General features: G+C 46.8%; 1 pseudogene; it reads right to left on the minus strand.

The window, feature by feature from the left end:
- Window positions 1-19610: 19610 nt before the first annotated feature.
- LOC147726840 (ATP-dependent RNA helicase SUPV3L1, mitochondrial-like) lies at window positions 19611-29503 on the minus strand (annotated as a pseudogene).
- Between the last annotated feature and the right edge of the window lie 42586 nt (window positions 29504-72089).

The following is a 72089-nucleotide window of genomic DNA, read 5'->3' on the forward strand; positions in this document are numbered from 1 at the left end:
ACATAGGCAACAGGTATTTAAGCAGCGCACAGAAAAACAGGCAACAAATACAGGCAACAGTCACTAAAGCAGTGCACAGTGAAAACAGGCAACAAATACAATACAAATACGGGGAACAGGCAGCAGATCAGACCGAATACTTACCGCACACCACTGGACCACCAGGGATGAGGCGCAGGCGGGAGCCTGTGGGTGGAGGAGGGCCTCGAACTTCCAGCAGCAGCGAGGGGCAGCAGACAGAGGACACAGCGCCAGCAGTGTGTTCGCTGAAGTCCCATGCAGAAAAATAATTGCATACCAACATCGAAACTGCCGTGGCTCAGACAAGTCAATATCTGACCATGATATTTGCAGTTTGCACACATACTGCCCCCATGTTGCACCTGCCATTCCACTTATCATTTTGAAAACGGATTGGATATTTACTCTTGAGGTATGCTGTATTGCGATTCCTGATGTCCTCCTGTGTTCCTGTCCATGCCACTCTGCCTCATGACCTTTTCACACAGTAGATTGGCGGGCCCATAAGCAAAAGAGATTCGACCACAGGCTTCCTTTGGTCCAATGGTGATCCACATATATGGACTCAGCAGGGGTGTAGCTTAGTCAGTGAAAGTTGGTGGGAGTGAACTTCAAATTTTCGAACTAAAAAATCAGTGGTCATAAGGGTGTAGGGGTGCTATGACCAAGGTTGGAATGGACTGTTCCAGTAAGAAGCAGGATCAGTACTGATTTACATTATGTGGCCTCTGTCTAGTGTGGCAGAGGGCATGGAGCAGTATTTAGCTCAGGTCTGCCATCAATGAGATAGGTTCCTCCTGGCCAGGTTCAACTCACACCATCATCTTTTGGCATCCCCATGTGGGTGGACCTTGTCTGATGGTAGGTTGCCCTGCGGCTACAACAATAATTCTCTTAAGGACACACTGCATTTTGTAATTTTTTTCTCCGATTTTAGCTGGCACAGGAAGATGTTCTTAGTTCCTCTGCTGGCTCCTCTGCTCTAGTCCCAGAACTTTTCCCAAGTAAGACTGGTCCTACTGTCTCCCAAATGAATGTGCTATGTCTACTGTTTTCTCATTTTTGCAAGCTGTCTTGGTGTCTAGGAGATCAAGACCCGATTAATTGAGATACTATCCAGGCTGTATAGGATATATTAGTTTTATTGACTGTTATTTTATATGATACATTTTAGCACTGATTCTTAATGATATATTTTTTGCTCTTTTATGGCTGTTTTTATCAACCGAATAAAGATTGTGTGATGATGATGTGGCCTCCGTCTAGAGTGGCACAGTGGGTGAAAAGCAATGGGTTGGAATGCTTCCTGAGTGATTGCCACTGGTTAGACTCTTTGCAAGCATTCATCTCATCCCCTTGTGGGTGTTTGATAGCCAGTAGTATGTTGTCTGGATATATGAGATTGGCCCAAGTCTTTCCAAGCCTAGTACTGCCAATGTTTGTGAATTCCAAAAAGTCGTAAATTTGCACCCATTAAAAGAACAATTGTATCGGTACAGATTTACTACATTTTGGTAAACAGGTCACTATATATATTTAACATCCTGATCCAAAAAAATGAACAATTTAAATAATTTTACTGAAAAGAGAATAATGATAAAAACCAACCCAGACATAGGAGACCCAATTGGGTGTCCTCCAGACCCGACTCCAAACCAAGAATGTATTTGAAGGCTGTCTCACACCAAACGCCCCTTGTAAAGCTATGCCCCTTCTCATCCCAACTGGGCCTGGTAGTTCTCCCTGGGAGCTCATGGCTACGGTCACATAGCACACAACAGTCTGGAGTCCATGCCCTGGGACCATTTATTTTAAATGTTTTTTCACTCCACGCACTATTCTTTTTCTCTGCTACAGGAAGCCTCAATGGTAGAGTTATCGAATAGGTACATGTGGACAGGCGTCCATGTTTCTAGCCTTCACCTTTTGTAAATCTTTATATCAAGTGACTGATTGCCCCACATAGTAAGCCCGATCTCAAAAAGAGGGGGGGGGGGGCAAACAGGCAAATTAACAGGGTGTGCTAAGCCGGAGCAGAGCCATGAGACTGGATTGGCTCTTCGAGTCAGTGCACGAGCTGAGCTATGAAAATGCCATGGAATATGATTGGCTCTACGAGTCAGTGCACAAGCTGAGCCATGAAAATGTTTGGCATGTATATCGTGCAACAAACAAAATGAAACAACATCATAACATTTCTTCAAGATTCAAAAAAGTGTACTTCCATAACATATTGATGCTTCTCACCATAGTACATCAGATTATATCACTGCATAGACAGATATTGCCTTTAGTGAACTAAAAGGCAAGTCATTAGACATGTAAACACCAAAGGTGGCCTAGATTCTTACTTTAAATGGAGCAACATTATAGTCTATTAAATCAAACATAAGAGGTGCTTGTACAGTGCACATCTTGAACTCAAGTATTTGAAAGTGCACTCATATATGATAATAAAAAATAGAAGGCTTTGTGTAATAAAAGAATGCATAGGAACACATAATTTGGACAATCAGGGAAGCAGGTATTGATTTCATGTCATCTGGTTTCACATTGTAAGTCATCAGATGGTTATATATCTCCTTTACATCAAAGGTCACTATTTTATTTTTCATTCTTGACTCAGGAAGAGAAAAAATAACACAGAGACAGAAGAACTTACTTAAGCCCCCCAGACCCAACTACGGGGCTTCAAATGCATTCATATGGGGAGTGTCACACCCCAAACACCTCCCTGAAACTACGCTCCTGGGCCCAGGATGACAGGCAGGCACATATCACACCACTGGTCTCTGATTCCTTTTTAACAACAGTCCCTTAGCAGACAAGGTTACTACACATGACATCATGCCTGACAAGCAGTCAATGGATGCGTGGCTGACCCCACCCTTAATCATGAATAGGTCTTTGGCAGAAAAGTAGCTAAATGAGAAATTAAAAAAGAGGAGCCAGAGCGTGGGCTTTTTTGCGATATTGCAGTACATGAAACCAATATTGTTTGGTTGCCATAAAAAATACTGGGGTCGCAGGCAACATGCTAGAAAGCAAAGGTTGGAGCTGTGACCTCTTACTACCCCTAAATGCAGTCCTGTGAACTTCTCACCTGAAAGAAAAACAAGCATTTGCAATGCAATAGGTCTCGCATTAGGAAAGTTTGAGCTATTGGTATTGTAAATTACAAATTTTTTATTTATGTGTTAGTTTTGAAAATAGCAAAATTAATAGCTTTGTCATTTACAATACCAATAGTTCTAACTTTTGCAAATGTGACACCTGTAGCATTTGTAATGCAATATGTGTTGTATTTACATGACTTAGACGTATTGATATTACAAATAACAATGGCTTTTAATTTTTTTAAATAATTAATACTTAAAAGTTATTGTAATTTATAATGGCAATAGCTTAAACTTTTGTAAATAACTTTTGTAAAGATTATGTTCAGTGTATTTTATTGTGACGAAAATCCAAGAACAGAAGTGAAATATTAACATCTTTTTGTGGCATTTGTAATAAAGCTTGAAACATTGAGAGGACATATTTGAACCAGTTGTTGTTGAATGGTTGCACAGATTGATGCTGTGATGGCGCTGAGTGATGTTGTGGTGGCGACGAGGGATGCTGTGCCGTTCAGTTATGCTGTGGTAGCGGATAGGGATGTTGTAGTGCCCCTGAGTGGTGATGCTGTGGTGGGGCTGAGTGATGCTGTGGTGATGCGATAGATTGACAGAGTGAGTGCGATAGATAGATAGAGGACGGGCGATAGATAGATAGAGGACGGGCGATAGATAGATAGAATGAGTGCGATAGATAGATAGAGTGAGGGCGATAGAAAGATAGATTGAGGGCGATAGATAGATAGATAGACAGATAGACATAGTGAGGGCGATCGATAGATAGATAGCTAGAGTGAGTGCGATAGACAGGTAGAGTGAGGGCGATAGACAGATAGATAGAGTTAGGGCGATAGATAGATAGAGTGAGGGCGATAGATAGATAGAGGGCGATAGATAGAGTATGGGCGATATATAGATAGAAAGAGAGAGTAAGGGCGATAGATAGAGAGAGTGAGGGCGATGGAGAGAGTGAGGGAGATAGATAGAGAGAGTGAGGGCGATAGATAGAGAGAGTGAGGGCGATAGATAGAGTGAGGGTGATAGGTAGAGTGAGGGCGATAGATAGATAGATAGATAGATAGATAGATAGATAGATAGATAGATAGATAGATAGATAGATAGATAGAGTGAGGGTGATAGATAGGTAGCTAGATAGATAGATAGATAGATAGATAGATAGTGCGGTTCTGTAATTCTCGAGTCTGACTCCATTTTGTTCTGTGCCACCATTTTGTGTTGCCCTCACGTAGGCCTGTGAAGGTAGCCTGGCGAATAAAGTGGCCTGGCCTTCTTAGTTCATGTATACATTAACTAAGGTTTCTTTTTGACTCTGAAATGAACTGTAAGAAACTGACCTCTTCACCTGAAACAGACCTCGCAAAGCCAATTTCCCTGATCGATCTTTGTCTGAGATTGCCAATCAATGTTCAGGAAATCGTTAACTTTTAGTTTCCTTGCACATGCCTTATCTTGTTCATCATCTGTTACTGTTTCTTTTTATGTTTCTTCATTACATGGGTTATGCTTTCAATAATAGGTTTGTCCGGATTTTGGAGGTTGAATTTGGGACATTCTTAATGATTAACTTTTGGGTTGGGATACTGTACATGTAATCATGCCATGCCCAGCAGTGCCATCTAAATCAGATTAACCTTTGTGAACTATGTAATTATAATGTTTTGCCGATATCCTGCTAAAACCCCAAAGGCTACTCACCTGCTGACCCTCCAGATTTTTCACTTGTTTAGGAATGTAATTGGTACAACTCCCTTACATGCCTGGGGCAGGATAAAGAATATATAACACGTGAAGTAAGACCATTCTAACAGACTGCCTCATTCAGTTGCTAAGGCTTCTGTGTGACGTAGTCTCACTCATTTGAGGTTAATAAAAATGTACTTTTATATTCCAGCTTCTGTGTCAAGTTCTTTGTGAGTTTAAAATGACTAAGTATCAAAGGAACCCCTGAGAAATGGATTTTTGATTTCTACAATAGATAGATAGATAGATAGATAGCTAGATAGATAGATAGATAGATAGATAGATAGATAGATAGATAGATAGATAGATAGATAGATAGATAGATGTATAGATAGAGGGCAAAAGTAATCATCCCGTATTGGAGGAATTTACTGTGTGCAATTTTAATTTTGATTCAACGTTTCAATGCGTCCCCTCGAGCACCTGTGTGGCTTGTGGATGTCTATTGCTTGTTGATGCCTGATGCTTGTGGATGTCTGACGCTTGTGGATGTCTGACGCTTGTGGATATCTGATGTTTGTGAATGCTTGAAGCTTGTGCATGCCTGATGCATGTGCATATCTTACGCTTGTGCATACCTGATGCTTGTGGATGCCTGACGCTTGTGGATGCCTGACGCTTGTGGTTGCCTGACGCTTGTGGATGTCTGATGCTTGTGGATGTCTGATGCTTGTGGATGCCTCACGCTTGTGGATGTGGATGTCTGATGCTTGTGGATGCCTGATGCTTGTGGATGCCTGACGCTTGTGGATGCCTGACATTTGTGGTTGTCTGATGCTTGTGGATGTCTGATGCTTGTGGATGTCTGATGCTTGTGGATGTCTGATGCTTGTGGATGTCTGATGCTTGTGGATGTCTGATGCTTGTGGATGTCTGATGCTTGTGGGTGTCTGATGCTTGTGGGTGTCTGATGCTTGTGGATGCCTCACGCTTGTGGATGCCTCACGCTTGTGGATGCCTGACGCTTGTGGATGCCTGACGCTTGTGGATGCCTCACGCTTGTGGATGGCTGACGCTTGTGGATGACTGACACTTGTGAATGCCTGATGCTTGTGCATGCCAGATCCTTTTTGGATGCCTGACGCTTGTGGATGTCTGATGGGTGATGCTTGTGGATGCCTAGTCCTTGGACACTACCATGCTGTGTTCCAGTAGCCCATGTTTAGTGAACTCTGTCATTATGCCACCTTTTACACTTCCTTTAGCTGAAAATAATGCAAAATCTTTGAAAGCTCGAAATTCATTAAGTTGTAAAGGTTTCCTGCAAACAAATTAAATTGCAAAAGCTAAGAAGTGAGCCATCTACCACCTTTGCCTCTGCTTCCCAGCAATGTTCCACAAGAGCAATTTCTACCACAGTAGTTTTAGGTCTGTAAACCGCAGTACAAGTACAAGTGCTGATCCTGGAACCTTACTCTTAAAGTAGTCTTTTCACTGTTCAGTTTGTCAATAAAATACAGTGCAGATAATGTTTCTGCCAAATATGGCGCAATTGATTTTACGGTCATCTTAGGCTACTGCTGAGCACAGGCTAGGGGTACAGGAGAGTTAAATGAATTGCCCAAACATGGGACGTCAGTTAATTTAATGATCCAGAAAAATACAATGAACTTGTTAAAGCTGCAGAATATCTTAAGTGTTCAGCAAAAAATGCCTCATCCCAGGCCCAATCAGAAAGTCAGACACTGCTAACAAGGACTGGCAAATACAATAGGTCTGTCTGTTTTAATTTACGCATATGTTTTAGTTATGTGATACGTCTAGATACAACAGACAGCTCAAAGGAGCATTCAAATACAGCGCAAGTGGCACGCTTGATGCACAAGATTTTAGTATGCCCCATATTACATAGCAGCAGCCTGTGGTGTGAGAGACAAATGTTGGGGTGAGGAGGAGGGAGGGGGGAGAGAGTGCACTGCAAGTCAAGTCAAGTCAAATAATTTATATAGCGCACTACGTAGGTGGGAGGGCGGGTGAGATAGCGAAAGGGTGAGAGAAGAGGCATTGCACAGAGGGGGGCGGGGGAGAGCATTCCTTTGAAGTGTGAAGCTCTCGGCGTTGCTGTGGCAGCAAACAGCAAGCGCGTGCATGGGTACATGCACTCGGCGTAATCCGCCTGGTTCAGCTTTCCTGTTTCACCTCTACATGTCTCGATATCTGCAATGCCAGAGGCATTGGCAGAGGTCGAGACCTAAAAAAGGGGGGGAGCATTGCAATGATATAGTATGATAAAATAGAATGTTTGTGTTGGAAAGTTGAAGGGAAATAGAATGTACACAGTTCAGTTGGTGAGAGCGCTGAAGGGAAGAGCACCAGTATACTGTGTCCTGAATAAACATATACAGAGGCTGTGCCGACTACGAGTTGCTCATTGTGACTATTACAGGGGGGATATTTCTGCAGGAAGGGCCGGTGGCATGGTCACAGCAGTGTGGACTGCAGCTGAATGGCGGAACAGGGGGAACACAGATTCCTTCATCCATTATTACAACTGAGGGGCGTGGGATGTGGATTAAGGGTTAGAGCAGCCAACCTTGAAGCTGTGGAACCAGGTTCAAGCCTGGTGGGAAGCTCACATATCCTGTGATCCTGGGCAAATTATTTAATCTCCCCATGCCTCAAAAATGAATCTGTCACTCCATAATGCAACTGGTGCTCATGTGCTCTGATACCTTCAGGTCGAGTTGGCGCTACATAAAACTGCTGTGAAGCTGAATTGGTGCTGTCCAGGTGGAGAGGGTGGTCGGTAAACAATTGATCTGGGTCTGGTTTTGAGTCCTAGTCCTTTTGTGTCTTTACTGTCTAGATTGCTGCACTCGCACTGTGTTTCACTGGTACCCCCGCCTTCATCTCGCGCGCAGCTCAAGCACAACTTTAGGAAATGCCAGTGGTTGCTGATGGTGTGACAAGGGCTGGCCTCGGGGAGTCGCTGCAGCTTCCCCCACAGCTTTGCGTGCTTCTATTTACAGCGCCTACACGCGAACGCTTCGTCCAGTGCTCACGTTTAGCACTGAGCGCCTTTGCTAGAATGTGTCCTTCCTGCTAACCCTCTCTCAGACCCTCCCCGCCACTCCCCCCTTGAGCAGCACCCTCCTTTCTTTCTTGACAAATGTTACGGCACAATCGGACATTTCCTTCTTTCCTTCCTGCAGGTTTCATTGCGTCAGAAGCCGACCAAGAAATCCAGAGGTAAAAGGCATTTTTAACTATTGTTTCTCGTGCCTGCGGGTTGGCGGGGGAGGGGAGGGGCACAGCCTGCTTGCGGCAGTTTAGTTCTGTGTGCTGGGCACAGAGTGGCATCGGCTTGGCAGCTGTTCTAACGAGGCAGAATCCTTGTGGGTATGTTGGGGGAAAAGGCAGCTGGGTTGAGAAAGGGGGGAGAGGACTGCGAGTGAGAAGAAGGAGAGAGATAAAGAGGGAGAATGAAAGAGTGAGAGGATGAGAGGGAACGTGCGAGGGTGCAGGAGGACAGTACGAATGACAACCTAGAGAGAGAGCGAGCGAGAATGAGTGAGAGAGAATGATACGAGACAGAGACTGTTAGAGAAAAGTGCGTAAGAAATAGAGAAGAAGGGAAGAGATTGACAGAAAGAGTGTGAAAGAGACCGGATTCATAGAGAAATTGTGATAAAGGGAGCGCAAGAGGCCAGATTGGAAGAGACAGAGTGCGTGTGGCACAAATTGAAACAAAGCGAGACACAGAGAGAGAGCGACTGATAGATAAAGAGTGCGAAAGAAAGAAAGAGATTGAGAAAGAAAGCGTGCAAGGCAAGAGCTGAGGTAGAGTCAGAGAGAGAGAGTAACAAGCAGGTTGAAAGCGGCGTGGAGCAGTAGCGGGGCGGGGGGGAGACAGGTGGCAGAGGGGAAGGGCGGCACGGAGCTTTAAAAACAGAATAATAATGACGACGAGTGGGAAAAAAGCCAAGAAATAAGTGAGAAGTTGTGTTAAACTGAGAGTCCGACAAATATGGGACGTGGAGGTAGACGAAAAGACGAGACGTCTGGAATATGCACATCAGGGAACAGAAAGCGTTTTTTCACTTTTAGGCACGCATTCGCCTGTGACGGACACAGTGCATTCTCGCTGAAACAATTCAGGTGAGACGCTGCGTGTCCGGGTAGAAATCAGGGTAGTAAAACGGCCTCACGCGTTGTCCACTGGGGGTATTACGTGTTCTGTGATGAGACCTGGGAGGGCTGGGGCTGCCCGCGCATGCGCGGCATTTCTAAGTTTCATTCTGAGAGCCCCGGCCCCGGTTAGAAATGCCACGCATGCGTGGGCAGCCCCCGCTCTACCAGGTCCGGCAGCTCCCGTCGTGAAGAACATCGGCGGCCAGCCCCCGCTCTACCAGGTCCGGCAGCTCCCGTCGTGAAGAACATCGGAAAGGGGCGAACATGCCTAAGGGGAGAGGAGCCCGGTGAGTGGGGGTGAGGGTGGGGGTGTACGCGCGTGTGTCTGCGTGTGTCTGTTCGAGTGTGTCTGTGCGCGCGTGCGTCTGTCTGTGTGCGTGTGTGTCTGTTTAAGGGGGGGTGCGTGTGTGTATGCAGTGTGTGTGTGCCTGTGTATGGCTGTGTATGTGCGGATGCGTGAGTGTGTTTGCGCATGGGAATATGAGGCACGAGAGGGGCACGGCGCTGTGCGTGCCCACGAGGTGAAATCTGCGCTCTGCGCTCGTGCCCCTCTCGTGTCCACATTCCCAAATACCGGCAGCAATAGGTCTTTCGCTGACGCAAGACCTAAAAACTGGCTTGCTAACTGGGCACATGAAGAACTTTATGAGAAATTTATTGAATGGCCTACAGTAGTGCCTGAGCCCTGGTAGACTGCACACTGCAAAGGATAACATTACCTTGTCCATCTTCCTTGTCCTTAGGAAATGAGCACTGCCTCAACCTTATCACTAAATTCACCTACACTTAATACAATTGATATAGATTAATATCACCAATATGGCTACACTCACCCTTTCTAAATGATAAAGGTAGGATTACCCCATGCCATGATTTTTTTCTCAATAGTTTTTTGATTTAGGAGTACAGCTCCACCAAAACTGATAAGTAGAATCTTTTTTTATTATCTTAATATTACATTAAATTATTTAACATTGTGTTTAATGCAGATATGCCTGATGTTAGAACTGAGTTCTCTAGCTGACAGTGGTTTGCACCCTGTCCAAGTAGGGACCCTCACTTTAGTCAGGGTAGTAAGTTACACCCTGAGAATAATCCGTGCTCATCCCCTTGGTAGCTTGGCAACAGCAGTCAGGCTTGTCCCCAGAGGAAATGTGTAGAGTATTTGTACACACACAGTAACACTGTGAAAACACCACAAAAGTACTCCAAACCAGTTTAGAGAAAGAGTCAATATTTATCTTATTAAAACAAGATCCAAACAACAAACATCCAAAAAACACAAGTCAAGATGTGAATTCTCAAGTTTAAATAAAGTTATAGCTCTTAGAAATCAATGGTTGCAATTGCCCGTGACAAAGTACCATAGATGCGTCAAAAATCAAGGATGATGCATGGTGCTGGGGTGGTGAGGCGTCGTTAAAGCAGGTGATGTGTCAATTCCTTCACTGCTATGCACGTTGTCGGCGCTCGGTGTTGGAGCATTGCACAACGGGGTGATGTGTCACTTTTAGTAAGTGATGCGCCTGTTCCTGGAGGCGGTGCAGGGTAGTTGAGTCGCTAACAGCTGGTAACAATGCAAGGTGCAGGGGAGGTGATGCGTTGCTTGCGATTGTGATACCTCAGTGTCCATAATACGTCACTGGGCGATGCGGCGATTCAACGGCGTTGATGTCGAACCGTAGTGCAGCATCAGAGCAGTGGGTCACAGACGTCAGTGATGTGGTGCTCCAGACCCACGCAGCGTCGATCCCTCAGGACCCTGGGGTAAAGGTTGCATTTTAAACAGTGGTCGGTGAGTCACACCCTCAGCGAGCGAGGACCACAGCGATTCAACTGCGTTGATGTCGAACCGCTGGTGCAGCGTCGGAGCAGTATGTCACTGACGTCAGTGATGTGGTGCTCGAGATTCACACAGCGTCGATCCCTCGGACCTTGGGGCAAAGCTTGCATTTTAAACAGTGGTCGGTGAGTCGCACCCTGAACGAGCGAGGAGATTCAGTGTAGGCAGTGGCACTGCAGCGATTCTTGCAGGATACGCCGATTCAGAATTGATGCTTGGAGTTCATGTGTGGGTTTCTTCTCTTAAAACCAGAACTCACTTCCAAGGGCCCCGAACTGGAATTGGCACTAGGTAGCAGAGCAGGACTCTCAGCAGAGGAGCCCAGGTGCTGGCAGATGAAGACTTTGATGGTTCTTAGAATTCCAATAGGAAGCAAGCTCAACTCAAGCCCTTGGAGAAACATGGAAAGCAGGATGTAGAAAGCAAAGTCCAGTCGTTTCACTCCCAGTACAGAAGCAGCAAACAGCAGGCCAACACAGTAAAGCAAACAGCAAAGTGGCAGTCCCTCCTGACAGCAACACATTCCTTCCTCCTTGCAGGATGTCCTCCGTCCAGAAGTGTTCTGAGTGTATGGTGCCTGAGGTCCAGTATTTATACCCATTTCAGCATTGTAAGTAGGCAAACTTAAAAGAATGGTCTTGTAGTGGTCAAGAACCTGCCCTTCCTTGCACTGCCCCTAGATGCAGTACAGGGGGTGGAGACATCTTTGTGTGGGGACAGGCACAGCCCTATTCAGGTGTCAGTGTGAACTCCTCCCACTACTCTAGCCAAGGAAGGACTATCAGTTTGGTCATGGGCCTTCGGGATATGCAGGGCACACCCCAGTTACCTTTGTGTGATTGTCTAGAGTGAATGCACAAGCGCCTAATTGTCACCCTGATGCAGACATGTAGTGAGAGATAAGTGAATGATTAAAGTAAGAAAATTCTCAGTTTCTAAAAGTGGTATTTTCAGACCTGTGATTTAAAAACCACCTTTCCCAAGATGTATTTTTTAAATTGTGAGTCCAGAGACACCAAACTCCAATATTCTATCTGCACCCAATGGAAAATTACACTTAAAAGATGTTTCAAGCCAATCTGCATGTTTACCTATGGGAGAGATAAGCCGTGCTGTGGTGAAAAGTAAATTTAGCGTTTTTTTCACTACCAGGAAATGTAAAACTCAACTGTACATGTCCGTACTTTTACATACACTGCACCCTGCCCATTAGATGCCTTGAGCCTACCTTAGGGGTGACTTATATGCAATAAAAGCGAAGGTTTGGACATGGCAAGTGGGAACACATGCCAGGTCAACATGACAGTTTAAAACTGCCCCCATGGGCTCTGCAGTGGCAGGCATGAGACAAGTTGGCAGGACTACTCACGTGGGTGGCTCAAATAGTGCCGCAGGCCCACTAGTAGCATTTGACTTACAGGCTCTTTGCACATCTAATGCACTGTACTGGGGCCTTATTAGTAAATCAAATAGGTCAATCATGTGGAAACCAAATACCATTACATTTTAGACATAGAGCCCTTGCACGTTAGCACTTGTCAGCAATGGTAAAGTGCACAGAGTCCTAAACCCAGCAAAAACAAAATTCAGCACAGGATTAAAAACAGGAGGTCAGAAGCAAAAGACTGGGGAAATCACATCAAAAGATGCCAGGTCTAACACCTGGCATAAAGGCCTACGTTCACATTCAAAACATGCCTTTCTCTGCCACTCCACTAAGCAATTAGCAGTCCCGATGTCCCATGGTGAGTTATTAGACCCAAGCCTTTGATATTACTTGGAGATGATCTCTCATAGCTGATTAAGTAAACAGTGCGTATTATTCGCTCCTCGATTGTGCCTCACTGTCTTTTCTTACTAAAGGAGTATGGATCTGTTGCTGTTGTTGGCCAAATGCCAACCCCTAGGATGGCAGTGTTTTTAATTTGATGGTTTTGTATGGCACGAAAAAGACCCTTGCGGGTATCAGAACGCTTTACAGGGCAAATATAGGTGATCAACATATACATATAAATACAATGAATTATATGAATACAGTAGTGGTAACTATTACAAACTAGCACATATCTACAATAGTTTACAAAAAAAAAGTTCAGGTGAGTTTGGACAAGAGAATCGATCTCACTTCTTTTTTGAAAAAAGCAGCATCGGATTAAGTCTCGTTTCTGGGGACAAGGTGTTCCAAATCCTGCGAGCCATTCCTGAGAAGTTACTGTTGTACGTTTTCTTCTTGGAGAAACGTTGTGGTTTAAGTAGAAGAATATCAGAACTCCTAGTAGATTTGTTACCACCTGATAATACTAGTTTCTCCTCTAGGTATCTCGGGGTTTTGTGATGCAATGCCTTGTGTGTCATACAGGCTATTTTCAAATGGATTGTGGCCTCAAAAGGTAGCCAGTTGAGGGCACAAAGGTCAGGGGAGATGTGGTAGTTTCTTTTGGAACCTGTGATGAGTCTAGCGGCTGTATTGATTGAGGCTCTTAGAGGAACGGTCGTTGATCTGGGAAGGCCGCACAGAGGTACACTCCCATAGTCCACTCTGGGAATTACTAGAGCTTGAATTGTCTGTTTAAAGTCATTTGAGGGTATGAAGGCTTTCAGTTTCTCAGGGTGTTCATCTGAAAATGTGCTCCTTTAGTTGCAGCGCTAATGTGCTTCTGCATATTTAGCTTATTGTCCAGGGTTATTCCTATCAATTTAGCATAATCAATGATGAGAGGTTGACCGTTGAGTGCTGTTAGGTGCTTCATCCACTCGCGGATGATGGTTGTTTGGTTGGGGGGAGCGATTAGGAGGAATTCTGTTTTTAGGGTGTTAAGTTTTAAATGGTTCTTTGCCAGCCAGGTCTGTGTTTTTTTGGAGCGTTGAATTAAGGGACTTGATGTTTTCAAGTGATTGGACCTTAATGTAGAGTTGTGTGACGTCGACGTACATGTGATATTTGAGGAGTTGAGAAGCTCAGTTAGTGGATCCATAAACAGATTGAAGAGTGTCCGGAGAGGGAAGATCCCTGGGGTACTCCTAAAGTGACTGGGTGGGGTTAGATATAGATTGGTTGATCTTGAATCTTTGTGTGCTGTTCTGCAGGAAGGAAGTAAACCAGTTTAACACCGTTCCATATAGTCCCCATTCTATGTTTCAAGAGGTCTAGTAAATTGTCGTGTTTGACTGTATCAAAGGTTGAGAATAAGTCAAGCAGGATTAGTAAACAGGCTTTGTTGTGATCCAGTATTTGTAATGCGTCATCTATTATGTGGGTCATGGCAAATTCTGTACTGAGCCCTGATGGAAAGCCTGATTGGAATTGATCGAGCAGGTTGAAGTGTTCTATGTGGTTACTAAGCTGCGTGTGGACACACTTTTCTAGTAGTTTGGCCAGGGTCGAGATGTTGGATATTGGGCGATAGTTATTCAGGTATGACGGGTCCGCCAATGTTTTCTTTAAGATGGGGGATACCAGACCAGCTTTGGGGATGTCTGGGATGGTTCCTTGCAGAAGAGAGGTATTTATAATCCTAGTCCATTGGGGTACTAATAATGGAAAGAAGGTTTTTCAGTGGGTTGCTGAGAGAAGGCCTGTGAAGTGAAGTGAGCATATTTAAGATAGTTTATTCGCTGTATAATTGAAGGTGGTCCATATGGCATTGTTCTTGAGGTCAAGCTTTGCAGAGCGTTTAAGCGGTAGTCCCTGGTGTGGTGAGTGAGGAGCTCATGTGTGGGTCAGTATGAGATAATAGATCGTTAAGTAGGTCTGTTTTCAGTCTTTGTTGTGAAAAAGGAGGCAAGTTCCTCGCAATTGGGGAGTGTTTCAGAATTAGCTTGGTGGGAGTGGGAGACACCATTAGATTGAGTTTTGATTACTTCGAATAATCTTGTGAGACGATTCTTGGCTTGGTCTAATTGTTTACATACAAAGTCAGCTTTTGATCATCTAATCTTTCTGTAATAAGAATTTCTCGTGCTTCTTAGTAATTTGAGGTTGGCAGAGGATGGTGCTCCATCGACTTTTAATTGCTCTTAGTGATCTTCTATCTTCATTTAGCCTACCATCATGCCAGGGGTTTGAGTCTTTTGTGGCGACGCTTTTCAATTGTAAGGGAGCTAAGTTGTCTAGTACCATGTTCATAGAGTGGAAGTAGTGATTGGTCAGATCATGTACATCCTTTAGTCCATCGGTGGGGGCGTGAGGATATGACTAGCAGTTGCGAGTGAGGCAGGATTGACGTTTTTTAGGTTCCTCTTCCAGATGTTCATTCTCGTAGGTTGGGCAGAGAGTAGTTTAACTGCTACCTTGATATGGAAAGTGATAATGTGATAGTCGGACTAGTGGCAAGGGAGGATCAATTCCAGCTGGGTAGTCTGCTTTGGAAATTACTAGATTGAGGGTTGAGCCTTTTTCGCGGGTGGGGCCTTCACACATCTAGGACAAGTTAAGGTCGGACAGGAAAGCTTTGAGGCTATTGACCTTTGGGTCGTTCCAGTGGAGGTTGAAGTCCCCAATTTGAGTATTCTGTTGTCCGACATTTTTTACTAGAATTTCCATTACATGTTCAATGACGGTAATGTTGTTACCAGGAGGATGGTAGAATGAATGTAATGAGCATATTGGCTTGTTATTGTTCGTGATGTCTAGGCATAGGCATTCACAGGAAGAGAGAACCGGGGAGTTGGAGCGGTGTACAGAGAGGTTTATTTATTTATTTTATTTTAAAGGTTCTATATAGCGCTGGCTAGACCCGGAGGTATAAGAGCGCTTTACATGAGTACCAGACCATAATTGCAGGTTACATTGTTACAAAGGTTACACAGTTATTAGAGCCTGGCAACATAGTGACAAGTAAGGTTGAGACAAAAAAAAAGGACATATATGTAAGGGTAAAAGCAGGCAAGGGGAGAGATTCAGGGGAGGAGGGGGTAAGAACAGGGGAGGTAGACAGAGAATGGAAGAGGGAAGAGGAGGGGAGGGTGAGAGACCCAGCATGGAAAGAGGAAGGAGGGGTGATGTGGACACAAAGCGGTAGACGAGTCAGAGCTGCGTCCAAAGTGCAGTAAGCCTTGATCCCAGGGGAAGTGGTAACATTTCCCCATCTCTGTTGCGAAGGCTCCCTATACGCAGTGGACTCTCTCAGAGGGGTCTCTGAGACTCCAAGGCCTACATACTGGATCCTTCCCCAAAAAGGGGAGAGGGAGTGCTTTGGCAAGGGATGCCATAGCATACCTCAACTGTGAGTGGCTCCCTAGACGCTGTGAACTCTCTCAGCCGGCTCGCTGAGACTCCAGAGTATAAATATTGGATCTTTCCCCCAAAAGGGGAGAAAGAGTACTTAGTCAAAGGGCACAAAAGGACAGGGGGCTAGGCGGTGTAGCGGGCAAGGGGAAACATTCAGGTGAGAGGGGATAGGAGTAAAGGAAGTAGGACAAAGAAAGAGTGCTAAGTGGGAACAGATAGATAGATGGGAGACAAGCAAAAAAGCAGAGTTACATATACCAGGCACAAGCAATCAAGTTGCAGACCTGCTCAGCAACACGTCCATGAATAGGAACTTCACCCCAAAGTTCTTCTACCATACTTTAAAAAAATGGGGATTTCCACAAATAAATTTATTTGCAAACCCCAGAGAACGCAAAATGACTAAACTTCACATTCAGGTTCCCACACCCCTTATCCAAAGTGTAAGGATTAATTAGTCAGGGATATTTGTCTACGCTTTTTCACCTCTCCCACTACACCCATTAGTGGTCAGAAAGCTCTGGCAGACCTCCCTCAACATAATTCTCAGACCTCCAACATGGGCTTGTCAACCATGCTTTACCACATTCCTGGAACTCTCCCTAATTCCACACGAGAACCTTCCCCTTAACCCAGACCATCTTATACAGAACCATGGCAAATAAGACATCCCAAGCCCAGGGAGATTAACCTTGCAAAAAGGCTCTGAAAGTCATAGAATTTGGGTACTTAAATGTATGGATATTTTTAAACAAGCTTGTAGACCTACAATCACTCAATACTATGCTGCTAAATCTAAACGATTTGTTCTCTGCTGTCAGCATCAAAATATTAACTCTTTACCTAAACAAATACAAACAATTATTTCGTAATTGTTCCATCTTCAAACTTCAGGTCTAGCCTATACTTCAATACGCTTGCTGCCATTGCAGCCTACTTACAAAATAGTCAACATTTATCTCTGTTTAGAATACCTGTTGTTAATGCATTTATGGAAGGACTTATAAGAGTCATTCCACTTGCACCAGTAGGGAATCTTCATATTGTACTAACAAGGCTTATGGGGCCTCAATCTGAGCCACTACATTTATGCCAAATCCATGATTTGGCATGAATGTAGTGGCTCAAATGAATGTGCCATGATTTGTCACTTTACCTCACTTAGACGTGTTAGTGAGCTCCAGGCATTAACCTTAGAAGAACCATTTTTCGAGCTACATAGGGACAAAATAGTTCCTAGAACAAAGCTTCTACCTAAAGTAATTTCACCTTTTCACATTCATCAATCAATAGTTACCTGTATTCTTCCCACAACCTGACTGTTGCAGAAAGAGATTTACATATATTGGATGTGAAACAAGCTTTGATGTCCTACACTGACAGAACAAAAACTTTTAGAAAGACTAAGCAATTATTTATTGCTTTTTCATCTCCCCACACTGGAAATGCTTTTTCAAAAAGTGGAATTCCAAGATGGATAGTAAAATGTATCCAAACTTGCTGTGCTAAAGCTAAAAGACTTGTACCTGTTACCCCTAAAGCTCACTCAACTCATAAAATAGGGGCTTCTATGGCATTTTTAGGCAATATTCCCCTTGCTGACATTTGAAAAACGGCACCATTATCCACACCACACACCTTCCCAAAACATTATTGTGTGGATGTACTAGCACGTCAACATACCAATATTGGTAACTTTGGACGTAACAAGAAGTACAGGGCTGCCAATAGATTCCTAGACCTGGGGCTCATACCAGCCAAACGCTTGATTACCAAGCATTGGAAATCCCCTCTATCATCTCATACACTAACTTGCCGTCGTTCCCTGCTAACCTGGGCTAGGGCAGAAGGAATGGCACTGAATAGGGAAGACCTGCTTGGCATTCGTATATTCCCACTAGCGCCGCAATGGGACACAAAGGTTTCAACACTCCAGGAAATGGTTACTAACTCAGGGGACCCAAGCATGACCTCTGGGGCAGCTATCTGCAGCCCATCTCCCACTGGAGGGGATGCTGGGTAACACTGACTTCCTGATCGCAATGATCCTACTGTATTAAGACTCCTTCTTTATCTGATCCCGCTGGCTCTGGACTCCCGACCTGCACTAGACATGGCAGCAGGTCTCAAGCGACTTCCACAACCCTTCCTTGCTTTGTGTTGTCCTCCTTTTGTTGTGCCCTATGTCCCCAGTTTGGTTCAATTGGAACTATATCTATGCTGTCTGCATGCAAGCCTTCCGGCGCTGAAACACTTCGACATTGATAGGTCTTGTCCATGGACACGGCATGGCAGCCCATCGCGGCCACTATAATATATTCATCTGTCCCCTTTTGCATCATTAGGTACTGGGCACCTTACAGTTGGCAACCACCGTTCTCTTTTGGCTGTATAAACAATGTTCTGTCTATATGCTTAAAATGTGCAAAATGTTAATTAAAAAAAAAAACATTAAAAAAAAATATACCAATGTTGGCAAAGCTGTACTACGGAATCTTTCAAACAACTGCAAGTCCAACAGCCTAGCCATCACTTTAGCAGAGGGACTGCTTTACAGTTGAGGCATAGCGTGTGTATCTACAGCACACATGTCTTGAACGGATGTTACTTACCCTGCAAGCATCTGTTCTTGGCATGTAGTGCTGTGGACTCACATGCATCCTCTCTCCTGCTCGGAAGCCAGTGCAGGTCATAGTTAATTTACATTCTTTCACATTACTTGCATGGACATCACATTACTAATACTTACTACAACTCAATTCTCACCCACCTACGGCAAACTAGTTGAACTATGGAGTCAAAGCCCATGCACAGTATCACCAACAAGAGGAGTCACACAACCTTGTGACTTCAACAACTTCTCGAAGAAAAACAACTTGTAATCATCCGAGCCCGACACTATATGGTGGATTTATGCAGAGCATGTGAATCTACAGCACGATATGCCAAGAACAGATGCTTACAGGGTAAGTAACATAATCTATTCCCCATGTAATTCATGGTGAGATCTCAAGCAATTCTGTTACGGGATTATGTTAGCACTTTACACAGGACACTTTACTTTAAGATATCTGTGTTTATATATGCATAGGGCACTTTATGGTATTAATGAGAGATATGGGCTCCTAGGCTGACCCCACAATATCCCGTTTTATATTTTTAACTGGGGGCTGGTCTGTTTGCGCTTGTGACATTTGTTTTTAGTATTACCCTTACTCGGTTTTGTTTATATCTGTACCTTGTACTTTTGGTTAACAACTAAGCCCGGTTCGGATGGGCAGTGGGAACCGTTGAATCTTTGTTATAAAAATGTGTGTATGGATTTTAAGATAAAGTTATAAGGATTAATTACTGCAAAAAGTCATTTAAATGACATCTCAAAACTCATTTTATATGCATATATCTTTTATATTTTTAGTCTGTGAACCGAATAAAGATTTATCTGATGATGATGCATCTCTTACTTACAGAGGCTATCAACTAGGTCTTTGTCATTAAAAAGTAGATGATCATTTTGTCCATAAAAATAGAAATGTTTTCAATGACAAGTATTCCTACTTCTTCAGTTTGCCTTTTGAACCACTACATTCATTGTCTCTTTGCTTAGGTAACGATCCACTTTTTTCTGTTGAATTAGTCATTCTTTTTCAAGCTGTTCTAAGAGTTCCGGTGTCAATAGACCTTCTTTTACTAATTTGGCAGAAAGAGGACCACTCCTATGGCCATGCTTATCTGACTTCAACTCAGCAGTTCCAGAACCCAGTGTTTTGGATCCTCTCATTCTTCTCTGACCAGGACTTCGCAGGACATTAGCCGGCATACTGTTATGAGCACTCATTTCTTAGAGATTCTGAATTCCGTCATTCACATTCGTTGTGGCTAGTAGAGCTGCATGCACCATAGGCATGGTAGTATTTGTTTCCGAAACTCGAATTAGTTTTGTAATGTTGCACACCCCAATTTGTATAATACTGTCAGTTCTTTCTGTATTACTCTTATAAGGTTAGCATCAGGGAGCATATCCATAAACCGGTAACTTAACCACAGATAGAGATCAAGGACATTGTGAAGAGCCTCTAGATGCATAAGTTCCTTGATGTTCTTCGGTGGGATAAGTGGCCTATTAACATGTCTGCACATCCAATCAAATGTCAGTGGCTCATTTCTGCTGAACTGCCTGGCAAACTTCAACAATGAGGTGCAGACAAAAGGCTGTTTTCTATTGATGGATGCTGTGCAGAACACATACCTAGCTCTCAGGTTTAAAGGCATGTGTTGAATCATATCTGCAACAAATTTAAAATCATCAATATTACAGGCAAAGTAATGTCCAATCTACTGTTGAAAGGCTCACAAAAATATTAATTAAATTTGACAGAGTAGCATCAGGAAGCTGATAAGCAAACACTTCTATCTGTTCTGCTGTGGGGTGCAGACCTGCTGTCTCAATTTGATGAACAGGTTAATTCAATTCAATTCAATTCAAAGAATCTTTATTTCGGCATTAATGCCATAAAAGAAGCAATTCATATACATACAATAAAAGCATATTAAAACTGTACAGCATGGAACATAAAACCATTGGTTAAGAACAAATCATTTATATTAGAGACAATTGTGGACGACAACATTAGAGTTCTGCAATGGACCCCCCATTAATTACTTAAAGAGAATTTTAACAATTCTGTCTCTGGAATTAAACCCATTTACAATTGATATCCCAGTTTTTTTCTTTGGAAAAAGATACAATGCAAAAATCTACTAACACTAAATATTATAGGTTGAGTTGTGTTAGTAGAAAGAATTCTCAGAGCCTGAGAACATGATCTCACGCCTAACGCTAGGCATATTGGTTTAATCCATCTTTTCCTGGCCTGTGCATTTAATGGGTAGAAAAAGAGGATATGTTGCTCATTTTCTTTTTGGTGACTTCCACACATGGGGCAAAGTTCATCTGCCACTAGATTTGAAATATTTGGACCATTGGTCCAGCGAGCCAATGTGGAGCTTATTTGAAGGTTGCCATATCTAAATTTTAAAAATAGAGTCTTTGCAAGTGGCGGTTCTATTTCATCCAAAAAGGTCTCAAAGATTGGTTCGTCTTTAAGGGTGAGGAACTTTGTTACTAGTGTCCCACTAGATGAAGCACTTTTGATCATGTCTGTGGTGTAAGTCCAGAAGGCCCTTTTTACTATTTGTTTCGAGTTAGGTGGTAATAGGTCCGGGTTTTCCCAAAAATGTTTCAGACCTAAATTATTGAGCCAAGTTTTGACATGTTTGAACCACGATATTACTTTGAGGTTGTCAAGCTCCATGATTTCTTTAAGCCCATCCCTGTAATCTTGTAGTTCTGGTACCCGCCATAACCTAACCCATAACAGCAGAGGGCGTATAATAATGTGGTGGTCCGTTCTTCGAAAATTTAGGTCCAGTTGGAGGGGCACCAGGGGAGTACTTCTAGGGACCCTAACCAGACTTCTCATAAAGTTATTGTCCAGGACACTAAAAGTGCCCTTGGACCCAGGGCCCCAAATTTCTGAGCCATAAAGCACTGCTGGCTGTATTTTAAATTTAAAAAGTTCAACCGCAGGAGACACGGCTTTGCTAGTGCTCAGACTTTGTTCCCTGAGAATAGGTTTTGCATTCTGGGAAAATGTCATCTTACTTTTTTCCAATTGGGCTTTCCAGGAACATTTGGAATCCAATGTCACCCCTAGGTATGCAAAGTAAGGGACCGATTCTAATTTTAATCCATTTAGGGTTAAGCAGCCTTTATCTGTTTTGCTAGGATTTAGGGCCATACATTCAGTCTTTTTCCCATTTATCTCCAATCCCTTCTTGCTACAATACTCACTGAAAGAATTTAGTTGAGCTTGGAGACCTTTTATTGTCTGGGAAATCAGAATAGTGTTGTCAGCAAATAATAGGGAAGTTACCTTTTCTCCGTTTAGTTTAGGGGAGTCATTTTTACATCCCTCAAGATGTGAGGGAATGTCATTCACGAAAAGGGAAAAGAGTGTAGGGGCCACAACGCACCCCTGGCGGACACCACGCCAATAGGAATTTTTGGGGTTAGTTCTCCGTTTGGGCCCCAACGGATTCTCGCGAAGTTATCTCTATGGAGCTCTTTGATCTGGACTATTAAGGTAATTTGCATCCCTGCTGCACTCAATGCTTCCCATAGTAATTTGCGAGGCACTAATGCTGCCCTTAGATCGACAAATGCAACATATAATTGGCCCTTTTTGATCTTTACGTATTTCCAGTAAAGGCAACAGAATCGGAAGATTTGGTCTATTGTGCTTACTTTGGGTCTGAATCCAGCTTGATATCTAGTTAAAATTGCATTTTCATCCAGCCAGTCATTAACACGAAATAAGATATGTTGTGCATAGATTTTCTGGAGTATATCCATTAAACTTATTGGCCGGTAATTTGAGGGGTCCATCCTGTCTCCTTTTTTAAAAATTAAAACAATTTCGGCACCCTTCCAACTCTCTGGGAAGTCTAGATTGTGGGATAACTTATTGCACAGGTAATTAATGTAAGGTACCCATACTTTTAGATCGTGTTTATACAAGTCTCCCGGAATCTTGTCTAACCCAGGGGCTTTACCAGATTTTATTTGGCTTATTGCCAGCTCTGTTTCTCCTAGCGTAAAATCCAGATAATCTGTTGGAAGAGCGTTGCTTAAGACAAACATGTCAGTGGGGAAATCTTCATATTTTTTGTAAAGGCTAGTGAAGTGGTTAACCCAGGTCTGTTCGTCCAAATAGACGTCCTTGGCCACTCTCCCTTTATGATTACCATTCGCTACTAGCCTCCAAAAAGCTGCATTATCATGTGATTTTGCTGCAAGCAGCAAATCAGCCCATTTTTCATCTTCCCAAGCTAGTTTGGATGCCTTTTGTACCAATTTATAATTGTTCCTAGCTGATTTAATGTCTAAAAATGCCTTGGATTTAATCGCAGTTAAAAGTGCCCTTTTGGACTCCCTACAAGCTTTGTTGTACCAGGGTTTGCTATGAGACAAATTGTGTGTCTTTTGCTGACTTTTCTTGGACATTTTGGTAACTAGCGGCTTAAGAGCATCAAAGAATTTTTGATGTAACATCTTGAAATGACTATTATTTTCCTCATCTGGTGTATGATTTAAATATGATCCAAAGGTACATGCGAAAAGTGTATATATTTCTGTAACAATTTCGCCGTTGTCCAGTATAAGTGGCCATTTTAGAGACCGTCTGTTGTTGCTAATGTGGGTCTCATTGTTGTCACCATTAATTCCTTCTTGGGACATGGAGGAAGCTGTAACTTCTAACAGTGAAACCTCCATTTTAAGATCTAGAGGGAAGTGATCGCTTTCTAATCTTTTTATTACCTCCATGTCAAGGAGGTATGCCCAAGTTGGTATGGAGGCAATGACAAAATCTATGTTACTTTTGTAATTCCTCCTAAAAAAGGTAGGCTTCTTCAAACTATCCGACGGTAAACGTCCATTGCAGGCCCTAATGCAATGTTCTGCACATATTTTGGTCATTTGGAGGGCCATAGTTGAACATTTAACTGGTTTAACATTGTCTAAGGCAGGGATTTTATTAGCCTCGTCTTCTTCTGCAAAAATATCACTGAGTCCTATGACTGGCTCATAGTTGCAATTTAAATCGCCAGCCACAATAATAAAGTCCTCCCAGGTATCCAGATTACTCAAAAAGAGATCTAGATGGGATAGTGTTGGGGATTCTCTTGTTATGGGTGATGGCCTATTGTAAATATTTACTAGAAAAAGTTTTTTTCCTTCTCGTGCAGTAATTTTTAAAACCAGTATATCTGGGGAATTTGCATCCACCACCTCAATGTTCACCCTTAAATTAACTTTCACCCAGGTTATTAAACCACCCGAAGGTCTTCCACTCCTAGATGGAATAGCACTAGTTCCATACGTTTTGTTCCCTAGTCTGTGTGTAATTTCGACTGACCAGGTCTCCTGTAACATGCGGAAGTCGAAGGAATCGATATAGCTTGCCCATTCTGGGTCCCTCAGATTTTTTGAGACCCCTGCTATGTTCCAGGAGACCAGTTTAAATGATTGCCTTGGTTCAGGAGCCTTTTCTAAAGGTACCTTTTCCACCTCCTTGCGATTGAGGAGAACCTCAAGTTGCACAACTAAGGACCCTTCTGAACTATTCAGATCGTCCTGGGGAGGCAGCAGGTCATTTGGGTATGTAACACTTTCATTCAATGTAAATCTATCCCTAGTTGTTAATACAGCCACAGGTAAGGATCCTATATTCCCCAAGGGTTCAGTTTCATTAATAATACCCCCAACGCTCAAGAAACTTGGTTCTTTTCCCACTCCCCCCGCACCCCCCCGTGTTAACAGTTCTTGCTTCATTTCCCTCGCCCCCCAATGACATATGGCATCAATCACAATCATCTAGTCCACTGAATATATCAAATCTATTAGTGGTTTCTAGAGGTGTGAATGGCTTTAGATGGTCCATTCTTCTGTTGCTGGAATTGAGGGGTCTGAAAGGTACACAATTCCATCCAAGGGAATCAGGTGCGGGCACGGGGTTTGGCGGGTAATAGAAGTCCCTAGGATTCTGTCTAGTTGGCGGGTACAGTGTATGTTGAGTGTTACCAGCCCTCTGTATTATTGGTGGATAACAACTAGGGTGGGTTTGAGATGTTATATCGGATGGTTGGTGCTGGGAGGGAAATACCACTGACCTAGGATAAAAATACGTCAGTGGTCTAGGGATTATGCAGTTGTTGGTAGTGCCTGGCGGCCAGTTTAATATAAATTGTACAGCATTGGGATCCTAAAATTCACAACCACCACGTCGCCCTCGATGTTTTTGGGTCTACCCCCCAGCCATTGGAGACGACGAACATGCACAATTTCACCATTTACATGGTTTGCTATTGGCCTGTAAAGACTTAGCCAATGCATAATCTTATTTTTTAATTGTGCAAAACCCTCCCGCTTATTAGGTTGTAACACAGGGACCCCTGTTAGGACTACCACAAAGGGCACTGCCTCTGGTGGTAATTCAGGAAACGGAGCCTGTTTAGGTCTCCCCCAGCTGGACTTCGGGCCCCCCGCCTCTGTTGTGGTTCTTTCCTGGGGAGTATTTACCATACCATTGGGAGGCTTGCTTACTAGGGTAACCGGCGTAGGATCTGGTTTTTTGTGGGGGTTTTTGGGTGGTGGAATTGACTGGACAGTCGTTTTGTTCCCTATGGGCTTAGAAGTGGAAGGATTTGACTGCGAAATAGATTTAGAAATAGAAACTGGTGCAACAGGGATAAATTCAGGTTGAGTAACAGTTTTATGCAGTACATTATTGGGAGTTATGATGTTATCAACACCCTTGTTTCCCAGTGCCCGCTCAATTTTGCTTAGTCTGAGTTCCACTTCAATCAGCCTCTCTAGAATTGATGCTGAGTAGGTTTTGATTAAACTTTCTAGAGTGTCTAAGGTAACAAGGTCACGATTTACTTGGGGCGCTTTATCCATCATAGAGGCATCCATGTCGCCCTCTGTATCTATAGGCATGTTGGGTAAAAGCAATGGTGTAGTGATAGACCCTTCTGTAGCTACTAGTGGGTTATCAGTGTTATTGACAGAACTCTTCGTCTTTTTCCCAAAGTCAGAGTGACTTAACTTTGGTTGTTGTAAGTTCCCCCCTTTTCGCCTCTTCTTGCAAGGAGGAGGTGCATGTATCCTTGATACAGGCATGGGTTTCTTTGCCCTATTACTCGTTGTTTTGGTTAGCATATGGGCAGATGGCTTTGTTACATTAGGGGTACTCATATGGATAGTTGAAGGGGTGCCATTCGTAGCTAGCTCAGGGGAAGTGATTTGGGACGGTGTAATGTTGATTACTTCTGGTGGCTGACTATCCGATATATGTACAATAACATTAGCTAGCTGGGAATTTTCATTAGTGCAGGAAGGGGCTAAAAATAATGGTGACATTGGCCGATTTTTCATGCTTTCCACAGAGCGACGGCGTTCGGCTCGACGCTCTGCCAAGGCAATTTCCGAAGGGATGTCTGGGGAGGCCTTAGTAAAATAGTTATCAAGTGTTTTGTTTAACAACCCTCCCTGCTTGTCAGACATGATAAACGCAATATTCTAGAAGTACGAAACAAAATTCTAGGAAGTCCAGCAAATTTTAACAACAACTAGAGTAAGAAAGTAAAATACCAGAGGGTAATGTCCAGTCCGGTCTCCTCGGTTCTCTGAGGGCCTCAGAGGGCCCGCCCTTTGCCCGGGCTTCGCTCCGCGCTTTGCCCCGCGCGCGTCCCGCTAGCGCGTCTTTGACTGGCTTATTATACTACGAGGGGGCGGGAAGAGGGCCAGCTGAGGCGAGTTTGTTACCGCAGCGCCCGCTGGTCCTCGCAGTCCCTGATACAGTGCTGTTCCCTCGGCGGTTACCTCTTAAGTTCAGGCAATCCAGTGATGGCAAAACCTCGAACGGCGCCCGCGAAGCGGGGGCCGTGAGGCGTGGGTGGAAAGCAGCAAAAGGAGCACCCGGTGTCAAGAAAGCAAAAGTCTCGGTCAGCAGGCACACAAAGTAAGTTCAACCCTCCTCTCTTAAAGTCCGGCAGGAGGGGGCGGAAAGAGGGCCAGCTGAGGCGAGTTTGTTACCGCAGCGCCCGCTGGTCCTCGCAGTCCCTGATACAGTGCTGTTCCCTCGGCGGTTACCTCTTAAGTTCAGGCAATCCAGTGATGGCAAAACCTCGAACGGCACCCGCGAAGCGGGGGCCATGAGGCGTGGGTGGAAAGCAGAAAAAGAAGCACCCGGTGTCAAGAAAGCAAAAGTCTCGGTCAGCAGGCACACAAAGTAAGTTCAACCCTCCTCTCTTAAAGTCCGGCAGGAGGGGGCGGGAAGAGGGCCAGCTGAGGCGAGTTTGTTACCGCAGCGCACGCTGGTCCTCGCAGTCCCTGATACAGTGCTGTTCCCTCAGTGGTTACCTCTTAAGTTCAGGCAATCCAGTGATGGCAAAACCTCGAACGGCTCCCGCGAAGCGGGGGCCGTGAGGCGTGGGTGGAAAGCAGCAAAAGGAGCACCCGGTGTCAAGAAAGCAAAAATCTCGGTCAGCAGGCACACAAAGTAAGTTCAACCCTCCTCTCTTAAAGTCCGGCAGGAGGGGGCGGGAAGAGGGCCAGCTGAGGCGAGTTTGTTACCGCAGCGCCCGCTGGTCCTCGCAGTCCCTGATACAGTGCTGTTCCCTCGGCGGTTACCTCTTAAGTTCAGGCAATCCAGTGATGGCAAAACCTCGAACGGCACCCGCGAAGCGGGGGCCATGAGGCGTGGTTGGAAAGCAGCAAAAGGAGCACCCGGTGTCAAGAAAGCAAAAGTCTCGGTCAGCAGGCACACAAAGTAAGTTCAACCCTCCTCTCTTAAAGTCCGGCAGGAGGGGGCGGGAAGAGGGCCAGCTGAGGCGAGTTTGTTACCGCAGCGCCCGCTGGTCCTCGCAGTCCCTGATACAGTGCTGTTCCCTCGGTGGTTACCTCTTAAGTTCAGGCAATCCAGTGATGGCAAAACCTCAAACGGCACCCGCGAAGCGGGGGCCGTGAGGCGTGGGTGGAAAGCAGCAAAAGGAGCACCTGGTGTCAAGAAAGCAAAAGTCTCGGTCAGCAGGCACACAAAGTAAGTTCAACCCTCCTCTCTTAAAGTCCGGCAGGAGGGGGCGGGAAGAGGGCCAGCTGAGGCGAATTTGTTACCGCAGCGCCCGCTGGTCTTCGCAGTCCCTGATACAGTGCTGTTCCCTCGGCGGTTACCTCTTAAGTTCAGGCAATCCAGTGATGGCAAAACCTCGAACGGCACCCGGGAAGCGGGGGCCGTGAGGCGTGGGTGGAAAGCAGCAAAAGGAGCACCCGGTGTCAAGAAAGCAAAAGTCTCGGTCAACAGGTTTATTCAGAATTTCTTTCAGCAACACCAGGTCCTCACGATGTATTGTGGTGACAAATCATTCCTTAAATATTTATCAGAATCCCCCTGCACGACCAGAAAACTGCAGGGCTTGAGATGTTGTGATAATGTCAGTCTCCTTTTCCCCCTTTTCATTAATGGTAGGCTTCACCAGAGAATTACAAATGATTCGTTTAATGCTCAAGTTAAGTCCCATTCCTATAGCATCTGTTGCAGCTAGAATTTTACATGGATCATCAGGATCATTACATTTCTTTGCCTGAGGCAATTTTGTTCCTGGTGGAAGACTTCCATATATGACTGCACATTCTTACCCACAGGCTTCAATCTGTCTACTCACAGAGTAAATGTCATTTTTATTGAAACAAACAATGCAGTCACCAGGGTGTAGGTTATCTAATGTTTCCAGAGCACGATCTTGGACAGTAATTGGGGTTAGCCTCATGTAGTTTTGAACCTCGACTTCCTCTCCTGTTGTGAGCATAAGTTTGGTCACCAAATTTATAGCAGCAGCTTCTCTGCATACATGAATTTCTTCTGCACACAGTTCCAAAGGGGCTCTTGTCCCTGCCCATCCTCTTGCTGTATCTTTGATCATCTGAATTTCATCAATCACTGCAACTTCATAAGGTGTTGTTACACTGCACATCTCGATAGTGCATGCCCCATGACTGGCTGGTCTGCCTCCTGGATCAACGTGCCCCGCTTCTTCTCCTGTTACTAGGTCACATGGCATACCAGCATCATTACTTTTCTGGAAAATGTCATGTGCCAGCAATTTTAATGGACGACAATATACGCCTGATTTTGTGGCCAAGTACCTTTTGATGGCATGGTAGGTTTTTTCACTGTTTGTAGGTCCAGCATGAAACACAATTTTTTGTTGAATACCTCTTGCTTCAGCATACCAGTTGGATGGTAATCTTAAATCAATGATTTATGAAGATCGTCTATGCAGTCCAGCATGGGGAAGATCTGTTTTGCGTGACTAATAAAAAATGGGAAAAGATCATCAACATGACCTCCATCACATCATATGTCATTTAGAATAATATGCAGGTCCACATCCAACGATTCTGACTCCATTAAATGTCTTCTAAAGCTTAAAAAAGCTTGGTGAAAAAGACGTGTGTCTAACCCATTTTTACCCGGCCAGCTTTTGCATTTCTATCCTTTTGTAAAATCGATTTAACAGTTTCAAGATCTCTCCTCTGTCCAAAGCCCGGGTCAATTCAGCCCCAATGTCACCCTCCAAGTTCTGCATGGGCTTCAACTGTACAGGTACAAACAGGGAAGTGTCCATTGGCTGACAGTCATCCCCCTTGGAGGATACCATAGAGCGGGTAGAGACCACCCAAGGACCACGCCGGGGCCCCCGTTACCTGCACCAAATACGTGATGGAAGACATGCTTTGATGCTGGAGAGTAGCCAGAAGAAGCGGAGCCTGGACATGACCACCTATGGATGCAGGCAATACCACCCCCTAACCTATCAAGTCTATCTAGTCTTGTGATGTAATAGTTTGGGGTAACTAGTATGTCTAAGATGGGCATGGATGATTTGTTTAGCCAGATTTCCCTAGGTTGGGTTCATTGGTTATTATGAGGTCAGCTATATCAGCAGCATGACGTGCGGCCGATCTACAATTTAGTAGGATACATTTTAGCTGGGCCTTGGTAGGAGTAGTTTTGTGATCGTAAAAGATGGGTACTTTCTCGAGGTTATTTTCAACAATACCTATGGGTGTGTGTCTTGTAACTCTAGAGGCATTGGACTGGATTGGTTGGATTAAGGACAGTTTCTGTGTGTTATCCGTGTGCGCAGGTTTATGGGGTGGGTAAAGGAGCTCGTAGGAATGGAGTAGGGAAGTAAGATCTTTCGACAATAGGTTTTTTTTCCTGATCAGACCGGATGAAGCATTGGGGTAAGGTACTTGTTTCCATCTGTGGAGCATCTGAGACTGGGAGCTAGTGCATGACTGAGTGAGCCTCGCATGTGGCTTGGGTTGTAGCAGGATCAAGTCATGAAGAGTTTGGATGTCCTCTTTGATTTGTTGTAGGGATAGTAGTATCTAATCGAGTCTGGGGTTAGGTGTAGAGGTTATCGTATTGATAGCCTGGACTGTGGTTAAGTGAGGAGGGATTATTACATGTGTGGGGTCCTGGGGTGCGACGTGAGCTGGCTCAACGTCTGGTGGTTTTTCAGTGTGGTAGTCCGTGGAGAAGGGAGGGGTAGAGAAGGGACTTGAAGGGGTACTGATGTGTGCTTTAGGAGGATCTGATTTGTTGTATTGCATTATTCCAGGGTGGTCATCACTGGAAAGGGGGAGGTTGAGAGGGGACGTGAGGGGGTATTGATGAGAGCTATAGGAGGAGGGGCGGTGAGATTAGTAGTGCATCAAGAAGGAGAGGTTTGGATCGTGCTCTGATCGGGAATAGGTGTGTAAGGTGAGATTGGAGCAGAATCTGCAATGGAATACTGGGGATGGAGAGGGAGGTGGGGAGGGGTGTGCTATAGAAAGGGTGGGCGGAGGTGTGGTTGTGGAGATGGGGAGTGGTGGTGGAGGGTGAGGTGGCGTACGGGAGGGCTGGGGCGAGGAGGTGCGATTATGAAAAGAGGTGGGTATAGTAGAAATTATGGTGGTGCTGGGGCAAAAGTAGGTATTATGGAGATGTATGTCATTTAATGGGGTGTCGATTAGTCCTGGGGTGGGTGTATTCACACTATGGGATACCAAGGGAGAACATCTAGATGGGGAGTCAGGTAGGGAGTCAGTCAAAGCCCTGGGAGGATGGTTTGATGGGGAGGTGGGATAGGGTCTTGCACCCTTCGATTTGATGATTGGGAAGATGTTATGCAGTATATATAGGTTATGTTCTGATGCCTGCGTGTGGATGATCCCATTATGATAGATGGTAAATGTAGCAGTTGCTTTGTAGAACAGGAATGGAATGATGGATAATGTAAGACCATGTGCAGTTTTCTTAGTGGATGCAATCGAGAATAGGGCGAGAAAAGCTTTCCACCATTGTGCTCTTCTTTTAATGTACAGGATGATGTTGTTTGTTATGTGCCCTTTGTTATTTGAGAAGTAGGGGTCAGAGATTGGGGTTTCTGGGTGGGATTTTAGTAGACTATGTTTGAAGCCTTTGGCCGCTTTTTTGAGAGGCTAGGGGGATATTTGATGGAATAGGTGTGCAGGCCCATGGGCTCCATATTGTAAGTGTAGTTTGTTAGGGAGGTGGGGAGAAAGGGTCAGAGAGTGAGAGAGGTAATGTGATAGGAAATATATTTGGAGAATTTTTGGGGGGGGATGGGGTGTAAAGGTCAGAGAGTATGAGAAACAGTAGTTTAATTCCTCGATTTCTTTTGGGCAGTGATCATTCTCTGATACTAAAATGACAGAGATCCCACAAGATTTAGCAATATCTTGTAAAAAAGGTATAGGAACATACAAGGAGCTTTTCCTGTTCACTAACAAGAATAAGACTCACCAAGGAGATATCAGGAAGCATACTTTCATGAGTGGGAATGTTGAATCTGCATCTTCTGGTAACAAAGCTCATCATCATTCAAGTCAGCATTAATCAAATTTAACAACCACTGAAATGCTTCTTGAGATAATTAAGCCACCACAATTTGGACCCAGCCATATGCAAATCAGTCTTGTCTCCGCTCCAATGGGAGCAGTTCAGCCCAAACTCCCAGGCCAGGTCGTCCATGAATCGGAACACAAGCAACCCAGGACCAGTAATTAACCAGAAAGAATTAATAAGGCAGTAAAAACAGCCTTTCTGGCTAGAGTTTTCTACTGTAAAAGGATGTTCTTTCAACCTGTAGTAATACACGATGTTGATAGTTTAAGGGAAGAGGTTATATAAAGAGGAAGATATGTGCAGGACCTGGCGCGACAGTTCAGGCTGGACTGTTCCTGTTAGAAGCAGGATCAAGACTGATTTGCATATGGCTGGGTCCAAACTAGGGTGGTGTGGTGAGCAAAATAACAGTTTTTATTTATTATTATTATTTAGCATTTGTAGAGTGTGTAGCTGTAGTAAACTTATATGTTATTTTACCTACATTTGGGTGTGTTTTCTTACCTCGCCTTAAGGAAGTGCTGGATTTTGCACTGCCTTTTGGAGGTGTTGGGTTAGGGTGTGTTCTTTTAGCGAAAAGCACATTCATTGCATCTTGGCGTCACTTTCACCGGATTCAAAAGGTTGGATTAAAGGGGAAGAAATATGTTATCTAGAAAATCAAAAGCAGACTCCCAGATACGAATTGTGATTCCAGGATGGGAAATGGTCCAATATGGTGAGCTTGCCCATGAGTGGGCTAATTGTCCTGGATTGAGTGAAAATTGGAGTGCGTGTTTAGCTGATGCTCTGCCTGCACAAGTGATTGCATGTTGGCAAAAATTGCCTGTCAAAAAAGGAGAGGAACTTTCTACATTAGGAAGAAGAGGTTGGATTCTCTTAAATGCTTATAGAATCATACATGAGAAATATGTTCAGTTGCAAAGTGAATGTGAAAAATTAGAGAAGCAGTTTGTTGAAGCCAAAAATTCCTCTACAATGTTAACCTGTCAGAATAAATTATTGCAAGATAAGTTGGACACCTACCAGACTGTAGCAGAAAAAGCTGCAGTTCGTATCACCCAATATGTTATGTTACATCCATTCATAACGCGCTCGGATACTCATGAGTGTCTCGGCATGATGCCAAAGGGGGGCTAGGAGAAGCTATCAAGCGCAAGAAATGTGTCTTCAATTTCCTTTTGAACACAACTGGGACCTGGATAGACCGCAAGGCAAGGGGGAGGGCATTCCAGGCCGCACTAGCCTTCACTGCAAAAGAGCTGCCCCCTAGACTCCGATACTTGAAACAAGGGACCCGGGCAAAGCAAAGGGACATTGGTCGGAGAGCCCGCGAAGGGACATAACAAGAAAAGCGCCTCTGAAGATAAGGGGCCACACTGGGGGAGAGCACGATGGACCAGAACCAGAGATTTAAATTTAACTCTGTCCGCCACGGGGAGCCAATGAAGAGAACGCAATTGGTGGAGCACGCTGTTCCTCCCCGAAAATGCCCAATAACAGTCTGGCCCCCGTATTCTGAACCACCTGTAACTTTTTCACCATGGATGATAGCATAGAAGGCATTGGCGCAATCCAGACGTGACAAAATCAGAGCACACATAACTGTTTCTCTCGCCGTCTGCGGAACAAGTGGGAAAAGTTCCTGAGAGTCTTAAGAAGGCCAAAACAGCAACCAGACAGTTTCTTAATATGTATCGAAAAAGAAAGACTCTCATTGAACCATACACCCAGAATTTTTTTTACGGGCTGTCCCCTGGTTTGGGACAATGGAGAATCAGGTGGCCACAGCTTCTATCGGAAATCAGAGGGGAATTTGCCAAATAATAAGATCTCAGACTTCTGTTCATTGCACTTAAGCTGTGCGTCCGCCAACCATTTAAAAATGGAGGCTAAGCACTGTTGCGCCACTGAAACAGAGTCTGTTACTTTATCCCGGGTAAAGAGCAATTGGGTATCGTCCGCATAGGCCCTCACCTTAGCCCCATGCTCCTCTGCCAGATTTATCAGTGGAGTGACATAGATGTTAAAGAGGAGAGGGCTAACGGAGGAACCCTGCGAAACTCCAGTAGTTACCAACTGAGGGGAGGAGGAGAAAGGAGGGAGCCAAATCTGCTCAACATGCTCCTTCAGAAAAGACCTAAGCCAGCCCCAAATGGCTCCCGACACACCAATCATTGCTAGTTGGGCCAAAAGCAGTGCATGTTGGACTGTATCGAACGCCTTCAAGAGATCCAGCAAAATTACTGATGCTCTCCCCTTGGCGTCGAGGCACTCCCGAATGGCCTTCACCACCTCTACTAAGACAGTCTCAGTGCTGTGAGAGGCTCAAAACCCTGATTGAGCTGGGTGCAGGAGTGCCCACTCTCCACATACTCTGTGAGCTGTTTATTGACCACCTTCTCACATACCTTGGCTATAGCCGGGAGGAGGGAGATAGGCTGATAGTTTCCTGGATTGAGGGGATCCAAGGAAGGTTTTTTAAGGAGTGGCAGAATCTTCGCCTGCTTCCAAACCTGAGCAACAGCCGCTGTCTGGAGCGACAAATTGATAATAGAGTTCACTTCTGTATTTACACTCTCTGCCTCTGCTGCAAGAAGCCTGGCCGAACAGGAGTCCGAAGGTGAGCCAGACTAAAGCCCCCTGAGAATTTTAAGAGATTCCAAGGAGTCAACTGCTCTGAATGCTGACAGAGAGCAGGTGGAAGCAGCAGGTTGCACCGCCAAGGACCCCTCGCTGCTACCATCGCTGAAGGAAATGTCACCTGGATAGCCTGAATTTTATCCCTAAAACAACAGGAGAGCATGTTACACCAGGCAGATGAAGATGGAGTCACACTCGATTGAACCAGCGGAGACGTGAAGCTCTGCACTATGGCAAAAATGTCTTTGGAGTTGTTACTGACAGATTCGATGCGGGCTGCAAAGAATTACCCTTTAGCCAAAACAATGGCTTCGTAATATACTTTTTGCAGTGCTCTGAGCTTCCACTTGGCTGTGGGGCAGAAATCGCTCCTGCGCCAGGCCCGCTGCAGAATCTTACAATCATGCTTTGCAGCTTTAGGAGCTGAGTTAAACCAAGGTTTAGAGGGCGAATCTCTAGCCATCCTGGCAGGCCGAAGGGAGGCCACGGAATCAGCCACGCAGGACATCCAGCCAGTAAACCCCGACAGACACTCCTCCAGTTCCCCTGACAGGATGGGCCTAGAAGATTCCAAAGCTGGTCTAAATTCCAGAGGATCAATTTTCCCAAAAGCTGGCTTCTGGTAGGACCACACCTGTGTCTCTACGTCAGATACTTTCCAGGAAAAATAGGATATAAAATGATCTGACCAGGACACCGGACAAGGGTCCCTTATAGCAATAGGGAAATTAGTACAGATCGGGTCCAATATATGGCCGACCTGATGAGTAGGAAGGCTGACATGCTGGTTGGGTTGTGCCAGTTGTAATATATCAAACTCCTTGGTGTCTAGTCAATCTAGATGGATATTAAGATCGCCCAAAACCAAATAGTGGGAGAATCTTACCACCCTAGAGACAATAGGGTCCCCACAGGTCTGCAGAAATTAACCCGCCGGACCAGGGGGCCTATAGATCAGGGAGACTACAAAGGTAAAATAGGCTGAAAAGCGGATGTATAGGAACAGGAGAGGAAGAGTTAACAAGAGGTTGGAATTGACTGGGACCCTGTGGGATGGAAATATTTGGGAATCCTCAGAGTTTTCAGACTCAAGTGGAGAATGTAATAAAGTTGACGAGCGTAACCAGGCTGAAACACAGGGTGAGTCATTGGGACGCAAAGTGATTCAGTCACAACCCATTTGTCGTCGAAAAATACAGGGTGGTCCAAATTACCCACAGGGGGTTTCGGTGGACAGTATGGAAGATTTTACTCAGCAGGAGATTAATTACATTTCAGACATATTTTGACAGAGACCTGAAGAATCCCTGCTTACGTGGATTGTTCGGTAAGGATGGGCAAAATTTGCGAATTCGCGGAACGCGAATTCGCGGATTTCCCTGCGAAATCGCAAAAAAAATCAGCGAGTTTGCGGATTTTCCCGCAAAATCGCAGATTTTTTTGCGATTTGCCCAGGAGTACTTTCTACTGGCTAATCCAGTAAGTGCTCCCTCATTGGGTAAATGTATAGTGCTTTTACTACACTGCAGCTGCGTAAAGGGCCAGAAGATGTGTGCTGTAACACAGGCACAGGCACACATGGTCACTGGAGACACATCTTCTGGCCCTTTACGCAGCTGCAGTGTAGTAAAAGCACTATGGGGCAGATTTACAAGCCGCTTGCGCCTCTTTTGCGCCGCAGTTGCGTCACTTTTGTGACGCAGCAGCAGCACAAAAGATGCGCCATAGTGCTGGGTATTAACAACATGACGAATCTGAGAGATGCGTTGTAAAGCCCTTCGCCATCAGAAGGCGTTTCGGCGTAGGGGAGGGTATTCCTGCGCAGAAACACCTCCTAAAAGTGGCTGAGTGAAATCTACAAGATTTCACTCAGTCACTTTTAGGCCAATGCTTCGTCAAAACCCTGCGCCTGCTTGAAGCAGGCATAAGGCTTGACGCAGCATTGGGGAGATAGGGCCCCCCAGAGCATTGCGCCGCTTTTACGGCTTGTTTTTCTGCCCTTCAAAGCTATTAATTTAGCTATTTTCAAAACCAACACATAAATAAAGAAAATTGTCATTTACAAGACCAATAGCTCAAACTTTCCTAATGCGAGACCTATTGCATTGCAAATGCTTGTTTATATCTGTCAGTGCTTCCTGTTGAAGTTTAATTTTCGTGACAGGCGCCTCATTGCCTACTTGTAACTATTCTCTGACCCTGCTTCAAGGGTCAGAGCAGGGTCAGAGAATAGTTCCAAGTAGGCAACGAGGCGCCAGGAAGCACTTATAGGATTACAGCAGCAGGTGCCCAAGTTGAAGTTAATTTCTTTGTAACCCTTTTGTAAAAGGTTACAAAGAAATTAGCTTCAACTTTTGTACCTGCGGCTGTAACCCTCTAAGTGCTTGGCTGAAAATTCGTCCCGCTCGCGAATTTGCGGATTTTACCGCAATTTCACGAGATTCGCGGAATGCGAAATAGCGGAAAATCCGCAAATTCCACGAGCGGAACGAATTTTCAGCCCACGCTTATTGTTCAGTTGTTTGATCTGGGTGCTGCTGGTGTGATGTTAGGCCACAGAGATGCAGTGAAATTTTGTACGCTCAGTTCAGATTCTACACTGCAGGAGCAGTTTAGGAATTACAGTGACAATGATAAAATCAGCTTGTTGCAGTTGGCTGTGATTGGCTGTACTCATAAATATCCAACAGAGTCAGCTTGGCCAGTGAATGATAAACCTTGGTATATATTGAGAGATGCTATACAGAGGCTTAAATAAGAGGTGATGAAAACTGCTATTTTTCTGTACAACGCAGATAGGTTGATGGATGGGTTGTTGAATGCGTCTGTGTGAAATAGAATAATTTGTACTGCTCCTCCTGCATACACACAAGTGATGATGCCTTTGCTGATCAATCAGACTGGTAATAATTTAGCACAGGTGGTTGAGGCAATTCGTGAGTTAGGAAAATTGGGGGAATGGATGAAAACTGAGAGAGATTCTAGGTCTGAGACTCGTGCAGACAATAACATGCTGTCTAGAAGAGATATGTTTATGGCTCTGTTAAAAGATGGTGTGGAAAAAAGAAAAGATAGATGGCATAACTACTAAAAGTCTGTGGGAAATGTACAGGAAAAGAGGTCTGGATAAGAAGGAAGGAAGCAGGAGAATGAATAAACAAAATAAAATGCAAAAACAGTCAGATGAGGGCAAGAGCGAGGAGCAGGAAAAGGAGGGGGAGAGACGTGCCCGCTCAAGCAGGAAGGTGGAGAGAGACTTAGAAAGGGAATGGCTCACTGAGAACCGAAAGGAGGAGGAATTCCTCCCTTAAAGATATGAAGGATTGAACCCGGATTTGACCTGGGCAAAGATTGACAGATACAAGGAAGATTAGGAAACAGGTCAAGTTCCTGTGTAAAGATGGACTCGCAAAGACAATAGACCTTATGTTGATATAGAAATTTATTGGAAACATCGTAATGTTCAGAGGGCCTGAGCCCTAGTAGATACCAGAGCAGAGGCCACTTTGATATATGGAAATCTCAGAAATTTTAAAGGACAGTATTTTACAATTACAGGCTTAGGTGGTAAAGAGACACCAGCAGTGCAGAGAAAGGTCCACATGAAAATAGGGAGAATACCAAAAAGAAAATACACTGTATTGATTGTGCCCCGTTCTGAATATATTGTTCAAATTGATATTTTGAAGGGAATTACTTGTATTTGGAAGATGGGTATTATCAATTTGGATCAAAGAACATTTCAGTTGGCACTATAAGGGTGAGTCACTTGAAGATTCCTCTAGTAAAGGTGCCTCACGCTAAAAAAGGTAATTCATTTGAAGCAGTAGAGAATTCCAGGTAGGCATGAAGAGAACAGTGCAATGATACAGTACTTGATAGAGGCAGAGGTGGTGACCCCAATCACTACCGCTTGGAATAATCCAGTGGGGCCATTGCACAAAAGTGATAATTCTTGGCGCATGACAATTGATTATCGAGAATTGAATAAGCATGCACATCCTTTGACTGCTGCTGTCCCAGACACTGTTACTTTAATTGAGAAAATACAGAAGCACCCTGGAACTTGCTATGCGACTGTTTACATTGCCAATGCTTTCTTTTCGATTGGCCCTTAATGTCAGGAGCAGTTCAGTTTCTCATGGAATGGTAGACAAATGACATTTATAAATTTGCCTCAAGGGTACTTGCATAGTCCTACGATCTTTCACAGGCTGGTGGCAGAGCATTTAGATATGGTGTCAGTTATTCCCGGAGTACAGCTTTGTCATTACATTGATGATGTGACGATACAGGGAGAGACACAAGAACAAGTGCAAACTCAGTTAGACAGGATTATGGAACATTTGCAGAGCAAGGGATGGGAAATAAATCCCGCCAAATTGCAAGGACCCTCTCAAAGTGTGAGGTTTTGGGGTATTCAGTGGCATCTGGGACACATAGAGGTGGTGTCCCAAGTCAAACAAAAGATCAGAGAATTTGCAGTGCCATGAAACAGAAATGAAGATCAGAGGTTTATTGGTTTGTTTGGTTTTCAGAGACAACATATCGCTTACATGAGGCAGATTTTGGCCCCTTTGTACAAAGTTACGTGAAAGAAAAATGCATTTGAGGGGGAGAGCAGCAGCAAACTGCATTTGAATTAGCCAAAGAGGCTATAGAGCACGCTTTGGATTTATGGGCAGTACGAGAGGGAGATGTTGAACTGAATGCAACAGCGCAAGGATCGTACGCGAGTTGGAGTTTGTGGCAGAAGCAGGGAAGAATGAAAGTACCTTTAGGATTCTGGACAAAAAAACAGTCAGATGCTGGAGAGCGGTACACTCCCATTGAAAAACAGTTACTTGCATGCTATTGGGCTCTAGTGGATACTGAGCAATTGGCCATAGGGCATGATGTGATTTTGAGACCTGGAATTCCAATAATGCAGTGGGTGATGAGTTTCCCCAAAACTCATAGAATAGGACATGGGCAGGAAGCCAGCATAATTAAATGGAAGTGGTATATACAGGATAGGGCCCGAGTAGGTCCCAAAGGTACCGCAGTGTTACATGAGCAGGCGTCAATGGAAGAGATAGAGGTGTTGCATGATGTACCTGAGATACAGGAATCTCCTGTAAAGTTGGGTAAGCCATTTGGTGAATTATCCGCGGAGGACAAGAAGCATGTGTTGTTTACTGATGCTGCAGCCAGGTATGTAGGAGCTAAGAGGCACTGGAAGGCGTTGTCATACAATCTTGTGACCCAGAAATTGTTGACCACTACTGGAGAAGAAAAGAGTAGTCAGTTTGTAGAACTATATGCTGTGTATCAAGCTTTGAAACAAGAATTGCCAGGAAAATGTCATATTTACACTGATTCATGGTCCACTGCCAATGGGTTAGCAACTTGGCTTCCTATGTGGCATGCTCATAACTGGATGATAAATGCAAAGGAGGTTTGGGGCAAGGAATTGTGGAAAGAGATTTGGACCTTGCTAACACAAAGTACAGTTACTGTATATCATCTAGATGCTCATTGTTCCACTGACTCACTTGACTACTGGTTTAATTCCCTCACAGATGATAAAGCTAACATTTCAGAGGCCGAAGTGGCTACACAGGATTCTGACCTGGTTGGGATTGCGAAGTGGGCACATCAGAAATGTGGACACTTTGGAGAACAGATTAGAAGCAGGTGGGCAGAGACTAGAGGGATACACATTCCCCTAGATTTGATTAAAACTGTGATTTTTCAGTATCCTGTTTGTCAGCATGCCCAACATAGATCAGCCCCACAGATAGTGAGAGGCCAGCTAGGAAGAGGAAAATGACAGGCGTAGATTTGACAAATTGATTATATTGGGCACCTGCCACCTAGTCGAGGATATCAATATGTGTGAACGGCTATGGACACATACTCTGGATATTTGATCGCGTTTCCATGTAAACGTATTACTCAGGTGAATACATTGAAAACATTAGACTTGCTGATTTTGTATTATGGAATTCCATTACAGAGTCAAAGTGAAAGTGGATCTCATTTCAAAGGCAGATTGGTGCAGGAATATTGTGTGCAGCACAATATTGAGTAGATCTTTAAAATCCCATATTACCCACAGGCTACGGGTTTGATTGAGCACATGAATGGATTGTTAAAAGATTAATTGAGAAAGTTGTCTGATGGCTCTGGAGAGATTGTTTGAGTGAAGCATTGCAGATATTTAATAATAGACCTTTAGCAAATACAGAAAAGCCTTTAATGCAAATGTTAACTCCCGCTTTGCAGATTCAGCCTCATGTGGCCACTAATACCATTCTTTATTGGGAGACAGTTCCTGGAGCTTTGGCTCTATACAGAGTGACACCGGAGGCTGCAGGTCTTGACCTGCATGCTTTGATACTGTACAGACTGAAACCAAGAGACATTACACTCATTGAGACTGGAGTGGGAATTCAGATTCCTCCAGAGCACTTTGGTTTAATTGCCCTACAATCTGGATTGGCTCTAAAGGGCATCCAAGAGCAGGGAGGAGTCATTGATGCAGATTATCAAGGTGAAATTAAAGTCATCCTACTCAATAGTTGAGATGCCGATTTGACGATACAATCTGGAGACAGAGTTGCTCAAATGGTGATTATGCCAGTGTACGGAGGGGTAGTTAAGAAGGGGACTGCCACAGCCCTCCTCACCGTACGTGGGGAAGGAGGGTTTGGCTCAACAGATAAAAATCTAGGATCCAAAGGGTGGGTAGAGTCTCCAAATAGACCCCCCGAACAGGCAGAAATCATTGCAAAAGGAAAGGACAATGTCCTATTAATCATGAAGCCAGGACAGGAGAAGTGGGAGCATGTACCTGCTGACAAATGTTATTTGAGAGAATGAGTAATACCTGTTTTGTTTCTGTTCTTTTAGATCACAGTATGGCGTGTCTGTGTTCGCTGGACTCCTTTTGGTCACGTGCGGGTGGGGCCAGGGCGGGTTGAGGAGCCCCTTACCCCGAAGTGGCCAGGTGACTGCACAGACTGACAGCGTTACTGACTCAAAGTGACAATGTCTAGTAGTACCTAGCACAGACTGTTCTCAACAGATCATATTTCTGCATGTCAAATATGAAGAGCACATTGGATGTCGTTTCCACATGCCTCGCATCTGTGCCTTCTCCTGTTAATGTGCTTCTGCAGACTTTTAATGTCACGAATGCAGACGGGGCAGTAGAGGAACATGATGTGAAATTTCATCTATCACTTTATGAATTTTGTTGATTTTGTCCGGAAACTACTTATAATGATTGGAAAAACATGACACAAGTAATCATGTTTAACATCATTGGGGGCGACATTTGTTACAATTTAACTTGCACCCCATCTATTATTGGTAAATGTGCTCAGATTCGTTTTGACAGGAATACATCCACTATGTCTTGGCAGGAAAAAGTTTTATGTCAACATAGACATGACAATGTTTGCGCAAATGTGCAAAACAACATGGTGTGCAAAAATTTGGTATCTGCTGCCAGTCATTTCAGGCATGTCAAGTTGCCTGTAGGGGAGTTAGTCTCATGTGGGAATGTGACTTATACATATATACCAGCGAGTATCACATGTGGACTGGGTGCCTTTACTAGGTTAAGACTCCTGATGTTCCCGCTAGACCCATCATCTCATTCTCGAAATACGAGAGAAGCTGTTCAGCTTGATGAACATTGTAATTCTGCAGTGCATTTATTATCCAAGTCTGAATATATTAGTTTGGTTGCTTCAATAGTAGGTATTCCAGGACTAGCTATTTATAATTCTAGAGCTGTTAGTGAATTAGCATGTCTTATGGTGAAAAATATTAATCATACATCAATTGCCTTAGTAGAATTTTTATTAGTTGTGCGGGTGGCACGAAAAGCAATATTGTAGAACCGTGCCACTATTGATTATTTACTCCTGAAACATGATCATGGATGTTTAAACTTTGAGGGAATGTGTTGTTTCAATCTTTCAGATCATTCTAAGTCAATTCAATCCCACATTAATTCTTTACACAAATTAGCTAAAGATGTCAAGCAGGATGTAGAAAAGGGGTGGTGGGATTGGTTGTTTGGGTGGTTGCCAGATTGTGTTAAACTTCACTCTGTTCTAGGTTTTTTTAGTATTAGTGATATGTATTTTAATATCTTTATGTTGCTATATCTAGTGTGTGCCTAATCTCTTATCTATGCTTCTTCCCCAGGTAGCTGATTTTAGGCCAATATGTTATAGTAGTCATTGGTCAAGGGATTGACTGTTGTAATTCCATGTTATGTTACATGCTTTCATATTTCCACCGTATTATACTTGTGCTTTCAAATGAGTTATTGCTTAAATACACTTTTCTGTTTGTCGTTATTTCTTAAGTTGGAGGTTCAATTTCTTGATATATGTTGACAGTGATAGTCGATGGTCATGGGATGGAATGTGGTAAAAGAGCCAGTTTTGTGGTTGAGCACCCCATGATGACCGTCGACTACCACCATCTTAAAATGACTTTAGTGTGTTATTTTATCCTAGCCTTAATGTAGGACGGCCCTGCATCAGTGGGAGCCGTCATGGAGTTGAACAGTACATTATATTATGAGTTCTTACTATTGGCTTTGATATGGCCTCATGTCATCTTGCTTCGTAACTCTATCTTGCTTTAAGCTTTTCTGTGTGCATGGCAGTGCTTGCATAACTGACTCCATTTTCATAAATGACGCCATGTTCTGTGCTCGCATGTAGCTGCAAGAGTGTGGAGGGCATGTTTTTCGCTCCTCACTTATTTTTCACTCTCAGAGTGAACTGGATATTATCTGTGCAATGTACAACTCTGTCTCAGAGTCAAAATACAGAGGCTTGGCCAGCCACTGCCTTGGCCTTGACGCAGACTGGTACCAGCCAGCTGGTTTTTTTTCCAATGAGAAAGGGGCTGGGTTTTCTAGAAGCTTCGTCTAGCAGTCTAGCAGCGCAGGTCAGTGCAACTTGGAGCTTCCTTATGGTTGCTTCAGGTGCTCATAAATAGAGGGATTTTCCACAGTCCAGGTGCCATAGGACAAGGGTCTGTATCAGGGTCCTCCTTGCATTCGTAGGAAGGAGAGGGAGAACCTTTTGAAGTAGCCTGATGGTGCCAAAACAGGACCCTGTTACTCGTACTGCTTGATCCTTGAACTTAAGGGATGTATCCAGCCAAATGCCCAGGCTTTTAATCCTGGTCTTGGGGGTTGGGGCAGAGCGGGGCCCAGGCAAGTGGGCCATAACTGTCTGAGATCCATGTTGGAGGTGTTACCCAGAAGCATTAATTCAGTTTTCCCTCCGTTTAACTTAAGGCAGGATTGCTCCATCCAGGAGGCCACTTTCTCCAAACAAGTTTCAAAGTCAGAGGGAAAGTTGCGGGGACCATTGAGGGTGATTACCAGATGCGTGTCATCTGAATAGGTGACAACCTTTATCTCATGTGGCAAGATGATATCCGCAAGAGGCCGCATGTACACATTAAACAATCAATCAATCATTTGTAAAGCGCACTCCATACCCTCGAGGGTCTCAAGGCACTGAGGGGGAGCGCTACTGATCGAAAAGCCAGACTTGTGTATCCTCCTAAAGGTCAGCAGGTCTTGGGTCTGTCCTAGGCTCAGTTGGAGGGTGTTTCATGTCTTGGCGGTGAGGTGGGAGAAGGATCTCCCACAGATGGTTGTTCTCCGGATGCACAGGACGGTGGCGAGTAAGAGGTCAGCGGAGTGTAGCTGGTGGTTGGGGATGTAAAAGGAGAGCCGTCTGTTGAGGTAGGCTGGGCCGGTCTTGTGGAGTGCCTTGTGTGCGTGGGTGAGGAGCTTGAAGGATATTCTCTTGTTGACGGGAAGCCAGTGCAGGTTTCTCAGGTGGGGATGATGTGGCCATGGCGTGGTACGTCGAGGGTCAGTCGTGCCGAGGCATTTTGGATGCGTTGTAGTCGTTTGATGAGCTTGGTCGGGGCTCCAGCGTGGAGGGCGTTTCCATAGTTGAGTCTACTGCTGACGAGGGCCTGGGTGACTGTCTTTGTTGTATCTGTCGGGATGCATCTGTTGATCTTGCGGAGCATGCGGAGGGTGTTGAAGCAGGAGGAGAAGACGGCGTTGACTTGCTTAGTCATTGAGAGCGTTGAGTCAAGGATGAGTCCCAGGTTGCGTGCGTGGTTGGTGGGTGTCGGGGCTGCCCCCAGTGCCGTCAGCCATCAGGAGTCGTCCCAGGCTGAAGGGTTGGAGCGGAGGATGAGCACCTCTGTCTTGTCCGAGTTCAGCTTCAGACGGCTGGGCTTCATTCAGTCGGCGACAGCCTTCATTCCATCGTGGAGGTTGGCTTTGTCGGTCATAGGGTCCTTGGTGAGGGAGAGGATCAGCTGAGTGTCGTCGGCATAGAAGATTATGTTGAGGTCATGCTGTCGGGCTACGTGTGCGAGCGGGGCCATGTAAATGTTGAACAGCATCGGGCTGAGGGAGGATCCCTGGGGTATGCCGCAGATGATCTTGGAGGCTTTGGAAAGGCATGGGGGGAGACGGACACTGCGGGTTCTGCCAGAGAGGAAGGAGGTGGCCCAATCCAGAGCCTTGTCTCGGATCCCTGCGGCGTGGAGGCTTGCATGTAGTGTGCGGTGGCAGACGGTGTCGAAGGCGGCAGAGAGTTCTAGGAGGATGAGTGCTGCGGTCTCGCCGTTGTTCAGCAGGGTCCTGATGTCATTGGTGGCAGCGATGAGGGCAGTCTCGGTGCCGTGGTTGCTGCGGAACCCTGACTGGGAAGGGTCCAGGATTCTGTTTTCTTTGAGGTATCGGGTTAGCTGTCTGTTGACAGTTTTCTCGATGACCTTGGCCGGGAAGGGGAGCAGAGAGAAGGGCCGGAGGTTCTTGAGGTCTATTCGGTCTGCCTTAGGTTTTTTGAGTAGGGCGTTCATCTCTGCGTGTTTCCAGATCTCTGGGAAGGTCGCGTCTCGAGGGAGTGATTGATGACGTTGCACAGGTGAGATGCGATGGAGCTGCTTGCTCCGTTGAAGACATGGAGCGGGAATGGGTCTGACGGAGAGCCGGAGTGGATTGTGCGCATGGTCTTGATGGTGTCATCGATGCTCACGCTGGCCCAGGCTAGCAGGGGGTCGTGGTCGATGGTGTGTGGACGGTCTGTTGTGTTGCTGTCTGTTGGGACTGTCTGGGTGTTGAAACTGTCATGGATGTCTGCTATCTTGCGGTGGAAGAAGGTGGCGAGGTAGTCGCACAGGGCTTGCGACAACTGGATGTTGTTGGCGTTGGAGCTGGGATTGGAGACTTCCTTCATGATTTTGAAGAGCTCCTTGCTATTGTGTGCATTGTTGTTGAGGGGGTCTTTGAAGGAGGCCCTCTTCGCCGCTCTGATGTGGTGGTGGTGGTTGCGGATGCGGTCCCTGTGTGCTGCGTGGCTGTCCGGAGTTTGTTCACAGTGCCATTTCTTCTCTAGTTTCCACCAGGCTTGCTTGGAGGCTAGGAGTTCTGGGGAAAACCAGCTGCCCCAATTGCTGTTGTCTCTGTGGGGAGGTTTCTTCAGCAGGGCAAGGGTGTTGGCGCAGTCCTCGATCCAGCGTCTGAGGCTGTGGGCAGTGTCGTCGGTGTTGGGGAGTTCGGTGGATGGGCTGAGAGCGAGGTTTGCATGTAGTTGGTCTTCAGTGATTTTGCCCAGCAGCAGCGGGGGATCTGTTGGGTGCGGTGGTGTGTGGTGGTCTTCTGGAAGGCAAAGTGGATGCAGCGGTGGTCTGTCTGAGGAGTTCAGTATTGTGACTGACGGAGACGTGCAGGCTTGAGGAGAAGACGGGGTAGAGCGTGTTGGCGGCGGAGTGGGTGGGCGTTGTGATGAGTTGCTTCAGTCTGAGGTTGGTGAGGTTATCGGTCAGGGTTGTGTAGTTGTTGTCGTTGTTGTTCACAAGGTGAAAGTTCAGGTCTCCGAGGAGGATGTAGTTGGTGGAGGTCAGGGCGTGCGTGCTGATCAAGTCGGCGATGGAGTCGCTGAACTTAGTGCTAGTCGAGACCCTGATGCTGTTCTTGTGGACGATGGCGATTCCTACTCCGACTCTATTGGTGCGGTCTCTGCGAGTGATCTTGTAGCCGTCTGGGATGGCTATGGCGATGTCGGGTGCAAGGAGTCGTTAAACCAGGTCTCTGTCAGGAAGGCGACGTCCGGGGATGTTGTGTCGAGCAGGTCCCAGAGCTTGACGGCATGCTTGCGTGCAGAGCGGGTGTTTAGTAGTATGCATAGGAGGTGGTTGGGGTCTTTCTTGGTGGGTGGTTCGTCTGCTCTGAGGCTGTTGTAGCTGCAGTTCCTGTAGGTGACGGGGCCGTGTGTGTGTTTCAGGGCGGCCTTGAAACAGGTGTGGCTCCATCCGGAGTTGAGAACGTGCAGAGTGCTGGCGTCGTAGTGGCGACGGTCTTTGTGGTGGGTGCGGGGGCCAGGGGTTCTAGCGCTGGGCGCGGTCCAGCGGCGGACGGGCACATACAGGTTTGCCTTAGGCGTGCCCTTGGCACGCAAGCAGCGCGGCCGCACAGCGGGCAGCATATATGGGGAGATGGGAGGGAGGAGCACCTGGGAGGCGAGAGGCGGGGCAGCGAATGGGCAGTGGGCCAACTTGGGGGGTGGGACCACAGGGAACGCAGCGGCGAGGGACAGCGAAGGGGTAACAGAAGTTTAAAGGGGCACAAAATCGAGGGGAAAATGTGTGGCACAGAAGGCAAATGGGCACAAAAAATGAGTGGAACAGAAGGCAAAAGGGGCACAGAAACGAGGGGAAAACAAGTGGCAGAGAGGGCAGAAGGGCACAAAAAAACAAGTGAAACAGAGGGCAGAAGGACACAAAAAACGAGTGGAACAGAAGGCAAAAAGGGCACAAAAACTAGGGAAGAATGAGTGGCATAGAAGGCAGACGGGCACAAAAAACGAGTGGAACAGAAGGCAAAAGGGGCACAAAAATGAGGGAAAACGAGTGGCACTGAAGGCAAAAAGGGCACAGAAATACTGGAAAAATGAGTGGCACAGAGGCAAAATACAGAACACAGAAATACAGGGGCAGCTAAGAACAGAAGGCAGAATAGGTAGAGAGGCACGGGGGCAGCGAGGGGAACAGAAGGGAAAACCGGGCAGAGATACAGGGGCAGCTAGGGGAACAGAAGGGAAAAACCGGGCAGAGACACGGCGGCAGCGAGGGGTACAGAAGGAAAGACCAGGCCGAGAGAGCACGGGGACAGCGAGGGGAACAGAGGGAAGAAAAAGGGACAATGACCACATACAGGCAGCGGGGGAAGACAGACAACAGCAGTCACAGACACAACAATGAAAATACAGGCAATACAATAAAAGCGATAAAGCGGAGGATGAACAAACCTACCTACGGCCTACCACTGGCCACCATGGATGAGGCGCAGGTGGTAGCCTGCGGGTGGTGGAGGGCCTTGAACTTTCTCAGCAGCGGCAGCTGGGGCAGGGAGACACAGGCGGTGCTGTGCGGATGGGGAGCGGCCTACCTGGTGGGGTCAAGGGTCAATGTGGGGCTCAGGGAGGATCTCTGTGGGACTCTGCAGCTGAGCTCTAGGCCTCTTGAGGTTGACTCCCCTGAGAAAACCTGAATGTTCCTGGTGTCTAGATAGGATTAGATCCAGGTGGCCGCCTCACATGAGACAGTGGATTAAACCAAGAACCTTGTGACTGGGGGTGAACGTTCTCATTGTTCAACAATGATTTGTTCCTTTTGATTTTGTCACCATAAGTGGGAAGGGTATGCCCAGACTTGGGCCCCATGCGCACTGTGCCACTGAATTCAAGCTAGCCTGGCTGATGAGGGGTGATGCCCTGATACCAGTCCCAGGATGCTTGTTTCTGATACAGTGAGGACCTGGCCTGGCAGTTTAGGCTGGATTGTTCACATGAGGAGCAGGGTCAAGACTGATTTGCATATGACTGGGTCCAAACTGGAATGGCATGGTGAGCAAAAAAAAGATGAATTTCGGCCCAGATCTCTGTACTGGGGTGAATATATGACATTGTTCTGCATTCTGTCTATCAATATTTTTTTTTAGATTTGTTTTAAGCAAAAGTATCCTTGTACCAATATTTCACCTTATCTTATTTCTTGTCCTGTCTCAATCACCCTCCTCCCGCTAAATCAGCTTGGGTGACCATGACCTCGGTCACAGGCCTGCACTCCCCTGACAGCTCCTGCGAACCGCCGTTGCCCCTGGTCCCTGCCTAGTAGGCTCGAGGTTGCTGTGAGCCTCTGCCGTTCTTGCTCGGGTTTGCACTGTATTTCTGCTGGCTGTTATGTGTGCCAGTTTTTGCTTATTTCTGCCTTTTCTCTACCTGATCCCATTGTCCCCCTCTGGTCTCTGGCCCCCTCGCCGCCCACACCCCTCACTTCCTGCCTCTGCTCTCCAGGCCCTACCCTCTCCCTGCGCCCATTCTCCCGCTCAGCTTCCCGCCTCCCAGTTGAGCGCCCCTCCCCTCCCCTACAAGTACAGACCGCTTCGGGGAGCACTTGTGAGACCGTGACCTCGGTCACAGGCCTGCACTCCCCTGACAGCTCCTGCGAGCCGCCGCTGCCCCTGGTCCCTGCCTCGTAGGCTTGAGGTTGCTGTGAGCCTCTGCGGTTCTTGCTCGGGTTTGCACCGTATTTCTGATGACTGTTTTGTGTGCCCGTTTTTGCTTATTTCCGCCTTTTCTCTGCCTAACCCCATGTCCCCCTCTGGTCTCTGGCCCCCTCAACACCCACACCCCTCGCTTCCTGCCTCTGTGCTCCCGGCCCCTCCCCTCTCCCTGATCCCGTTCTCCTGCCCGGCTTCCCGCCCCCCAGCTGAGAGCCCCTCCCCTCCTCTACAAGTACAGACCGCTGCGGGGAGCGCTTGTGAGACCGTAACCTCGGTCACAGGCCTGCACTTCCCTGACAGCTTCTGTGAGCCGCCCCGGCCCCTGGTCCCTGCCTCGTAGGTTCGAGGTTGCTGTGAGTCTCTGCCGTTCTTGCTCGGGTTTGCACTGTATTTCTGCTGACTGTTTTGTGTGCCTGTTTTTGCTTATTTCTGCCTTTTCTCTGCCTGACCCCATTGTCCCCCTCTGGTCTCTGGCCCCCTCGCCGCCCACACCCCTCCCTTCCCGCCTCTGCTCTCCCGGCCCCTCACCTCTCCCTGCGCCCGTTGTCCCGCCTGACTTCCCGCCTCCCAGCTGAGCGCCCCTACCCTCCCCTTCAAATGCAGACCGCTGCGTGGTCGCGCCGCTAGCCCGTCTTCGCCTGCCCTCGCCTGGACCGCGCCTAGCGCCGGAACCCCTGGACCCCGGAGAAGCCACGTCGCCCGACTGCACTATGAAGCCAGCACCCTCCAGGCACTCAACCCCGGTCGAGAACGCACTTGCTACTGGGCAATCTCGAAACGCACCCAAGAACCCTTCACCTGCCGGAACTGCAACTTCCCCAGCATCCAGCCGGCTAAACCGCCCACCAAGAAACCCAACTACCTCAGATGCATCCTCCCCAACACCCGCTCTTCCCGCAAACACTCTGTGGAGCTCTGGGACCTCCTCGACTCTACCTCCCTTGACGTCGCCTTCCTGACAGAGACCTGGCTGAATCCTGCCTCCACACCCGACATCGCCATTGTCATCCTGGAAGGATACAAGATCGCGCGCAGGGACCGCACCAACGGAACAGGAGGAGGAATCACCATCGTCCACAGGAACACCCTCAGAGTATCGACCAACACCAAAGACACCCTCAACACTGCCGAACACATGCACCTCCAGATCCACATGGATCCCAACACCACCCTCAGAGGAACCCTCATCTACAGACACCCCGGACCCCGACCACAGTTCAGCGACTCCATCGTCGACTTCGTCAGCACACACGCCCTCGCCTCCACCGACTACATCCTCCTAGGAGACCTGTACTTCCATCTCGAGAACAACAACGACACCAACTCCACCACCCTGCTTGACATCCTCGCCAACCTCGGACTCAGACCGCTCTGAACCCACACCGCTGGTCACACGCTCGACCCCATCTTCACCGCAAGCCCCCACGTGTCCTTCAACTGCACCACCGAACCCCACTGGACCGACCACTACTGTGTCCACTTCACCTTCAGGAAGCCCACCACGCACCACTGCACCCAACTGCTGCCTCGACAACCTGGAGCAAAGTCACCGATGGTCAGCTCACCACCACCCTCACCCAGAGCCCACCCGCTGACCCCACCGACCCCGACACTGCCACCCACAACCTCAGACAATGGACCGACGACTGCGCCAACACCCTCGTCCCACTCAAGACACCCTCCAACCGCCACACCAGCAAGAAAGCCACCTGGTTTACCGATGACCTCCAGGTCTCCAAAAGAACATGCTGAAAGCTGAAGAAGAACTGGGTCCGCGAATGATCACTGGATAGCTACACAGCCCACAAGAACGCCACCCGCAGACACCACCAACTCATCAGAGCCACCGAGAGGGCCTCATTCAAGGACCGCCTTGACAAAAACGCACACAATAGCAAGGAGCTCTTCAACATCGTGAAGGAACTCTCAAACCCCAGCTCCAACGCCAACGACATCCCGCCTCCGCAAGACCTATGGGACTCACTGGCTACCATCTTCCATTGCAAGATCACAACATCCACGACAGCTTCAACGCCACGTCCGCCCGACGACCCCCGCCCCCACCACCACTGCACGCACCAACCACCTACTCTCCTGGACAAGCGTCAATGACAAGGACACCAGCGGGACCATGAAGACCATCCACTCCGGCTCACCGCTAGACCCATGCCCCCACCACATCTTCAACAAAGCCAGCGCATCCATCGCATTCCATCTCAGCCAAACCATCAACATCTCCTTTGAGACAGCAACCTTCCTGGAAAGCTGGAAACACGCCGAGATCAACGCCTTACTCAAGACACCAAAGGCGGACCCCAAGGACCTCAAGAACTTCCGGCCCATCTACCTGCTCCCATTCCCAGCTAAGGTCACAGAAAAAATTGTCAAAAAACAGCTGACCCGCTACCTCGAACACAACAACATCCTGGACCCATCCCAGTCCGGTTTCCGCAGCAACCACAGCACGGAAACTGCCCTCATCGCTGCCACAGATGACATCAGGACCCTGCTAGACAAAGGAGATACAGCAGCCCTAATTCTCCTGGACCTGTCAGCCGCCTTCGACACAGTCTGTCACCGCACCCTACGCACATGCCTACACGACACCGGAATCCAAGGGAAGGCCCTGGACTAGACCATATCCTTCCTCTCTGGTAGAACTCAGACATCCGCCTCCCCCCCTTCCACTCCAATGCCACCGAGATCATCTGCGGCGTACCCCAGGGCTCGTCCCTCAGCCCGACACTGTTCAGCATCTACATGGCACCCCTCGCCCACATTGCCCGCCAACACGACCTCAACATCATCTCCTACACCGACGACACCCAGCTGATCATCTCCCTCACCAAAGACCCTCACACAGCCAAAACCAACCTCCACGAAGGAATGAAGGCTGTCGCTGACTGGATGAGGAACAGCGGACTGAAACTGAACTCGGACAAGATGGAGGTCCTCATCCTTGGGCCCACCCCTTCGGCCTGGGACGACTCCTGGTGGCCGACCACACTGGGAACTGCCCCAAAACCCACAGACTATCCACACAACCTAGGGGTCATTCTCGACTCCACCCTGACCATGACTAAGCAGATCAATGACGTCTCCTCCTCCTGTTTCAACACCATCTGAATGCTACGTAGGATCTTCAAGTGGATCCTCACTGAAACAATAGGAACAGTCACCCAGGCCCTCGTCACCAACAGGCTGGACTACGGTAACGCACTCTACGCAGGAGCATCGTCCAAGCTCCTGAGACGGCTTGCAACGCATCCAGAACACCTCGGCCCGTCTGATCCTCGACCTCCCCAGCCGCAGCCACATAACTCCTCACCTGAGAGACCTACACTGGCTCCCTATCAACAACAGGGTAACTTTCAAGCTCCTCATCCACTCACACAAAGCCCTCCACAACACCGGCCCAGCGCACCTCAACAGACGACTCAACTTCTACACCCCCACCGCAAGCTCCGCTCTGCCGACCTCACCCTTGCCACTGTCCCCCGCCTTCGAAGAATGACAGCCGGAGGCAGATCCTTCTCCCACCTCGTTACCAAGACCTGGAACACCCTCCCCACCAACCTACGGCAGACCAAGACATACTGGCCTTCAGAAGACTACTCAAGACCTGGCTCTTCGATCAGTAGCTGCAACCCCACCCCCACCCCCCCAGCGCCTTGAGACCCGCCCTATGTAGCGCGCTTTACAAGTGTCTTGATTGATTGATTGATTAATAGCACAGCTTTTCAGGCTTTTTTTCTTTGCAGTTTTTGTTTATATATAGCCCAAAATTACGGTATATATAAACACAAGGGATTTGAAGCGCTTTATGTGGTGTCCCTCAGCAGTGCTGCTGATATTCCCGCTCTCGGTCAAAAGTTATTCGGCCAGTAAGAGGGCCCCCAGAATAGTGTGTGGCCTGCAAGTAATTGTGTGGGTTTGAGTGGGATGATTGTTTCATATTTCTAGAGCATATGAACAACAAGCTTTCGCATAGCCAATAGGTCTCGACTTTGGGACCTTATAAGTGTTTAGTCAGAGGTAATGCTAATGTTTTTGAGGTATGTTGTAGAGCAATGTAGCTGCTGTACGAGAAGCACATATTGGAGAGCACAATAATGAGGAGCCTGGAGACAAGCACACCAGCAAAAGAGCATCACAGAGTGCCGCTAAGAGGAGAAGAGCAGTACACAAGACATCTGGAAAACAAATCCACTTTTGAGGAGTATTTAAAAGAAAAAAATGAGAAAGTAATGCTTCAAAAGTGAGCAGTCGAAGGACACAAGTAATGCGTCCATGCTCCAAGGGTGGGACAAACCCATGAAGAGGAGGGAAACCTATTACAACTGACCAATAAGCAACAAGAAAATGAGAGAGGCAATGAAACCAACCAATGGGAAGCAATTAGAAGCCTCTGCATGAGCAAAATATCTGCATGAGCATAAAAATGAAATCAGACTAAAACCTTACATCGCAACTGTAGTGTTGTAATCGCCCAACGGTGGTAATAGCACATTTTTTGCAAAACCCTATGTAGGTAATGTACATGCAGAAAGGTAGAGTCACTGGCAAGTGCAGCATTGGCTACTGAAAATTTAGAAACTAAAGCCAGGGTCATAAGGTTAAATAAAGGAAGCGAGAGCAGAATTACATGGTATCAGTGGTAATTGGCCAAGAGGATGACCAGCATCTAGATAGAAAAGGGTCACTGGACAATTTTGCCCAGCTTACAACCACAGAAACTGCTAACCTTCTTATGCAGGTGAAATCGGGGTCCCCTTCGGATCCTTGTCCGATAGCTTTCATAAAGTTAGCAGCAGAGCCAGTCGCTCGAGTCCTGACACCCATTTTTATACTGATGTACAGAGAGGGTAATTATCCGCTTGACTGGAATAAAACCTCTATTTTGCCCCAATTAAAGAAACCGAATCTTGACACTAAGATCCAAATAATTTCAGGACAATATCCAGATTTCTGATACCGGCTAAAATTATTGAGAGAAATTAAGTACGCAACTTAACCAATTTTTTGAACGTACACAATCTCTGGATCAAACTCAGTATGGCTTTCGAGGGGGTCACAGTACTGAAGCTGCACTTTTGAAATCCACTGAAGAGATCTGGACAATTTTAGATCAAAGTGGCAAGGCTGCTCTGATTATGCTAGATCTCTCTGCAGCATTAAATACGGTCCATCACGATCTGTTGATGGATCGGCTCCAGGAGATTGGTGTACATGGTTCAGCTTGGAGACTCTTAGGATCGTTCCTGTCGAATCGGAGTCAGCGGGTGGCCCTAGGGGAATTTGTTTCAGAACCTTTTTCATTGCCATGTGAGGTCCCGCAGGGGTCCTCATTGAGTCCGACATTATTCAATATATATGTATCCTCTCTATCCCCTCTTATTCTGTCATTTGGATTTAGTCTGACTACTTATGCGGATGATACTCAAATTGGGGTGTCTCTTCTTCCATATGAGGTAAAGAGCACAGCTCTCAATTTTAAAGGGTGTATGAATGCCGTAGGGATGTGAATGGCCCAGAACTGCCTTAAACTGAACTCCTGCAAGACAGAGGTTGTATGTTTTGGCAATAATCCCAATTTCTGGACGCCGGATTGGTGGCCAGACACCCTGGACCCCCCTCCCCACACCCAACAGGAAGGTTAAAAACCTAGGTGTGGGTGGATCAGAAGCTCGATTTTAAAGACCAAATAAATTCAGTGACCTCGGCTACCTCTTTTGTTCTTAGGTCCAGCAAGAAAATGTTGCCAATGCTACCCACAGAATGCCGAAAAACAGTTAGCACTTCCCTCACCATGTCGAGGCTGGACTACTGTATTGTCTGTGTTTTAACATTCAGGAAAGCTTAATCCAGAGGCTGCAGCTCCTGCAGAATGCGGCTGATAGACTGGTGTTGGGCATTCCAAAATACGCTCCAATAGCGAAAGAGATACCGAAATTGCACTGGTTGCCAGTCAAGAAGCGTACCCGGCTCAAGGCGTTGTGTCTTGTTCACAAGGCACTATACGGAGCAGGACTGGCCTACCTAAAAGAGCGGCTGTACTGGTATACTCCAAATAGACCATTGCATTCATCCGACGCCAAACTGGTTTATGTGCCATTTGTAAAAAAGCCACATGGAGTGGAGAAAGCTTTGTAGTTAATGCAGCCAGAGCTTGGAATAGGCTTCCTCTGTATCTGAGAGGTACGTTGAGCCTTCTGGCCTTCCGAAAAGCTTTAAAACTTGGCTGCTTGCGGATTAGCATGACCCTGGTTCGATCCTTAGGTAAGATTTCACATAGCTTCCGGACACCCACTGGAAACATTGCACTTAATAAATGTTATAATAATAATTATAATATTAATTGTTGTCAAGTACAATCTATAAACCGAGATACGTATCTTTTGACATGACCACGAAGAAGTTAGCCAGAATGTGTGCACAAGCAACATTAGCAGTCAGTCAGTCAGTCAAAGTACTTTATTTCGATAATTCAATATCATAAAAAGAAGGTGAAACATACAATACATTCAAAATACCCATTAAAATCAATTACAATTCATGTATTAAAAGCATCCCACAGAATTCATAAAATGGCCAAAAAAGTCATTTAACATAAATATTACTACCATATTACATTACTCTATTAAAATCCCGATATATTCAGTACCAAAAATTCAAATTGTTTTTTAAAAAAAGTGCAATCAATTACAGTTTATCATTCCCTTGTTCCTAACCCTAACAGCACCCATCAAGTAACTAGCGACATGAAAAATAATCCTGGGGCTGTTAAGTAATTGCAGATATAGGAGAGCGGGCTTAACTTGTAAGAACCCTGCCTCCTTAAGGATAGGAACAAGGAACTTGGTCCTTATTGCTGTGTAGTTACCACAAAACATCAGGAAATGCATAGTGTCCTGAGTTGAAAAATTGTCGCAGGAACACGTGGTGCCTTTTCAGGACTACACCATTCAGGAAAGTGACCTAAGTTCAAGTGAAAAAAAAAAAAAACAGGTGATGGACAGAATGTGGATCAATGTCACACATTCACCCCAGTCCAAAGATCTGGGCCCAAATCCATCGTTTTTTTGCACTCCACACCACCCTGGGTTAGACAATGGCAATATGCAAATCAGCTCTGACATTGTGCCCCATGGGAACAGTCCAGTCCGAACTACAAAAGCCATGTCCTTCCCAGAACGGAATCAAGCATCCGAGGACCGGACCGGTTTCGAGGTAACACCTCTCATCAGCCCGGCTAGCTTGACTCCAGTGGTGTGGAGTGCCTGGGACCCACGTCTGAGCATCCCCAGCGCACTTATGGCGGCAATTGCAAACAAAACAGGTGATGGACAGAATGTGGATCAATGTCACACATTCACCCCAGTCCAAAGATCTGGGCCCAAATCCATCGTTTTTTTGCACTCCACACCACCCTGGGTTAGACAATGGCAATATGCAAATCAGCTCTGACCCTGTGCCCCATGGGAACAGTCCAGTCCGAACTACAAAAGCCATGTCCTTCCCAGAACGGAATCAAGCATCCGAGGACCGGACCGGTTTCGAGGTAACACCTCTCATCAGCCCGGCTAGCTTGACTCCAGTGGTGTGGAGTGCCTGGGACCCACGTCTGAGCATCCCCAGCGCACTTATGGCGGCAATTGCAAACAAAACAGGTGATGGACAGAATGTGGGTCCCAGGCACTCCACACCACTGGAGTCAAGCTAGCCGGGCTGATGAGAGGTGTTACCTCGAAACCGGTCCGGTCCTCGGATGCTTGATTCCGTTCTGGGAAGGACATGGCTTTTGTAGTTCGGACTGGACTGTTCCCATGGGGCACAGGGTCAGAGCTGATTTGCATATCGCCATTGTCTAACCCAGGGTGGTGTGGAGTGCAAAAAAACGATGGATTTGGGCCCAGATCTTTGGACTGGGGTGAATGTGTGACATTGATCCACATTCGGTCCATCACCTGTTTTGTTTGCAATTGCCGCCATAAGTGCGCTGGGGATGCTCAGACGTGGGTCCCAGGCACTCCACACCACTGGAGTCAAGCTAGCCGGGCTGATGAGAGGTGTTACCTCGAAACCGGTCCGGTCCTCGGATGCTTGATTCCGTTCTGGGAAGGACATGGCTTTTGTAGTTCGGACTGGACTGTTCCCATGGGGCACAGGGTCAGAGCTGATTTGCATATCGCCATTGTCTAACCCAGGGTGGTGTGGAGTGCAAAAAAACGATGGATTTGGGCCCAGATCTTTGGACTGGGGTGAATGTGTGACATTGATCCACATTCGGTCCATCACCTGTTTTGTTTGCAATTGCCGCCATAAGTGCGCTGGGGATGCTCAGACGTGGGTCCCAGGCACTCCACACCACTGGAGTCAAGCTAGCCGGGCTGATGAGAGGTGTTACCTCGAAACCGGTCCGGTCCTCGGATGCTTGATTCCGTTCTGGGAAGGACATGGCTTTTGTAGTTCGGACTGGACTGTTCCCATGGGGCACAGGGTCAGAGCTGATTTGCATATCGCCATTGTCTAACCCAGGGTGGTGTGGAGTGCAAAAAAACGATGGATTTGGGCCCAGATCTTTGGACTGGGGTGAATGTGTGACATTGATCCACATTCGGTCCATCACCTGTTTTGTTTGCAATTGCCGCCATAAGTGCGCTGGGGATGCTCAGACGTGGGTCCCAGGCACTCCACACCACTGGAGTCAAGCTAGCCGGGCTGATGAGAGGTGTTACCTCGAAACCGGTCCGGTCCTCGGATGCTTGATTCCGTTCTGGGAAGGACATGGCTTTTGTAGTTCGGACTGGACTGTTCCCATGGGGCACAGGGTCAGAGCTGATTTGCATATCGCCATTGTCTAACCCAGGGTGGTGTGGAGTGCAAAAAAACGATGGATTTGGGCCCAGATCTTTGGACTGGGGTGAATGTGTGACATTGATCCACATTCGGTCCATCACCTGTTTTGTTTGCAATTGCCGCCATAAGTGCGCTGGGGATGCTCAGACGTGGGTCCCAGGCACTCCACACCACTGGAGTCAAGCTAGCCGGGCTGATGAGAGGTGTTACCTCGAAACCGGTCCGGTCCTCGGATGCTTGATTCCGTTCTGGGAAGGACATGGCTTTTGTAGTTCGGACTGGACTGTTCCCATGGGGCACAGGGTCAGAGCTGATTTGCATATCGCCATTGTCTAACCCAGGGTGGTGTGGAGTGCAAAAAAACGATGGATTTGGGCCCAGATCTTTGGACTGGGGTGAATGTGTGACATTGATCCACATTCGGTCCATCACCTGTTTTGTTTGCAATTGCCGCCATAAGTGCGCTGGGGATGCTCAGACGTGGGTCCCAGGCACTCCACACCACTGGAGTCAAGCTAGCCGGGCTGATGAGAGGTGTTACCTCGAAACCGGTCCGGTCCTCGGATGCTTGATTCCGTTCTGGGAAGGACATGGCTTTTGTAGTTCGGACTGGACTGTTCCCATGGGGCACAGGGTCAGAGCTGATTTGCATATCGCCATTGTCTAACCCAGGGTGGTGTGGAGTGCAAAAAAACGATGGATTTGGGCCCAGATCTTTGGACTGGGGTGAATGTGTGACATTGATCCACATTCGGTCCATCACCTGTTTTGTTTGCAATTGCCGCCATAAGTGCGCTGGGGATGCTCAGACGTGGGTCCCAGGCACTCCACACCACTGGAGTCAAGCTAGCCGGGCTGATGAGAGGTGTTACCTCGAAACCGGTCCGGTCCTCGGATGCTTGATTCCGTTCTGGGAAGGACATGGCTTTTGTAGTTCGGACTGGACTGTTCCCATGGGGCACAGGGTCAGAGCTGATTTGCATATCGTAGGCATGGGCGGAAAATCCGTTCCGCTCGCGGATTTTGCGGATTTTCGGGAAATCCGCAATCCGCGAGATTTGCGAATCTCCCGCAAAATCCGCAAATCCGCGAGCAGCGGATTTTGCTCGCACTGCTCGCACTGTTCGCGTGAGTTCGCAACCCGCGAATAAGTGCAAAATTGCAGAAATACGATCTTAGCAAAACTGAAAGTAACTACTTACCAGGTTCAAAAGTTCAGGCTCATCATTAGTAGCCATTTCCTGTAGTGCTTCCTGAGGGGCCCCTCCAGAGTTCAGTTGCCAGTTGAAACTATTATGTGACCCTGCTCTGAACCTCAGAATAGTTACACATATGCCACAAAGGTCCTGAATTACAGCTAAGGGAGACAAGCAGGAGCCAGGCTGGAAGTTAAAATCCATTATTCAGCCCCTAATTCATTATTGTCAGTTGGGGCAGGGCAGGTGTTGTAACTAATTTTGCAACAATGAAAGCACTTAGCAAGTGCAAAAGATCACTAATCAGGGCGCACTAAGGAAGCAGGTGCCAGCTAAAAAAATATTCTGTGACACATTAATCAGCCCCAAATTAATTCAGGTCACTTGAGGCAGGGAAGGTGTGCTTTGCTTTGCCGAAAATAATGTACACTGGACAACCAGAGGGTGTGGTGATGAAACAGAGGGTGGCATGGGTGGGCCAGAGGGTGGCATGAGTAGTCAGCGAGTGGCAGTGGTGACAGAGAGTGGCAGTGATGAAGAAGAGTGTCCCAAACAGGCTGGACACGTAGAAACAACAAGTTCGCGAAACTTGCGACCCGACAGGTAAGTTCGCAATTTGCGAAAGTGTACAAAACCCTCGCGAACTGGCAGAAACACGGGCGAACACAAAAAAAAAAAAAATCCGCAAATTCGCGGGAATTCGCGGATTTTGCGGATTGCGAATCCGCAAATCCGCAAAATCCGCGAACGCGAGATCCGCAAAATTCGCTCATGCTTAGCATATCGCCATTGTCTAACCCAGGGTGGTGTGGAGTGCAAAAAAACGATGGATTTGGGCCCAGATCTTTGGACTGGGGTGAATGTGTGACATTGATCCACATTCGGTCCATCACCTGTTTTGTTTGCAATTGCCGCCATAAGTGCGCTGGGGATGCTCAGACGTGGGTCCCAGGCACTCCACACCACTGGAGTCAAGCTAGCCGGGCTGATGAGAGGTGTTACCTCGAAACCGGTCCGGTCCTCGGATGCTTGATTCCGTTCTGGGAAGGACATGGCTTTTGTAGTTCGGACTGGACTGTTCCCATGGGGCACAGGGTCAGAGCTGATTTGCATATCGCCATTGTCTAACCCAGGGTGGTGTGGAGTGCAAAAAAACGATGGATTTGGGCCCAGATCTTTGGACTGGGGTGAATGTGTGACATTGATCCACATTCGGTCCATCACCTGTTTTGTTTGCAATTGCCGCCATAAGTGCGCTGGGGATGCTCAGACGTGGGTCCCAGGCACTCCACACCACTGGAGTCAAGCTAGCCGGGCTGATGAGAGGTGTTACCTCGAAACCGGTCCGGTCCTCGGATGCTTGATTCCGTTCTGGGAAGGACATGGCTTTTGTAGTTCGGACTGGACTGTTCCCATGGGGCACAGGGTCAGAGCTGATTTGCATATCGCCATTGTCTAACCCAGGGTGGTGTGGAGTGCAAAAAAACGATGGATTTGGGCCCAGATCTTTGGACTGGGGTGAATGTGTGACATTGATCCGCATTCGGTCCATCACCTGTTTTGTTTGCTAAGTTCAAGTGAATCATATTTAAACGAAAGCGTGTCAAAAGAAACCTGTGGAAAGGACGATTGACTAAAACAAGGTAAAGTTCAGGTCCTGGGGGATTGGCAACAATAAGGTTGCTCCTTACAGTGGGTTTTCTAAGCTCAACTTCCTCTCTGTTTAACATCAATGTTTGTAACATAGCCCCCTTTATTAGTGCTATGTCTTTACGAGTTATTTTGTCAGGTGAGAGAAAGAGCTCAGGTCTCCCTAGTTTATGAAACCAATGTTTAACATAAGACAGCCACTTGATTTTATTTACATTGTCTAATGAGAGGCAATCTTTAATGATAACATAGTTCAAAGAGAGTTCATCATTCAGCCAAGTCTTCAACCAGGATATTAAGGGGGCCACTGTAATCACATCTGTGATAAAACCGACCCCTAACTCTGAGTGGATCGTGTAAGATGGGGTAGACCAGAGGTCTTCAAACTTTTGGGTGCCGAGACCCCCCTGTCAACATTTTCAGTCATAAGGACCCCCTCCTGACAAACATTTCTAAACCTGTAGGCAGGGCTTCTGGAATTACGAGGCAGGTGAGGACCAAATTACACGGAAGGCTTGACTAAATTGTGTGAGAGGAAAATGTAAATGTTATGTGATGCCACGTTATTTTGGGATAGAATTGCTTCATTATTTTGACATTTTTTTGCTCACAATAAAACCGTACCAGTTTACAACCAAAATACAGCAATTAACATCAGAAAGATGTCTAGTCCGCAGGAATACGTGCTGCCACATTAGAAGCTCACCTGGCCCTGTCCGGGAGCAGCAGGGGTCCCTAAAACCCTGCCCTCTGTGGATGAGAAGAGTGCCCATGTGAGTGCACGGTGAGCGATGCAACAGTATGAGAGTAGTGAAAGAGGAGTGACTGCAGGGTGAGTGAGGTGGCCATATGAATTTGAGTGTGGATATAAGTGCAGAGTGGGATGAAAGAATGCATGGTTAATGATGGGCTTGTTTGAGCGAGTTGCAAATTGAGCAGTGAGGGGGCAGGTGAATGAGGTGTCACATGAGTGCAGGATGAGTGCAGATGAGTAGCTTGACTGCAGGTTGAGATACAGGGAGAACATTGCAAGTGCATTGTGATTGCAGAGTGATCACTGTGAGTGCAGGGTGAGAGGGTGAATGATGTGAGTGCATGGTGAACAGTGTGAGTGCATTGTGATCGCTGTGAATGCAGGGTGAGCATGAAAGTGAAGTGCTAGAATGAGGAGTGAGCTCTCTGAATGCAGGGTGCATTTCCAGACACTTGAAGTAACTCAACATATTATTGACTGCGGCGTAGGGTTTAAGATATAGGTTAAACTATTGCTATTAGGACATTAATCAGGGATCGAGGGTGGAGGGTGGAGGAAATAAATATTCTGATCTTGCAACATACTTCCAGTCCTATGATTAGGGTTGCCTGCTCAATATTTTGATGTCCCAGACGGTACAAAAATAGGCAGTCACGTAAAGCTGTATATTTCACCACTCATCTGTGCATACTTGGAACAGCAAATATAAATAGAAAGCACTTTTAATTGTGTTCTAAGACTGCCTCAATGATCCATGACTGATAAAGGGAACAGAGACCGAAAAGTCACATTACGAATGTATTTATTTATGCGTTTTTATATAGCGCGGACTTTACCCGAAGGTGTCAGAGTGCTTCACAATGTATTTCATGAAAAGAAATAATAAAAAGTAGAATTGCCAAAAGAAAAAAATACCAGCCATTTCTCTTGTAACACACTGTTTGCTACCTCTCACATTTTGTTTGCTTTAGATACTTGCACAAGTGCCACCATTGCCTACGAAACGTTTGTTCTTGTGTTTGAGTGTGCCATTTATTGCAGTATTATACCTCTACTTTTACTTTGTACGCTTTTGTAGCCTATCACTTTTTCCTCCTGTAATGTACCGTTTGCTAACTCTTGTATTTTGGTTGCTCACTATTGTCACTTTTGCCTCATGTAACTTAACGTTTGCTTTTGTACTTTGTTCACTTGTAATTTTCTCCTCATGTAACATTACTGTTCCTATTCTCACACTATTGCAGTAAATGTAAAATACAAATGTAACGGAAAGGCTGAGTTGGGGCCCAGGGGGTACTGGAACTATAAAAAAAAAACTAAGCCTCAGCGACCAGTTTTCAAAAGCTATGTAAATATGTAAATGGCCGTTAACGACCTGTGAAAAACTCAGGGGTGCTGGGCTGTGCTGGAGATAAGACTGCAGACACAGCCCAGCGCAGCTGACAGCAGCTCGAGCTGAGACACACTATGGGGGAGGAGGGGGCCTGAATCCATGTAGTCAGATGGGCCTGGGGAAGAAGTGTGATCGGGAATGCGCGACCCCCTTTCAATCACTCCGTGGCCCCCCTGGGGGTCGCGCCCCACACTTTGAAGACCCCTGGGGTAGACTGTGGCACTGATAAAATTGTTCTCATAAATTTATTTTCAGTGACTTTTAGACAGTCTATTGCACTGTGCCCCCAAATTGAACACCCATATGTGGCTACAGTCAAGCATTTTGCTTTATAAATGTTCAGCAAAGCCTTTATGGGCCTGACCCCCAATTTTCTACTGAAACCCATGATTGCTGAGGAGGTTCTAGCAAAGGCCACATTTCTGTTTATAATCTGTGGTCCCCAGTTCCCATTCTCCTCAAAAGTAATCCCCAGATATACGGGAATGTAGGGACAGATTTCCTCCTTGCCACAAAAGAACGTTTTCAGGTTTGTCTTTCTTTTGCCTCTTCCCGTAATCATGATTTGAGATTTCTTTACGTTTATTTTAAGATCCAGGGACATCATAAAAAGACCAAAAGCATCCAACAAACGTTGGAGGCCTACACCGGTCCGTGCTAGAAGGACAGCATCATCCGCATACAGGAGAACCGGAATACCAAGTTCTCCTATATGCGGAATATCAGACGCGGCCTCCCTGAGCACCGGCTCAAGGGCATTTATGTAAACTGTGAACAAAAGTGGGGCCATGATGCATCCCTGCCTGACCCCCCTTTCGGATTTAAAATGAATAGAACAACGCCCCTCTGTAGTCACCCTGACAGAAGTTACAAGATCAGAATGTAGATCGGCTAAAAAATTTACCAAAACAGGGTCAAGACCTAGGTCAATTAAAATCAGCCAAAGTTTTGTGCGATTTACAAGGTCGAAGGCTGAGGACAAGTCCATAAACCCCAGGTATAGGGACCCATCCTTAGCCGTAGTATATTTATCCACCAGCAACTGTAAATTAAGGCACTGATCCAAAGTGCCTCTTTTGGATCCGAATCCATATTGGGCGTTTGACAAAATACCTTTATCGATAAGCCACTCCTGTAGTTTATGCAAGATAGCCCGACCAAAAACCTTAACAGAAGAATCCATTAAAGATATCGGCCGGTAACAGGCTGGGTCTACCCTATTACCTTTTTTTAAAACTGGGACAATAATGGATTCTTTCCAAGATGCTGGGATATTATCATGATTTAATGCGTTAAAGACCTTACATAGAATCTTCGACCACATTTTTGGGGCATATTTAAAAAATATCGTCAGGGACCCCATCGGGGCCGGGAGCCTTGTTTTTCAGGGTTTGATCTATCGCCCTTTCGACTTCTTGCACATCAAAGGTAACACAAGAACCCTCCTTTCTGTAGGTAAACTCATTTAGACAATCCTGTTGTGCCGTATTAGCATATATGCTTCCAAAATGTTTGATCCATGCCTCGTCGGGTATGTTGGACTCAAGAGGGCGAGTATCCTCGTTTGAGAAAAGTGGCTGGTTTACAACTTCCCAGAACTGACTACTATTTTTTAATATCATGGGATCAAGTAGCTTTGACCAGGCAATTTCTTTTAACTCGTTCTTCCTAGTTTGTATTGTGTTCTTATAACATACTCTTAACTTAGCTATTAGGGCGCGGTCTTTTGGACTAGTCTTCAAGGCCCTAAGTAAATCGGTATGGGCATGATCAAACCATCTCTTCACATGAGGTTTGGAGGGCCCTTTTGCCCCAATTAAACTTTGGTTGATTTGTTTACAGATATTATCAAACGCCAAAACTACTTGAGTGCCTAATGCCCCTGAACCAAGGCAGATAGCTACCTCATCCTCCGCCCTAACCAGAACTTCCTCGACAATGATTTCAGGATTTATATTCAGCCACTTTAACCTACGGCCTTGGTCTGTAGGGGTCACATTTCTGCCACCCTTATGAGACAATAATTTCATAGTTAAAAAATCCCTGGACGATACCTCCATCACGACTGGGTAATGGTCACTGAAGGCTGTAACCACTGTTTTATACCTTACCACTTTACCTAGTATAGAACAAGACATAAAAATAAAATCAATAATTGTACCATCACCAAATCCTTTAAAAGTAGGGACTCTATCTTCACTCTCACCGCATCCAGATTCATAAAGATTCCACACCGCCAAAAAATCTTCAAGTGCCTCCCCTCTTTTTGAGTGTTCAAAATGCGTAACTGTAGAACAGGGCGGGCCCTCTTCTACTGAGTTAGCACAAGGATGGTTACAGGGGTGGATATTAAAATCTCCTAGAAGAATTATTTCGAAACAATTTACCTTTGTTCTATAGACCGACAAAAAATTATCAATATAATCCAGATTATGTCTGGTACTTTCATTGGCATTTGCATTATAAAAGTTAATAAACAAAATATTTGATGAATCGGGGGAATTCAATTCAACGATTGGACAATTTTCACAACCTGAATCAAGCTGGGTTAACACTCCTTTTAAGTCAAGTTTGAACAAGCTTAGTAAACCTCCTTTTGATCGACCTGCCACGCTACTTGTGGCCGAAATAGAAAAATGACTATAACCATCCAAGGAGAAGCTATTAATTGTGTCCGAAGTCTCCTGAAATGCAAAGATGTCAAAAGATTTCAGAAAATCAATCCATATTTCGTTTTCACCTTTGGCCCTAATCCCAGCAATGTTCCAAGTCATGATTCTGCAGGACTGTGGGTTAGACCTGGGGTTGTTTACAAGTCAATCGTTTTCCTCCAGGGATGCCAAGGGCGCAAACCGATTACAAAGTGGGAGAATTTGTTCGGCTTGAGAGTTTGGCCTACACAAAGCATAACAATAGGAGTCCGTTGTCAAAGGATTTTGATGACGAGGATAGGCACACAAGCCAGCGCTCTGTATAAAAGGAGACGGTGGTGGGTTCTGTTGAGCAACATGGGATTTAGGGATGTTACTAAGATGGTTATAGAAAAACCCTAGGGGGCGTGCACCAATAAAGTCTTCTGTAATTGGTAAGGAGGCCGCCCTCAGAAGAACAGTAGCTACATGCTGTGGGTGCTTAAAATTTACAATAATGCAGTCTCCCTTGGTTGTTTTTCTAGAGTTGCCAATGCAACCCACTCTGCGTGTCGATATAATGTCATTTCGAAATATAAGAGGAAAACCACAGTATTTACTCAGCCATGCCAATACTTTATGATTCAAAGAATCCATTGTTTCCCCCCTTACATCATTCAACCGCGAATCTATACCAGGAACGTTAGTTAGCACTACTATGTAAGGAGCGCAATCTGGTGGTAGATTAACTAGGGGTCTTTGCCTGCACTCCCTCAACCCTGAGTTATTTACTGCAGCAGTAGGGACAGGGTTAGCTTTCAGGATAGGAGGAGGAATAGGTTGATTACTCGGGGGCTGTGCAAGTGTTACAACTGGGGCGGTGTTTGTTACATTATGACTCCCACTACAAGAACTTGAAGCCCCCTCATTTATAGCAGTGCCCATGTTAGTGTTCCTGTTTGCTTTGGATGAAGACAAATGTGCGGACAGAAGGACACCCAACCTAGAAACCTCCTTTGACACCTGATCCATTTTATCCCCAACCCCTTCACTGGAAACTGCAGGGCCCTTGGTTTCTTTAGAGCTAACATTAGATTTTTGAGGGTTTTTCTCTGCGGTGGCTAGGTGGGAAGCTAAAAGGGTTCCCAATTTGGATACCTCTTTTGTGACCTGTTCAACTCTGTCTGCCAGGGGTCTAAGCATAGTCTCCATTTTCTGTGCAAACATATTAATCAAGGAGTCGAATTGATCACTATTCAATTTAAACGTACCCTCCTCATTTAAGCTGTCCGGCAGAACTCCCCCTTCGTCAGCCAGAGTAGTAACCACCCTCTTAGCTCTCTTGTGCCCTCTACGTTTACTTTGTGTACCTCTACAGGATCTCACTTTGCTTTGTGCTAACGGGGGAGCCGGGGAAGATTCCGGGATGCTATAGGCAACGGTTGGATAGAGGAAGACAAAAAGTTATCTAATAGTGCCACAGTAGGAACTAAGCTAACAGGTGTATCTGTGTCTGCATCTATTTGAGTACTTGGAGAGCCTCCTGAAACTAGATCACAAAATTCTGCAGGCACAGGACCGTTAGTGGGTGAAACTGGCGGGCTGACTCGGCCTACTGACATACGACGTGCTGTGTTGATCTTGCTCACCATGTAGTTATCTAGTGGCCCGGACAAAGATGGAGTCTTACAAGAACGTAGTTTAGCCATGACAGACTGGCTCAATTTAGCGGCCAGTAATCCCACTCAACAATTAGCAATCACAGTTCTTAGGGGTCCCAGGAAAAAAGTACCAAAGTCCGTGGCCCAGCCTGGCCTCCTTTGGCCTCCTTTGGCCGCAGACGGCCCCGCCCTTGTCCCGGGCTTCTCCCGGGCAGCTCCCGCGTGCGACTCGCGGGGCGAGCGGCGTTCCGTGCTTTTCAAACGCCTCCGGGCGCTTGTGGTGGCGTCACTGGTGCGCCCTTCTCCCCGGGGCACCTGGGTGTTGGAGTCCTCAGGCACAGGAGCCGTTTCCCTCACGGCTGGCGCTGCGGCGTGGTGAGTGTGCGGTGTCCGCTTGAGCCCCCAGAAGCTCTCAGCGCTCAGTGCTTTTCAAACGCCTCTGGGCGCTTGTGGTGGCATCACTGGTTCGCCCTTCTCCCCGGGGCACCTGGGTGTTGGAGTCCTCAGGCACAGGAGCCGTTTCCCTCACGGCTGGCGCTGCGGCGTGGTAAGTGTGCGGTGTCCTGCTTTAGCCCCCAGGAGCTCTTGGCGCTCCGTGCTTTTCAAACGCCTCCAGGCGCTTGTGGTGGCGTCACTGGTGCGCCCTTCTCCCCGGGGCACCTGGGTGTTGGAGTCCTCAGGCACAGGAGCCGTTTCCCTCACGGCTGGCGCTGCGGCGTGGTGAGTGTGCGGTGTCCGCTTTAGCCCCCAGGAGCTCTCGGCGCTCCGTGCTTTTCAAACGCCTCAAGGCGCTTGTGGTGGCGTCACTGGTGCGCCCTTCTCCCCGGGGCACCTGGGTGTTGGAGTCCTCAGGCACAGGAGCCATTTCCCTCACGACTGGCGCTGCGGCGTGGTGAGTGTGCGGTGTCCGATTTAGCCCCCAGGAGCTCTCGGCGTTCCGTGCTTTTCAAACGCCTCCGGGCGCTTATGGCGGCGCACCTGGTTTATGTGCCATTTGTAAAAAAGCCACATGGAGTGGAGAAAGCTTTGTAGTTAATGCAGCCAGAGCTTGGAATAAGCTTCCTCTGTATCTGAGAGGTACGTCGAGCCTTCTGGCCTTCCGAAAAGCTTTAAAAACGTGGCTGCTTGCGGATTAGCATGATCCTGGTTCGATCCTTAGGTAAGGTTGGTAAGCAGAGCTCTTGAGGCGGAAAGCCGAGAGCAGGAACATTTTTAAAGATTGCTTTTAAAATTGTTGATTGTAATAACGTGTACTCCTTTTAAAACAACGCTATTTACCTCTTGGCTCCCCACGTGATTCCCTCCCCGCGCAGCCGAGTCAGGCGCTGCAGCGGGTCGCAGGAGAATCGCCGGGACCCCCGGGCCACGCCCATTGACACAGGCCACGCCCCCTTACTATTTAAAGCGCGCCCTTCCCGCCAGCGCTTGTTGGTAAGCAGAGCTCTTGAGGCGGAAAGCCGAGAGCAGGAACATTTTTAAAGATTGCTTTTAAAATTGTTGATTGTAATAACGTGTACTCCATTTAAAACAACGCTATTTACCTCTTGGCTCCCCACGTGATTCCCTCCCCGCGCAGCCGAGTCAGGCGCTGCAGCGGGTCGCAGGAGAATCGCCGGGACCCCCGGGCCACGCCCATTGACACAGGCCACGCCCCCCTCACTATTTAAAGCGCGCCCTTCCCGCCAGCGCTTGTTGGTAAGCAGAGCTCTTGAGGCGGAAAGCCGAGAGCAGGAACATTTTTAAAGATTGCTTTTAAAATTGTTGATTGTAATAACGTGTACTCCTTTTAAAACAACGCTATTTACCTCTTGGCTCCCCACGTGATTCCCTCCCCGCGCAGCCGAGTCAGGCGCTGCAGCGGGTCGCAGGAGAATCGCCGGGACCCCCGGGCCATGCCCATTGACACAGGCCACGCCCCCTTTACTATTTAAAGCGCGCCCTTCCTGCCAGCGCTTGTTGGTAAGCAGAGCTCTTGAGGCGGAGAGCCGAGAGCAGGAACATTTTTAAAGATTGCTTTTAAAATTGTTGATTGTAATAACGTGTACTATTTTTAAAACAATGCTATTTACCTCTTGGCTCCCCACGTGATTACCTCCCCGTGCAGCCGAGTCAGGCGCTGCAGCGGGTCGCAGGAGAATCGCCGGGACCCCCGGGCCACGCCCATTGACACAGGCCACGCCCCCCTTACTATTTAAAGCGCGCCCTTCCCGCCAGCGCTTGTTGGTAAGCAGAGCTCTTGAGGCGGAAAGCCGAGAGCAGGAACATTTTTAAAGATTGCTTTTAAAATTGTTGATTGTAATAACGTGTACTCCTTTTAAAACAACGCTATTTACCTCTTGGCTCCCCACGTGATTCCCTCCCCGCGCAGCCGAGTCAGGCGCTGCAGCGGGTCGCAGGAGAATCGCCGGGACCCCCGGGCCACGCCCATTGACACAGGCCACACCCCCCCTCTTCCGACATGTAAGAATGTGTTGGTTTCGGAGGTGCAGCGGACGGGCGCAGCGGGCGCTCCGGCGGTGCGCCGAAGGCGCGCCAAAGGCAAGCCCGTCTGCGCCCGTCCGCGACCATACGGGACCAGGGGCCATAATCCCTGGTTCTCACATAACCCAGGGCAGGACGTACAGCTCGGCAGCCATCCACAACATAGGAAGTACAACTGCGGCTCAATGCACTCACATCTATGCACCATTGAAGCTCCCCCCTCGCTGCCCTGGCTGCAAACACTCCTTTCGCAGCACTAGTCCGCCAGCTGCTTCACAGAAATACTGTATGTATGTACTAAACTGTCGATCCTTGCCGAGGCACAGCACACAAATTGCCCTGTTGCTTGAGGAGCACAAGCCAGATGTTATTTTTTTGACAGAGACATGGCTCACATCCCAATCCGAGCCAGACATAGTCTCAGCCCTACCGGCTGGTTTTCAAATCTTTAGACTAGACAGGCCAGAGGGGAGAGGAGGAGGCCTGGCCATAATACTAAAAGACCAGTATCGCTGTCGGACCACAGCTGAAACCATTCCTGAGTGCGAGAGTCTAGAATTCAGCATAGATTTCAATGCGAACAGTACCTTCTCCGGCACTATGATCTACCGCCCCCCGGAGCCTGCCAAACTGTTCCATAGGTCTCTTCCAGAAATCATTGCCAAACGACTTATGACTTCCGCTAACTACACGGTCTTAGGGGACCTTAATTTCCATTTCAACTCCCCTTTAGATCACATCGCCAAGGAACTAATTGATGACCTAGGAGCCCTTCAATTATCCCAGCTGGTTACAGCCCCTACTCATGAGAAGGGCAATCTACTTGATCCAATCTTTAGCAACTGCATCGATTTGATAGTGGATAAACCCACCCCCCTCCCCTGGTCGGACCACTTTTTAATCCCTCTCACCTGGCTCACATACAAAACCCCCCTGCCGACTCCCCAAGTCACAACGAGGAGGAATTGGGCTAAACTCCCCATGGAATCCTGGACAAGCAACTTAGACTCCACCCGTCCACCTCCCTGCACAGACCCCATTGTGGCAAACAAAAATTATGAAGGTTGGATCACGAACTCTCTGGACACGATTCTCCCTTTTCGTAGGTCCACCTCAAAGAGACTGCATAAATCAGCACCCTGGTTCTCAGATTCTCTAAGAGATAAAAAACGCCTCTGTAGGCAACGAGAGAGAGCGTGGTGTCTAGACTTCCTACCGGAAAAAAAGGTACAATACAAAGAGGCAATCAAGGCCTACAGAGAAGTGGTCAGGCCTTCCCAGGTCACCTACTTTTCGGACATAATTATGGAAGCCAAATCCAAGCCCAAGGAAATCTTTCACATAGTAAAACAATGTACTAAAGTGAACACAGCTCCTCCTTTGACTAAGACTCAGGAACAATGTAATGAGCTTGCGGAATTCTTCCACAACAAAGTCTCTAAAATCTACTCCACCTTCCCAATTGCAGCCACAATTCCTGATGTAACCGACCTACCTTTCTCGAGTCACCCTCCTCCCTCAGACCAGCCACGCCTTGAGCACTTTCCCCCACTAGACCTTGACACCCTTAGCAAAGTGGCACGCCAAGTCAAATCGGGCTCCCCGCGTGATCCAGCCCCACCGGAAATTCTGATACAAGCAAGCCAAGCTATCCTGCCTGTAATCTTGGAGCTGCTAAATTCTTCCATCTCCTCCTGTACAGTACCCACCGCTTGGAAGCAAGCCATGGTGCGGGCGTTACTAAAAAAACCCAACCTGGACCCAGACGATCACTCCAGTTACCGCCCCATCTCTCTTCTCCCCTGGGCAAGCAAGGTCCTGGAGAAGTACATAAACGCCCAGCTAGTCCAGTTCCTTGAGAACAACTCACTACTGGATACGTCCCAGACAGGCTTCAGACCGAAGCACGGTACTGAAACCGCCTTGTTAGCGGTTACCGAGGAGTCACGAAGGATACTAGATCAGGGAGGATCAGTGGCAGTGATCCTCCTTGATTTAAGTGCAGCCTTCGATACAGTCAGCTATGCCACCTTGCTGAACCGTCTATATAACATCGGTGTATCAGGCGAGGCATTGAGGTGGTTCGACTCCTTCCTGACCAACAGATCTTTTCAGATCTTTGACGGGGAAACAGTGTCAGCCAGCAAACCACTAAGTTGTGGAGTGCCGCAGGGCTCCTCCTTGAGCCCTGCGTTGTTCAACGTATACATGAAACCACTGGCTGGGGTCGTCGAACCCCACGGTATCAAAATCATATCGTATGCCGACGATACCCAGCTAGTGGTTTCGCTGGCGCAAGAGAGCAACAGGCAAACTACGGAAGGCCTGCTGAGATGTTTAGAGGACGTCAAGGAGTGGATGACTACCTCCTCCCTCAAACTAAACGGAGATAAAACTGAGCTCATGCTCCTGGGACCAACATCACCAGTGCCTTTCACTTCCTTATGGCCTCCCTGTCTGGGTCCCCCTCCCACCCCTAAGGAAAGTGTAAAGAGCCTAGGAGTCTGGCTGGACAAAAATCTCTCCTTCTCCACCCAGGCCACCAAGTTGTCCGCCACATG

Source organism: Lissotriton vulgaris, chromosome 3_1, assembly GCF_964263255.1.
Source record: "Lissotriton vulgaris chromosome 3_1, aLisVul1.2, whole genome shotgun sequence".
NCBI classification, from domain to species: Eukaryota; Metazoa; Chordata; class Amphibia; order Caudata; family Salamandridae; genus Lissotriton; species Lissotriton vulgaris.